Raw genomic sequence first — 57,369 nt, forward strand, 5'->3', positions numbered from 1 at the left:
CTACTCAGCTGTATAAAAGCATGTGTTGTTCATATTCAAGAATATAGAACAAAACAATGAATTCTCTTTCATGAATATTTTCTTTGTATAGTTTAACAGCAATTTGCAGGTACATTGGGTGTATTTGGATTTAAAGAAATGAAGTGTGCTTCAAGGGAGTTATGCCTCTAAGAACTTTACCTCTTGTTGTAAAAAAAGGTTTAACTAACGGAATGGAAGAGTAAGTGACTAATGCATACGACACTATGGGGAGGATGAGAGATGACGGACTAGCTGAAAGAATACAAGGAGTAGAGGCTCATACACCGTAGTGGTGGCATGGAAAGATGTCAATACTAACTTTGGAATTGTTATAAGAGTATGGAAGCCAAGCTGTTGACAATTACAAAAAAGAGGATACACATCATGCTATATAGTACATTAGGAGTAAATACAGATTAATTAGGCAAATTTCTCTAGGAAAAAGGCTAAATATTCATTGGAGTCGAGATCCCATTATGGAGGATATCATGGAAATGTTAAATCAACGTAATACAAATTGGCTGAAAGACAAGAGACACTGGGCACAAGATGAAGTGCTGAAGAAAGCGATGGAGGCTGGAAGGAACAATTGCACGTTCTCTTCGCCTTAAATTACAGTAGTTTAATTTATTGTTGTTGTTTTGTTTCTGGTTTTAATTTGTTTTACTAATTTGTGGTATTGGGTTGCTTGTTTTATTTGATTGAACTCTTGTTACATTACCCTCCAAAAAACACTTAAAACGTGAAAACATTTTTTAAGTAGTTTAACTTGTATTATACCTCATACTTAGCCCTAGGGGTGTGCAAAATTCGGGTAAAACCGAAAAAATTCGGTTAACCGACCGAATTCGGTTAATCAGTCGGTTAACCGATTTTTTTTATCAGGGGTCGATTAATAATTTTTTAAATTTTCGGTTAACGGTTAATTCGGTTCGAAACCGGTCGGTTAACCGAAAAAATAACAAATAAAATCATAATATATAAATAACTTACTATTTACCCAAACCCAATCCAACATAAAAACCCAATCTAATATATTTAAACCCAACTACCCAACCCAACCCAACCCAATTACCCAACCTAATTTCCCAACCCAATAATTTTTATTACAAATTATAATAAATAAAAATAAAAATTTAAAAGTAAAAGCTAATAAAACAAAAACATAGACAGACACTCACTAGTCACTACTATTGTCGACAGAAAGCAAAAACCCCCAACCTTTCAAAGTTTCAAATCCCTAATTGCAAAATTAAAATCTCTCAAAACTTTCAAAATCTCCCAAAACGGTAAAACCTTCAAAACCTTGAGCTAGGGCTGGCTGCTGGTGAGTGGTGACTGGTGTTGTCGTCGAAGCAGTCAAGCCGCTCTGTTACCTGTACTCAACTCCAGGTAAGAAAACTCTTTGTTTTCTTGATTTTTGAGATATTTTATGATCTTATTTAATATTTTTATAATGATATTTAATCATATTTGTATTTAAAATTTAAAATCAAGTATCAATATTCAATATACAGTTTATTAAGTATAAACCTAAAAAATAAATTTTTATTATTGTATGAAATGATGAGTATGCTGTATGCCAAACCGAAGAGCTCGGGGCTATTGACAAAAACCTCAAAGATTCCATTAATTTTTATTATTAAGTATCAAGTGTCATGGCTGAAACGAAAGTCTATTGACAAAAACCTCTTTCAGCCCTTGGGGCTACATTTTTCGGTTTGTCATTATTTATAGCACTCATATTTTCTGTTTATAAACTAAAAAATCCGAATGTATTTCATTTAATAAGAAATTCGATATCCCTTAATCAAAATTTCGAATTCAAGTATCATATATATATAAATCAATAAATTTTGTTCCCAATTTAAGAAACTTGAGTATTACCACAAATCTTATTATATATAACACATAATCAAAACAGTTTCATTATTTAATACTTATAGTCAAAGTTCATGGAAAAAACTATGGGTACTGTACTATTGTTTCCTTATTTACAATCTTCTAATTAAATTTATTTAGTTTAAGATTCATTGATTTATTGTTGTAATTTTTACTTATTTTTATTTGTTGTTCTAATTAAATTTATTTAGTTTAAGATTCATTGATTTGTTGTTGTAATTTTTGCTTATTTTTATTTGTTGTTCTAATTAAATTTATTTAGTTTAAGATTCATTGATTTATTGTTTTAATTTTTGCTTATTTTTATTTGTTGTCGAAGGGTAAATTATCCTATTAACTGTAATTTATTTATTTTAAGATTAATTGATTCATTGAGATTTATATGTATGTGTTGTAAAAAAAAATATTATGTGGCTGTTAATATATGTGCCTGCATTATCCTATTAACTATTTTTTTAACAAATTGGTTTCTTGTTTGAAAGAAGTTATTAGACATGGATAAAAGCAAAATTTATTTATCTAAAACTCAACATCAAATGTTTAATATTATAAATGTATTTTAATTTATTATATAATTTTTTTCTTGCAAAATGTCTACCAAACCAACATCTATTGAGGGTAGTATTACACCTCCTACTTCGATAGATTCTGAAAATTCGGGAATTGGAGCTTCAAGCCAAGCAAAGGGGACTATTGGGAAAAGAAAAGCCACTCCTCAAAGGTCAGAAGTTTGGTCTCACTTCACTAAGATTATTAATAGTGAGGGTGCAAGTAAGGCTAAATGTAATTATTGTCAAAAGGAATTTTGTTGCGATATGAAAAAAAATGGTACAGGGTCATTGAAATATCATATTGGTTCATGTAAGAAAAATTCTAGCGATGTTGTTGACACTAGTCAAGGACAATTAGTTTTACCTAGAAAGAGAGTTGAAGGGGGGGCATCTTTCAACTTGGAGATTTGATCAAGAAGCATGTAGGAAAGGATTAGCACAAATGATTGTGATTGATGAATTACCTTTCAAGTTTGTTGAAAGTGAAGGCTTTAAGAAATTTATGTTTGTGGCATGTCCTAGGTTTCATATTCCTTCACGAACTACTATGACTAGGGATGTTTATCAATTGTATTTAGATGAAAAGGTCAAGATAAAACAACTTTTGAAAAGTTCTTGTTCTAGAGTTTGCTTAAGCTGACACATGGACTTCTTTGCAAATAGTTAATTATTTGTGTATCACTGCTCATTTTATTGATAACGATTGGAAATTGAATAAAAAGATTTTAAACTTTTGTCCAATTTCTAGTCATAAGGGTGAGTCCATTGGGATGGTGTTTGAGAAATACTTGTTGAATTGGGGGATTGATAAGTTGTTTACTGTTACTGTTGATAATGCAAGTTCAAATGATGTTGCTATTGGTTATTTGAGAAAGAAATTTAACCCTCGAGGGGGTTTAGTTCAAAATGATAAATATCTTCATATGAGATGCATGACACACATTGTGAATTTGATTGTTGTTGAAGGCTTAAAGGAAATGAATAAATCTGTTGAACGTGTTAGGGGGGCTGTTAGATATGTGAGACAATCTCCAGCTAGATTACAAAAATTTAAGGAGAGTGTTGTGGTGGAAAAGATAAAGTGCAAGAATATGTTGTGTCTTGATGTTTGTACTAGGTGGAACTCGACCTACTTAATGTTAGACACTGCACAGAACTTTGAGAGAGCTTTTGAGAGATTTGAGGAGCAAGATACAAACTTTAGGGCTGAACTTGAAAAGGGAGAGGGCTGGCCTAGTGTGGATGATTGGGATAAGTTAGAAACTTGAGGGATTTCTTGGAACACTTTTATGAAGTCACTTTGCATATATCTGGCACTTCATATGTCAATGTTATGGTCATCAAGATGAAAGAAAAGTGTGATAAGTATTGGGGTGATATTGATAAGATGAATTTGCTTATGTTTGTTGCTTGTGTTTTAGATCCTAGACAAAAACTGAAGTATCTTGAATTTGCACTTAGTGAAATGTCTAGGTCTGAAAAAGCTTGTGAAATGATGTAAAAATTGAAGGAATCTTTGTATGAATTGTTTGATGAGTATAAGTCTCCACTTCATAGTATTGTAGCCAATCGAGTGTGCCAACACATGTTTCTCTCGGTGAACCACAACAAAAAATGAAAAGGCGAATGCAAGCTTTGTATAAAAAGCGTGAGTTGGAAATTTGTGGTGAGGATAAAACATCTGAGTTGGATAAATATCTAGCTGAGGCTAATGAGGAACTTGTTGAAGATTTTGATATTTTATTGTGGTGGAAAGTGAACAGCCCTAGATTTCCCACTCTTTCAAAAATGGCCAAATGTGTTAGCTATACCGGTTTCTACGGTTGCTTCGGAGTCTGCATTTAGCACCGGGGGACGTGTGCTTGATCAATATAGGAGTTCTTTAACTCCTAAAATTGTACAAGCTCTTGTGTGGACTCAAGATTGGATTCGAAAATCATTATCACAAGAAGACATAAAAAAGATTGAAGAACAAATCCAAGAGCTTGACAAGATTGAAAATGGTATATATATTGTTTTATTTTAATAGTTTCAATTTTTTTACCATATTACTCCTACTTATTTAATTGATTCAATGTTTAGACTTTTCTTGGAATGCACCAGAACCTACCCTAAATTCATGAGCTTTCGTGAGTTGAAGGGTATGCTTACTTTCTTATTCTTGTTAACTTATAATCTATTCGTTTGTTTATATTATTTGATTTTTTTAAATGCGTATGTTTCTATTATATGTTAATTTTTTTGTAGGTTTAATGCAAATGGAGATATTTTGGAGAGAAGAAACGAATACAAATGGAGAATATTAAAGACTTGCATTTCAATTATGTGTTAATTTCAAGACTTATGTAATGTTTTTAATTATGTAGTGATTCAAAGACTTATGTAATATTTTTTATTATGTAGTGATTCAAAGACTTATGTAATGTTTTTAATTATGCAATGATTTAATTCGGTTAATTTGGTTAATTAAGTTAATTCGGTTAATTCGGTTAATTTTTTACCAAAAATAAAAAACATATAATTTTCGGTTAATTCGGTTAACCGACTGAATTAACCGAAAAAATTTTGGTTCGATTAATTTTTTTTAAAAAATTTGGTTCGGTTAACGGTTAAAAATTTTAAGAGGTTATTTAATTCGGTTAATAATATTTCGGGTCGGTTAACCAATTGAACACCCTAATTAGCCCACGTTAAAGAGTAAAGACCTCATGCTTTAGTTTCTATAGTGCAGTAAAACGACTTAGTTTTAGCGAGAAAGAACAAGTCCCTTTGACCATTAAACGACAGCGTTAAGCTAAGCTCTCAGCCAGTCAACATCTCACTCTTGACTTCCTCCAGAACAGCCATCTCTTTCCACTCTTCACTCCCTCAAACTCCCAATCCCTGACAAACCCTAAAAATTCCACTGTAAATAAAAAAAAAACTCCTAAGGGAGAGCGAGAACCATCAAAGATGACGATCAAGCAGCTTCTCTCTCTAGCTCGGCGTTTAAGCAAGCCTTCCTCTTCTTTCAACATATCCCGATCGTCTTCCTCCGCCGCATCTCGTCTGGCCGCCGCTGCCACTTCGGATTCTACTGAAATCAGCCCTCCTCCACCAACAGCCATGATCTACGACAGATTATCCCTCTCCTTTAAATCAAAGCTCCAAAAACTCGAAAACCCTGATCCCCGTTTCCTCAAATACGGTTCCCCTCATCCAGCTGTTGTTTCCCACACGCACATACTATCTTCCCCCGAAACCAAAATTACAACTTTGCCCAATGGCCTTCGTGTCGCCACTGAATCTACTCTATCTTCCCGCACGGCCACGGTTGGGGTCTGGATCGATGCGGGGTCGAGATTTGAGACTGAAGAGACTAATGGAACGGCGCACTTCTTGGAGCATATGATATTTAAAGGGACAGAGAGGAGGTCTGCCAGGGACTTGGAGGAAGAGATTGAGAATATGGGAGGGCATTTGAATGCTTATACATCGAGGGAGCAAACCACTTATTACGCTAAAGTTATGGATAAAGATGTATTTAAAGCGTTGGATATATTGGCTGATATTTTGCAGAATTCGAAGTTTGAGGAACACAGGATTCGTAGGGAAAGAGATGTGATTCTAAGGGAAATGGAAGAGGTAATGAATAGCTTTGGTTTGGGGACATTTTAAATAGGTTTCGGATAATATATGTTTTTTTTTAAAAAAAAATTGGTTTTAGTATGTGTTCTCTCTGTTTATAGGGAATACGAATCTAATTGTTTGTGTTTTTGCTTGGCATGTAGGATATAAATAAGTAATTAAATTTATGGGGTTGGATTTGAAAATGTCAACTTTTTGGAATATATATGATCTTTGTCTATGCAGCATAAAGTTTTGAGAGAAATACTAAATAGGATTATTAGGGAGAAGGATGCCATTTTAATGAACATGGAGAACGTAACTATATAAAATAAGGGATTTTTAGTGGGTTTTGGTTGATATGTGTTCGACTGTAAGGGTTGTTTGGTTGATTGGTTACATTTGGCATTAGCTGGTGTTTTATTTGTCCTGCATATGAATTTGTGGGGTTAGAAATCAGTATGCATGGACAACATGGTTGTAATAATTTTTTTTTTTTTTGTACAGAGTAAAGATATGTGAAGTATGTTACTATTGGTTGGTTTCTTTTCTGTTGTATGGGCCCATTGTGCGTTAAATTATCTCTTTTGGAGCCACATGAGGATGTTTATGATCATTAATTTCTACATAGATAATGTTGCCTCAGTTTTGCCTAATGCATTTGTCTTCATTCTATGTTAATTATTAATAACATAAGTTATGATCTTGGGGAATTCTGTAGGTCGAGGGTCAAACAGAGGAAGTTATTTTTGACCATTTGCATTCAACTGCTTTCCAATACACTCCTCTTGGTAGAACTATTCTAGGATCTGCTGATAATGTCAAGACAATCACCAAAGGGCATCTGCTGAACTATATTCAGACACACTACACCGCCCCTAGAATGGTATGCAAAGAACTACTCAGCTTTTCTTATGTAGCTGCGTATACTATGATGTACTACGATGTACTTAGTCCTTAAAGGATGAATGTTTTGCCATTCCATTGCTTTCCGATAATATCATGTGAGGTACTACGTGCAAGAGTTGTCAATAGGTTTTTGTAAATGCATATTTTTTGTTAACTTTTACAGGTCATTGCAGCTTCTGGAGCTGTTAAGCATGAGGAAATTGTAGAGCAAGTAGAGAAGTTATTTACCAAGTTATCATCTGATCCAACCACAGCTTCTCAGTTAGTAGTGAAAGAACCAGCCACTTTTACTGGTTCTGAGGTAGGGGTTGTCATAATAAAATTATTTTTTTCTTAAAATCCACTTTCAGTATGTTATGCTCTCTAAGTTTATTTTTAATTTTGAAAAATCAGGTCAGAATGATCAATGATGATATTCCTCTAGCGCAATTTGCAGTTGCTTTTGAGGGAGCATCTTGGACAGATCCAGATTCCATTGCACTAATGGTTATGCAGGCTATGTTGGGTTCTTGGAGCAAAAATGCTGGGGGTGGAAAGCACATGGGGTGAGCTTTTTACCCTTACATGAAATCGCATTTTAAACTGAAGTCTGCCTTGTCAGTCTCACGACGAGAATCCTCTGTTGCAACAAAGTCTTGATTGGTTTTGAAAATCCTTTATAAACAGTTCTGAGCTTGCACAAAGAGTTGGCATTAATGAAATTGCAGAAAGCATGATGGCTTTCAACACCAACTATAAAGATACTGGTCTTTTTGGTGTCTATGCTGTTGCCAAGGTGAGACTGCTACCTGTTCCTATAATTTTTGTTATGGTCTGAATAAAACTTGATGCCAAAAAAAAAAGCCCCTACTAGTTATGATTGACAGTTTTTAAGTTATAAGTTTGTCATGTTCTTCATTGTCAATATAGTTATTTAATTCATTGTCTAGTGGCCTTAACATCTTATCTGGTTGTTGTTGCCCATTTGATGCCTAGGCATGCTTTTGTGTAAGGCAATAGCCTTAAAAAAGCCCTCCTGTTTGAAGTTTACTTATTTCTTTTATTTTTCACTTTTTTTGTTAGATATACCTTTATTAGTAAGAAAGGGATAGTATCAAACCTATACTTCTCAATATTTGAGTATTCAACTATCGACATGGACCATAAGGAAATCATGCGTATTGACTAAGAAAGGAATTGCATGTTTTGATTTTAGAGTTTATCATATGTTTTAAGCTGTATACAGGCATACACAAAGACTCACTCACACACACACATATATATTGTGCTTCACTTCACTCTAGCTAGCACTTTTTTTGTGCTTTTCTCTTGAGGTAATCTAAGAGTTCTAGTGCTTAGAGTGTGCCTTGTGCCTTTGACGACACTGGGTTGTTGACTCCACCCTCCAAAGCTTATGTTGGTTTGACTAAAATTCTTTTTTCATATGTGAACTTACAGTGGTTGGCTCTATGCTGTTTATTTGTTTTTTCCCCCAAATTTTTATTTTATTTTATGATGCAATAATAAGTTTATGTTCTGGTCTCAGCCTGATTGTTTGGATGATTTGGCCTATGCTATTATGTATGAGACAACCCAGCTAGCTTATCGTGTTTCAGAAGCTGATGTCATTCGTGCTCGTAATCAGGTAGCTACAGTTGCTGCAATTTTTTCTTCATATTTGGTAGATAAATTTTGATTTTGTACATTTTGTATTCTTTTAAGAACTACTAGCAGTGTGCCAATAGTACAAAACCAGTTGGTTAGGCCATTTTGGAATTCTACATTAATAACGTTAGCTCAATATAATGCAGCAGTGAGTGCAGATTTTGTTTAGAGAGCTTATTAAGTTCTATATAGATTTTGTTTGAAATAGTTCATTATTTTTAAAAAATTCTAATATCAATAATATTTTGGTGGAAATTCTAGATGCCTGTTACTCATGTTTTTCATCCTCTTTAACGTGTTCCCGCGCATTAACATTCCCTGGCATCTGTATATGGAAATGGAATGAATTCCTCTGCCCTACAAAAATAGTTAATGTCTTGTTTAGCTCGTCAATATCTAGTCCATCTATCTAGTCATTGGGCTACTATTTTGTCTTTTACATTTTTGCAGTTAAAGTCATCCTTGATGCTTCATATGGATGGAACTAGTCCTGTTGCTGAGGATATTGGCCGTCAGGTACAATCTTTACACATGTTAGAAGGGTTTTTTAATTCCAGTGGGTGCATGGAAGCAATCCTATCTCTTGAATCAGCACATAAGCTGTTTTTAAGCAAAAAAAGTTTTAAAAGATTCAATTGAAATTCAATGACTGAATTTGTGTTTCATGCTGACTGTGAGCTGTTGTGGCAAGAGATGAGATCTGCTATCCTTTATTACTCACTTTGGATTTCTTATTGTCATTGGTGTCCTATCCTTACAGCTACTTACGTACGGTCGGAGAATCCCATTTGCTGAATTATTTGCTAGGATTGATGCTGTTGATCCAAGCACTATTAAACGAGTTGCAGACCGATTTATCTATGATAAGGTAGTGATTGCAACCTAACCTTTAGCAGTCTCTCTTTTCCAGCAATGGTTGCAACATTCAAAGCTATAATGAAATTTGGTGGGATAAGTCATTGAAATCTGAGGATGTAATTTTTTTTATGCGGTTTATGTTTGATATTCACAGGATATTGCAATTGCTGCAATGGGTCCGGTCCAGGGTTTGCCCGACTACAACTGGTTCAGACGCAGGACCTACTGGAACCGTTATTAGATGATTTTGGTTTGACTTTCTCAATGGATTATCACCTGTCCTTGGCAATCACAAACTTTCCGGTATTTATACACCAATTTCTGGAAACGCACCTAAGGGTGGCCTTTCTATTCGTTGTGTAGGGTTCTTAGTTTCATCGATTCAGTAATAAACATTGCTGTCTTTAGTATTTGTTGTGAGAATCAGGAGACTTGGATGAGCCTGATGTTGAGCTGGGACCGTTTTAATGGCAAAAATCTGATCAATTTCTTTCTTTCTTTTGTCCCCCACATCATCTCCGTTGCAAAAAGATGGCATCTTCTGGTTTTGGCCCTTTGGTTTTGGTTAAGCCTGCATCTTTTATTATTGTTAAACAACATAGGAAGTTTAACCTAAAATTTTTCAATGGAATGGAATGATATTTTATTTTGATTATCTTTCCTTACATTTATTATAGACGTTATTGTTTATTTCAAGTTTTGATACTTGTAATGAATTAATTGCATGATTTTAGTAATGAATTATAAAGTAAGACAACAAGTTAATTAAGAAGAAAAAAATTAAAGCACCTTTGAAGTTTGAATCAGAATGAGTATACATTGGGTGGACTTCGGCTCAAACATATTCAGATTCATGCATGTTATATTTGGTTCTTTGCTTCCTATTTTCGGGTTAGGCAAGCTAGGAAATGGAAATGCAAGCATGTAACTGTTCAATTTTAAATCCGTGGGAATTTGATATTTAAGCTATGACAATTCCTTTGAAAATGTGAAAATAAATAATAATATCAGCTCCCATGTTTTTTTTTTATCTTTTAAATAAAAGTTTATTTCTGACAACCACCATCGTTGTAAAAAAAGTACTTACAAATAAAATTTCTTTTATTTACAAAATATGAAAATAATAATAATAATGGAAAATTATCTTATATACCTTGCATGAAGTTTTTCTTTTTCTTTTTTAATTTCATATCTTATAAGGTATATTAAAAAATAAATATATAAATCATTGAAACACGGATCACATCATCAATCCACTTATGAAAATTTAAACACCATAATAATTTTTTTAATATTCTATTCTAAAACAACTTTTGATGAAATTATTATTTTTACATCCACAACTTAGGCTCCGTTTATTTTACTGAAAATAATTTCTGGAAAATGATTTTTTTTTTGGAAAAGTTAATATTTTCTTGTGTTTGGATGAATCTATGTAAAATATTTTCTGTTGTTTGGTAGATTTCTTAAAAATATTTCATAAAAGTTGTTTTCAATTAAACAAGCATACATTTGAGATTTTCTTATTTTTTCATTGTTTAATTGAATTTATTTTTTTATCTATAATTTTATATTTTACATTGTTTTTGCACATGTTAAAAATATCATGTTAAATTCAGATTCATTACAAAGTCATTTTTTAATTACATGACTACTAAGTGAGTTTTTTTTATTTAAAAATGTGATATCAACAAAATTGATAAAAAAAATTAACGATGTCAACAATTGGACTTGATTTTCAAATTTGAAAAGTAAAGGGACTAAATTCTTAAAAATAAAAGTACAAAAACTAAATTACAAATCTGTGAATTGTATATAGATTTATGACATATTTTAACCTTTATACTACAAAACATTTATTATTAATATATTTATAATTGTAGTAAATATTTATTATTAATATATTAATATTAAAAAATTTCAATAAAATGTGAATAATATTATTTAAAATTATTGTTTTTAAAATTTATTATTAAAATAAAATTGAAATATTAAATAATTTATTAAAATGATATTTGTGTAAACTAACTTACCATTCCTTTTCATTCTTTTTTATTTTATATCAGGTATTAGAGATTTTAAATCCTAGTGATAATTGTGTGTTTGGCATTTTTTGTTTGTAAGGAGAGGAAGAAGATGAACAGTGCAGCATGGGATCACAGATTGTTGGAGATGTCTAATATCGTAGGATTCCAACGACTTTGATTGCAGTGTAAAGGAATCAACATAGATTATATAATGATAATAATAATAATAACTTAATACATTTCACATAATAATAAAATAACATATCATCATCAAAACAAATTTTTTACTTTCTCATTTATTAATATCTTTTAAATTATTAATTTCATCAATTTGATTTAAAAGTCTTTACTTGAAATCGCATGAAATCGCATGAAATATTTACTTGAAAATGACCCCGTGCTGTTCCCTTCTTCGCCTGCAAGTATCTCTAAGGACCTTATGCTGCTCCCGTCTTCCCTTTTCGTCCTTGTTAGAACTATACTGAAGAAATGATAATGAACGAAATACAGAGAATAGTATTTGCTGAATATTCTTAGTATCATTAGCTTTGGTAAGCCTGTACAGAAATGATACTTATATACACTAGTGAGTGATAACAAACACTAACCACTTGATAACAAATACTAACCACTTGACTAACCATATACCAAATTGTAACTGACTATGATTGCAGTGCAAAGGAATCAACGGAGATTACATAATAATAATAATAATAATAATAATAATAACAATAATAATAATTTCCACACCAAAAATAATTTCCACAGAGGACTATGATACAATTTGGAAATCGCATGAAATATTTACTTGAAAAGGCAAGTATCTCTAAGGACCCTATTGAGCAGACAATTGCTGCTCCCTTCTTCACCTTTCTTCACCTATGCTACGTACCTTCTTCCTTTTTATCCTTAATGCTCCTTTTCATTCTTTTTTATTTTATATTAGATATTAGAGTTTTTGAATCCTAGTGATAATTGTGTGTTTGGCGTTTTTTGTTTGTAAGGGGAGGAAGAAGATGAACTGTATGGCATGTGATTACAGATTGTTGGAGATGTCTAATATCGTAGTATTCCACTGACTTTGATTGCAGTGCAAAGGAATCAACAGAGATTACATAATAATAATAATAATAATAATAATAATAATAGTAACAACATCTTAATACATTTTAAATAATGATAAAAGTTCTATATCTTCTTTTACGATTCTGTTACATGGAGATTACATTACATAAACAAAAACAAACTTCATACATGGTGGAGCCAAACGAGAGAGTAACAAAGATAGTAAAGACATTATCTTAAAGTCATATGGTATAGTAAAGATCTGTTTTAGGTTTATCTTACTCGTTAGGTTTAGGTTTGTCTTCCTCGCCATTGTAGTAAATAATTTCACGGTGGAGCCCTTTCTTTATGAGGTTAGCGCCCAGAGCCATTGTTGTGTTCAGCATTCTCCCCTCCTGAAGAGATACCATAACCATATAGTAGGTCTCCTGATCATTTTCAAGTTCCATCCGTGTTAGATACCTCACGGCCAGAGGAAAATTTTTTGATGTACACAATGCTTTAATCACCTTATGTGAAGTAACAGGACTACGAAACAAACCTAAGTTATCATCTTTCCAACTACGGCTAACGCATTTTTATTACTTTCAGGAGTTAAACATTTAGGTGGTGGGTTAACATTCCGAGGAAATGGTGATAGGTAAGTATTCTGTAAAACAAAAGAGCATAGTTTAGAAAGATCAAAAGAACTTCTTGGAGGTTTTCATGGGAAGTTGAAATTCATGGTCGAAGACTGTTAAAAAAACTAAGGGTTTTTGTGGGATAGAATATGAACAAGAGCGTAAATTTTTATTAATACACAATACAATTACAATATGACACACACAAAAAAATGACGTAGACGGGGGAGAGTAAATCTAAGTGACGTAGACGGGCATCCCTGTAACCGAGACTTACAATTACAAGAGAAAAGGAAATTTTTATTAATACACAATACAATTACAATATGACACACACAAAAAAATAAAAACTCCTACCCTTATTTATAGAATTTAGTGACCGTTTGATTATTGACACTTAGTAACATTATTATCATTAATTTCACAAATATCTAATAACTACAATATTCATGCATAATATCTAATCTTCAAAATGATATCCTATTTTTTTATTTTATATTCTAGAATATTCCAAAGAAACTATATCTTAAAAGTTAAAGTTTGACTTTCATCCAGAGGTTACAATTGCTTTCAACAAAAACTAATCAAAACGACATGATCTTGTAAAAGTTAAGTTTCGGGAACTCTACCAGATTGAAGGGTAATGCTGATGTCTCGGTTGAAATCTGCAGAGTAGATGGAGTGACTAGGCATAGGTTTTATTGGAGGTGGGCTTGGGTTCTTAGGTTGGTGTCCTTGTTGGGCTTTTAGGTGAATTGTGAATTTAGCCTAAGTTTGTTTTGAATTTAACCTTTTTTTATGAGGTTGGTGTAGTTCACCATTCATGTGTTCACCATTCTCAGCTTCCAAAGAGATCTAATGACCACCCACATCATTTTCTAATTTCATCCGTGTTAGATACCTTACGGCCAAAGAAAATTTTCCTGCTTCATTAAATGAATTAATTAAAATCATAGATTCAATAGGACTAGGATGCATAACTAACTTGATATTCTTGCGGTTAACACATTATGAAGCTGTTTCATTTGACGGTATGCACAAATCTCAACAATAAGTTTATACGAAATGAGATCTTTTAGGTGATGGGCTACTTTCCGACTTAACACATTTATCTGTCTTAAAAAAGTCAGTCCACTGACCACCTGGCAACCAGGGGGAGAGTAAATCTGAGCGACATAGACGGCCGTCCCTATAACCAAGACTTACAATTACAAGAGAAAAGAATCTTGTTTTCTTTTTGGATTGAATTTTGATAGGAAGAATGTTGTAATTTATTTGAGTATAATAGCGATACGAGGATGGGTGAAATTTATTAAAGTTAGATTTATTAAAGTTGATGTTTTTCAAGTATGGAATATCAATTGAACTTGCAAGGGATTCGAATATTTATAAGTTGAAATGCATTAATTTAAGTTTGAGAATTTATGTTATGGTCATTTTAGTAAATAAAAAAAATCTTAATTAGATGAATACGAGTTTTAAGACAATATTATTGTAGATAAAAGCAATTTTCTTAATATCATCTTGGGTAATCTCACAAATAATCCCATTTGGTGAATTAATGAGATTGTTGACAAATCCTAGCTTTGGCATGGGATATAATCTCCTTTTACCTTTTACCTAATTAAAAAAAAAAACCAATCGAACAGCATGTAAAAATCTCGATAATACATTTATACGGAATGACAATTTGCTTATAACATGAAAGAGCTTTTATTTTTCATAAAATGTAATCTCTAGACATGTATATAGCAATATTATAATTGCTTAATAAATACGTAAAATTAATTAATTACCATTTACTAAATTCCGTGCAATTTTTATGTAATTTTTTTACTTTTTTTTTTGTAATTTTAATACGTTTGAAATAATAATAATGAAATTGCAATATTTATAAAGATTTTGATATAAATAATTTAATTTTGAGAAATTTCTATTTTTGTTTGATGTTTAAATGAGAAATGAAATTTTTATTTTCCTTTTGAAATTTTTTTTAAAAAATATCTTAATTAAATCCTGTAAATTTTTTAAAACTCTTAGTATACTTTTTTTTTATTGTACACAAGTAAATAGAATTATTAAAATAACTTACCATTTTGAGTTGAAAACTTAATTAACTAAATTTTAGTACATAAGTAAATAGAATTATTGCTTTTAGGCAGATTGACTTGTACAATAAATTCTAAAGATTAATTGAATTATTAACTTGATATTACAGATTTGATTTATATATAATTTTTCATACTTTTACTTTTGTTTTTTTATCTCTTAATCCAGCTCAATTATTAGATATAGACGACTTTCCGCTCTATCCTAAACAAAGTGAACTGCACCTATTCTTCTTAAGTTAACAATGCTAAATTTTTTCTTACTCATAATTATACCAAATTAAATCTAATATACTAGATTTGTAATTACACAAATTGAAGTAGACACCCTTTATTTTAATTCAGAAAAATTTACTGGAGATGAACTAGAATCTAGAATGAACGCAGCCAAACCTAGTAACTAACCCTTTTTTTATTTTTTTTATTTGGGTATAAATAGGAGCCCATGCAAATACCAAAACACGCACCTTAAAACACTAAAGCAATACGTACAGCTTGCACCATAGCTTGCAATGGCAGCTACAATTTCCAATCAGCTATTTGGAGCATTTCTTATGTTCCTTGTGTTGCAACCTTTTGTGGCTAAGTCTAGACCCGTAAAATTTGACCATGGGCATAATAATGTGAAGCAATCCCCTGGTTGTGGTATAACACATGGCAAAAGTGATGGCGTGTTTCACTTGGTTGAAAACTATTCCTTTTTCAATGGGGATCCTAAATGGGAAAACTTCCCGGTGACCTATGGTTTCCGATCTGGTTTTTCCCTGCCGGCGGGTTTGGATAGTCAAGAGGTGGAAGATGCCATCGATGCGGCGGTCCTAGAATGGCAAACTACCGTTCCTAAATTTGCATTTCAAAAGGTAGAACCAGGCGACGGAGCTGATATTAATATTGCGTTTGCTGAACTTAGCGGCACAAAATATGGTTTTGCCTATGCACCACCTAATGGATCGCTTTTCCTTGACATAGACACCAACTGGAGCACAAGTTCTAATCCTGGAACGCTCCAACTAGACCTGCAATCTGGAGCCATGCATGAAATAGGACATACCCTGGGCCTTGGGTCATAGTGAATTTGAAGATGCAGTCATGTTTGCCACACTATATACTGGAACTACCAGAAGGAAACTTAGCCAAGATGACATTGATGTCATTCAGACTTTATATGCCTAGCAACAACTTGCTTCAGTGAAAATCTATACAGCTTTCATGACTTATTGGGAAGCTTACTTATATATAAATATATATATATCATATTAAATAAGTGATTAAGACAGTAAGCCTTAAGCTTTAGTTCCATTGTAATGTAAGGTATGCAAAGTATTCTGAAATGAAGTTGCTATGCCCCTATCTATCTATTTTCCTATAATAATTACACCGTGAAAGCTTCGTAATAAATCCTAGCTTATGAAAGAGATGAATATTGGGAAATAACAGGAACACATGCTGCATTCATCAAATGTCCATATTAATAAAACCAAAGGCCAGAATTCAAACCTCTAACATGTTGAATCAAATCAATCAAGCAATGAAAATGAAGAATTTTACTTTTTATAACTTAACAGGCGCTTTAGAGATTCGTACAATCTCTTTCACTGTAACATTGGATCATAGATAGAAAAATGCAAGAGATCAACAGTCTGTTTTCCTCCATCTGTTTCATGTTGAAGATTCATACAATCTCTTTTATTGGGCTTTTGCTTGAGTGATAGAATATACCTAAATGACCAAAAAGCTTGTACTGCTTCCCAAGTCACCATCTAATAATATAATCACATGCATAACGAGACGAAATTAAAACTTTATAATATATATGTGAGTTATTAATCTAATCAAAATTTATATAAATATAATCAATAAGTTTTTGTATTGTTGCTAATTGAGTTTTAATTCTATTGGGGTTTGAGTGCTCTTAAATACGTTTTGTCCTCTAATTTAAGGGATTGAGAGAAGTTAGAAGTAATTCTAGACCTTGTATTAAAAAAAAGGAATACTAAGATTTTGAATTTTTGAGTACTTAAATTTGAGTCCCATTATATACAATTGTCATGTATAAGTTTTGACCAATTATTTTAAACGAATTATAAAATTGAAAAATGGGTTGGGCTCAACTCGTACCTTAAATATTAGAATTCAATCCTAATCCATATTTCAAAGAAGATAAATTTTAAGTAAACTACACTAGTAACCATTTAACTATTGATAAGTTTATTTTTTAGCTATCCAATTATGCAAAGTTATACAATAGTCATTCAACTATTTAATTATCTTTTTTTTTTCTTTTGTCATTGACCATTAAATAGCTGATGGAAAGATGCAGTTTTTAAAATAGGCATAATAACAACTTTAACCATCTAACATTTATAATTATGTCAATTTAATCTTAATTCTAAAAAATTAACCCTTAAAATTTATCCAATATACAACATAACCAAAATTCCAGTGGTTTTATCTTATAAACTTAGATTGAATGAAATAATGATTATTTTGAATGATAAGTTCACATTTCTGCTGTGGAAATGAGTTGGGAGAAAGTAGGACCAGTAATTACCTCTCATGATACAGAAGATTAATTAGTTTTTTTGTTTCTTCTGGGCAAATAACAATATTATTCAAAGCAAGAGCGATACAGGGTGGTCACCAAACTTTCGATAATGTATAGCTCAGAACTTATCCTTAGTTATGCTTAAGAAAATTTTGAAAATGATAAATTCATGTAATTGGCTAATCGGTTACCCCATAAACTAATGTAGCATGCTAGGATGGTACTTGGCCTGTTATATGATACTAGATGACTTTCCTTTAAGTATTCTAAATTTACTAAACCCTAAACCACAACTAATTTTTAAGGTATAAATAGGGGCCAAAGGCAAACAGCCTAAGTGTTTAGAGCAATAGTTGATCTTACAACTTCCAGTTCCACCATAGCTTGTGTTGCAAATGGCAGCTAAATTTTGGCACCAGCTTCTTATGGTGCTTGTGTTCCAGCCTTTTGTAGCCATGTCTAGGCCAGTGAAAGGAGACATTGGTAATGGTGGTAATAAAGTGAAGCCATTGCTTCCAAGTTGTAATGGCAGTGAGGGAAGACATGACGTGTTTCACTTGGTTGAAAACTACTCCTCCTCAAATGGGATAACCTCCGGTTGTCCTTCATTTTGCGATCAACAAGTGAGAGATGCCATAGATGCGGCATTTGGAACATGACAGCCTGCTCTTTCTGGATTGTTTTTTCCAAAAGGTAGTCCGAGAAGACCAAGCTAATATTACATTTTCTTTATTTTCCCACATTGGGATGGAACCAACTAGACCTTCAATCAGGAGCCATGCATGAAATAGGACATGCTCTGGGCCTCGGTCATAGTCGAAATCCAGATGCAGTCATGTATTACAGGCTTGATTGTGGAAGGAAGAAAAGGAACCTTAGCCAAGATCACATTACTGGCTTACAGACTTGATATGCCTGGCTACCATGACCTTGCGTCAGTTCAGTGAAACCTACACATTCAGCTCTGTAAAGTATATATATATATATATATGCGTAAAGTAATCTGAAATGAAGTTGCTATGCCCTATCTATTCTCCTGTAATAACAATACATTTGAATTAACTCCTGCTAAAGAAGATAGAACCAGATAAATGATAAAAGTCTAGGCTTCAAATAAGTTGTTGGTCAAATTTTAAGGTTGAGCTCTCGATAATTTTGAGGTGACAAAATTAAGTTTCATTTTATGTTAACGTTAAGGCTGAGGTTTTGAGAAATTTTAATGTCAAATTTAAATCTCTTTTATTGTTGAATTACTTATTCAATTTAACACTTATAAAATGGTTTATTATAAAATATAACCAAACTTGACCCCTATAGTAATTAATAAAAATAATTAAGCTGATATATCTCAGGGGTTACGATTACTTTTGCTTTCCATCATTTAATTTCATTTAGATGAAACTTTTTAGGGATAATAAAATACTTAATTAATTTTATACTTTATCAAATATTTCAAATTAAAGAAGGCCATTTTGGTATCTTAACTTTAATTTTACCTATCACAATGTTAAAATATAAAATAATAAGACGTGTATTAATTGTAGGCCAAAACATGTCAGAATTTGTTATATTATTTTATTAAGGTAACTTAAAAAGGGTGTAAAGTGGTAAAGTATATTGCACTACCAAAAGAGAGAGAATGTTGATTTGAATCTTAGTGACAATATTGTTAGAAAAAATAACTTCGAATCTCGAACCTCAAATATAAATTGTAAATCAAACATGAAAAGAAAAATTACCTTGAAAATATTCAAAGTCGTCTTTTTTGCAGGAGTTGATGTTTTCCCTTGGATATCTATTTGCACGAAAAAGGGGTGAATGAAGCTAGCTTTGAGGTTGGGTGCTTCTTGACAAAACCCCAAAGTTATCTATTTTCTGGGACAAGGCGGCATCGAAAACTTTGTTTTTGCTAAATCAAATTCACCCATACACCATTTTTTGAATTAAAATAACTCTGTTACTGAAGTAGCATATAAATAATTCATGTATGATTTTAGTATACATATCTAATATAAAATAAAGAAGATATATACAAGAACTGTGAATGTTTGTTGATTAAGAATAAAACAAAGCGTTTATGTACAAACTTATGAACATGCAAGAAAATAATGTCACCTGAGCCAGGAATGCAAGGGGGTTTGAATTATTTCCAATAAAAAATATAACTTCCAATCATCTTTCAAATACAATTCATATGCAATACTCACACTGTCCAAGAAATATAGCTTAAAACCCATAGGCAATACTCAACCTATCCACAATTAAGGCACAGTGAAGGCTGAACATATTATTACCATTACATCTCTAGTTCTTCCCTGTGCCTGGTCCTGGCTACTAAGCTTTCCACCATTCATTTCCAATCAAGCATGTCTAACAGCCACAATACCTCTTCTTGGGAATTGGCGGCATCACAAAAGTCCATCTCAATGCCAAAAACATCAATGACACCATCGCTTCTGTCTTCCATGAAAAGCAAGGAGATCCATGCCCGGATTCCTGATATAAAGGGATAATAGGGAGAGAAGACAAGGTAGTCGAAAGCTAGAGCCCTGGAAGCTGTACGATCTATGTAATCAAACATCGATTTATTTATTATGCAAGCAACCTTGTTTGAGTCCTTCCGCCCCACAAGCACTGAAACACTCACAGTCTGGCTCCAAGGAATGGTGAACCTCGGGTCAACAGGTAAGATCATCTTGTACTCGGGGCCTTGAAGATGAAACTTAAGCATGTCGCAGATTCCAGCAGGTGGGATCTTGATTCCTCTTTGGAGGACAGGACCGGGGACAACTTCGGAGAAAATCAATTTATCTTCAGTCCAAATGTCAATGAAGAATTCCAAATCATCAAAGGAAAGTCTTGGAGGGAGGAGCGTTCGCTGATGCTTCCGTTTGTAAAACGTTTGATATAGTTTATAGTAGGTTACAGTAGGAGGATTGGGTCGTTTGCAAATGGAGGGCCATCTCTTTGCACATACACATTTCCAAAAGTAATCATCTTTAGCTATGTGTCTCCATTGCTTACAGACCACCATACAAGCTGCAAGGTCTACACCATCTAAAAAAGGAAAAACAACCTTCAAAACTTCTTCTAATGACATTTTCGTAGAGCAAAATGACCATCAGAAACGAGACAATAATTTGCTGCAGCAAACCGGAATCATTTATAGCAGCACCAGGTGTAAAAGAACTAAAAAGCTGATGACTTCCTGTAAAAGCAACAAAATTAAGTTTTCAATATCAAAGTATCCATGGATCAATATTAAGCACAAAACAAGAATGTCAGACATACATTTGTGCGGCAAGCTGTCCGTAGAAACATCAAAAGGTACATACAACAGAATACTATACAAAGGGCATTCTAATTGTCTATGAAGCAAAAACATTCTTTCAGGCAACAGAGTTTGTCCTAAAGAAGTCGATGTAAAAAGATAGGAAACAGCAAATTTTCTCTTCCCCAAGTTAGCTACTACCATACTGTGATCGGGTCAATAACCTCTAAATACAAATACAATTTGTACAATGTCAACTTACATCGACAACAAAACATAAATCTATGATTACCAAGCTTAAATCTGACTCACATACCTTCCCTTCCCAATCTGTCAGATATAGATCATGATACACAAAGGCACACACACATAATGTGAGTTTAAAGCGTTCAACTTACAGTATTAACATTTCAACAGCCAATTCGACACCGAGCGCGATTACTGAACTCCATATAATACCTTTCTAGCTTTACAATTCACATAAGTAAAACGCAAAAGCACATATAATTACGAGCGCAAAATTTCCGCGTACAACCCAGTTTTACCTCAAACAACTAGAACAAAGCCCAAATTCATAATATACAACCCTAAAAATAGCACCCAGAAAAAAATATCATAACTTCGACTAAATATAAAAATTGATACAAACCCAGAAAAAGGAACCCCTACAGTTATATCATATGTAAAAAAAAAACGAACTTTCTAACACACATGAAAAATTCACAAAAAGAAATGGAGAAAGAACAAACCACAGATCGAGAGAAAAAAGCAAAAAAGCTAGTAGGAGATTCACAACAAATAGAAGTAGTGAGAGTTATTATTCACCTGATTTCACGGTGGAACTTTGAGGGAAAAATTTCAGCGGATTTGATTTTTGGTCTGTTTTACTAATATTATCATTCAGGCCTCGAAAGCAAAGAAACGACAAGCGGAAGGTTAGAGAAAAAGAAAGGGCGAAGAAATAATTAAATGGGAAGAGAGAAGCTGAGGCTGCCGATTAGACTATAATTATTGCCAATACCTAGGGTTGACAACTCTTATTTTAACCAAACTGCAATAAATTACAACATTGAATTTTGAAAATATTTAAATAGACATAAATTAATAAAAATGTAAAGATTTTACATGTTAATGTGGGGAAATAGAATACTATGTAAATTTATATAAAAATAGATAAAAAGAAAATTAAAATTCAATCCTATGGTTAACGATTTTTATTTTTCCAAAATATAATGTTAATACGAACTATATTAGTCGCCTTTGTTATTTAGACTTTATCTTATTATTATAATTTATAAAAAAAAACAAAAATTAAAATTAAGAACATCATAATTGATGGATTGGACTTTGGACCCTTGATAGATTTGGTTGTTCTTTGATAAATCTAAAATATTAAGTATATTATTTTATTAATTTTAAATTCACATTTTAAAATTTGTTTATGTACAGAAAAAAATTATATTGTTTAAAAATAATACATCTTTATTTTCATAATTACTTTATTCAATAATTTTAATCTTATTAATATAATATCTTATATTCTTTTACATATTTTAATAAAAATTAAACATAATACTTAGAATATTTTCATTTAAAAAAATAAATATAATTTATTTTTAATATATTTATAACAATAAATTTAATTTATTTCTTTTCAATATTGTGATAAATAACTATTCATCACTTTTATTAAAAATTTTAATTAAAAGAAAAGTTATTATGATTATCAAACACATTTAAAAATTTTAATTTTCAATAAAATAAAAAAATTTGATGGTTTTTTAAACACTCCTTTAAGCAACGATGGATATAATCTGATAAAGAAACCCAAACAAATAAAATAGACATTGTAGAGGCCCAATTTTGCTCGGGGCCCAATAAACCTTAAAACCCAAAACAAAAACCTAAAGCCCAAACTATAACTCAATTACAAGCCTGATCACCTAAACCCTAATGGCCCAATTAACCCAAAACATATCAGCTAAACAAAAACCCTAAGTGCCTTCCAGCGCCGCACCCTCTAGCCACCCCATGTGCCTCCGCAGCATGCACCCTGCTCGATGTCTGCGCCCTCTCGCACCAAAATGGCAAAAAGCCGAAACATTCGCCTTTGACTCCGCCGATCCTGCAAAAAAGGACAAAGAAGGAAAGCCAAAACGAGACGCAACAGCAGAGAACCAAAACAAAACGCAAATAGTAGCAGAGACAATATTTTTTCTAATATTTGTAATCGGCTATAAAGCCGAAAAGAAACCAATGTAATGGGGTTTTTTTAATACAAAAAAATTGTATTACACGAATATTGAGTAATAATAGGCAAAAAAAAAAAAGGAAGCAAAGGTTTTAATCTTGGATTTCTTTTTCCTTTTTTACATTTCGATTTCCCTTTTTTATTTGCTATTTCAAATTTGTTTTAAATAAAAAATATAAAGAGAATGAGAGAAGGAGAAGAGACTTACCCTGGTTAATCGTTGAAAAATCGGTGACTTTTGGTGTTCCGACCGCCGTGACGGTGGCAGAACCTGCGGCCGTCGACAACCAGTTTGGGTGCCAGATCTTGGAAAGGGAAAAGGGGTTGAGAGGATTCTTCAAATTTTTTTTGTGAGGAGAGTGTTAAAAGTGAATAAAAAAATCTGAAATTTTGTGTTATATAGCAACCATAAAACGCGCCGTTTTGAAAGTTGAGTTCAGAGGCCAAAACGACGTCCTTTTGGCCTCTGACCCGTGATCCGACCCGAATATCTCCCAGGATCCACGTGTTTTCGCATGGAGGGGAAATTTTCTATTTCGGTCCCTCCGCTTTCTAAAGGCTATTCAATCTGATCCTATTTTCATTTTTCTCTTTTAAATTTAGCCATGTGATTTTAGTTCCATTTTATTTTCATCCCCTTTGGAACGGTGCGTTTAGGGATATGGGGAATAATTTCTCATTTGATCCTCGTTATTTGTTCGCGTGTTCAGTTTAGGCCCTCTCCTATTTTTATTTTTTACGATTTATCCCGTTTAACTTCAGTTGGTTTTGATTCAGTCCTTATTTGTTATTTATATTACACTCCAGGCCCTAAATTTCATTTTTGATTCCGATTTAATCTTTTATTCGTTTAATTCCCATCTTTATAGGTTATTATGTTTTTGTTTTATTTATTTACGCATATGCCTATTTATTTATTTGTTTCCTTATACTCTCGTTTCATATTTTAAATTTACATTGTTATGTGTTCTGTCATTCATGTGTTTCATTATTATAATTATTATTATAATTATTACTATTATTATTATTTTCATCACTATTATTATTTCTATTTTTTATTATTATTATTATTACTATTGTATTACTACTACTATTATTATTATATTGTCTTCTTTTTTTTGTATTTACACATCAGTTATTATTATATTAAACGAGTTAATATTATTTTTTAAATACATTTATTTTTTATTGTCATTATTATTATCATTATTTTTATCTTGTCTTTGCTATTTTACTATTTTTCATATTTTAAAAGACTTTCTACTTAATACTACTTAATACTTATTTATTTATTTCTTTTATATACTTTATGCATATATGTTAAAGTTCGCAAAGTTAATGTTTTCTATAAATGATTGTTGATTCGTATATATTCTTACTATTAAATTTTACTCATGCTTTTGTTCATCATTTGCTCCCTTTTATGTACATGGTTTCATCATTGTCCCATTTATTTTAAAATATTTTATGTTGTGTTTGTTTGTTTTTACATCATGTATCTCTGTCTTATTGCTTTATTCATTGATCCAGATTCGTTTACTAATATTGTATCCACCTTTGTAATTTTATCATTGTCATTATAACATTGTATCACATATCGTATATCACTTTAAATGTTGCTTTAATTTTCACCAAAATTTATAAAATAAATTACTTAATAAAGGCGATATTTTGTGTTTTAGAAATTCGAGAAATCGTGCCCTAACATGTTGGTTTCGATTTTTCGTTTGACCAAACAACCGGATACCCTTTTTAAAATGTCGTCCGTGTTTTCTTTAAATAGAATAAGGGCAATATTTCGTGTTTGGAGAATCTAGAGATCGCGCCCTAATGTGCTGGGTTTCGATTTTCTTCATTTAACCCAAATGACCGAATAACCTTTTAAAATTAAAATGCATGAGTTTTGAAAATCAAAAGACAAGCTTATTCTTGATAATTTAAAATGTCGTGTCCTAACGTGTTGGATGTGACATTTAATTACCTCGGGACAAGAAGGTCTTTAACATCTGCTTCGATTTATTCAAGCGTTTTAAAATTAACACTAATAAAAAAGGGGATCGTATTCTAAATTCTTTTCGAGATTTTAAATTTCGACATTAAGACATTAATTAATCAATTATGTACCAATTTTGGGTGTTACGAGGGTGCTAATCCTTCCTCGTACGTAACCGACTCCCGAACCCGTTTTCTCAAATTTCGTAGAATAAAATCGTTGTTTTATTAAATTGAAATATTTTATTAAAATAACCAAATTTCTAGGTAATCCGATCACATCTAAACAAAAAAGATTGGTGGCGACTCCATGTTCGTTTTCTTTTTAAAATATAAAATCGATCCCCGTTTTTTCAAAAAAATAGTTTCGGCAGACATAAATAGCGAATATGTTAATTAAAATTAGATCTATCCAAAAATAAACCTGGATTGCGGAAATTACTGAATTTTTTGTTTAAGCGTTTCCGCTCGATAATTTGAATATACAATTTATGGTATTAATTTTTTTTAAAATATTTTTATATTATTATTTATATATCTTATAATTAAATTTAAATAAAAATTTAATTATTAAATAACAATTCAAACCATGTTCAGAAATGGTAGGGGGTCGAGTATATATTTTTTTTAATCATTCAAATTTGATTCTAACTTAAATATTATTATCCATAGAATATTCTAAGAGATGATGACAAAATTTTCAATATGGTACCCTACTTTTAATTTGTCCGATTTAGTATTTAACTTTTTCTTCATCTAACCTTTCAATACATCGAGATAATGACATTAATTCTATCTCTTTTTTTTTTTACATGTGGGCCAATGAATAAATGCATGACAGGGCAGGCCAAGTCTAAATTGGTAATTGAGTGAAAAAGAAGACTTGCAAATAACTTTTCGTTTTCTTTTCGAGAGTTTTTATTTTTTGGGGTGCTGCCTTATTCACTCGTTTTCATTGGTACAACTTATGGGGATTACATACTTGCAAAGTAACCAAATGATTACAAGAGAAAAAAAAGATATGAATCCTAAGGGTGAGTATTAGATCGAGTAAAGTCAAAACAAGTAAAAAATTTTCGAGTTAGTTGAGTTGACAAATTCTATTTTAGTAATCGAACTCAATTTGAATTTTTTTCAAATTAAATTGAATCGAGTCAAAAAATTTTGAGTCAAATCGATTCGAGTTAACAAATCCTATTATTTATACTTAATGTTGCGTTTAGATAGACCGATTATTTAACTAGTAGAAGAAGTACAATATTATTTAATTACATGAACAATATAATGATTTTACCTTTTAACTTAATGGGTAAACATTTATCAAAATGGTATAGTTTTATATTTTTTTATTTTGATTTTCGAATAACTCGAATTATATAATTCATACTCGAGTTAAACCGAAAAACTTAATTTTTTATTTGAGTTCATCCGAATAACTTGATTAACTCAAATAATTTGAACTATTTAATTCAAAATTTTAATTTTTATTGAGTTTTTTTAATCGAATTGGATTTTATTCATCCCTAATCCCAAAGCAGAAAATAAATCCACTTTTAAAATATTATAATAGCTTAAATGGTTCAGGCAAAGATTCGAATCCATTATCAAAGTTGGATAATTGATTTGACTATCATCAAGAGAACAAAACCCCCTCCCAAAAAAAAAGCTCGGAGAGTATGAATATATATTGATGAAATTAAGAGAGAGAAAAAGAAAAAAGAGTTTGTTTTTTTTTTTAATTTTTAGTTTTGATGAGAGAAAAGAGTATTTAGGGGATGCCTATAGGTAAAATTTTGAGCAAGTCCTTCTATTTTGATTGGTTAGTTTTTTTTTTAGCTATAGTGCCACATGGCAACCATTTGTTGGCCCACATGTCAAAAAAAGATAGAAATTAATGTTGTCAGCTTGAGGTACTAAAAGGTTAGACAAAGAAAAAATTAAGGTGCCAAATCAGACAAATTAAAAATATAATACCACATTAAATTTTTTTGTTAAAATATAGGGAGATTTTTGCATTAACCAATATCTGAATTAGCAAAAATCTAATTTTAAAAATTTTAACCATATCTCAAATATTTGAACCCACAAAAATCTAAATTTGCTAAAATTCTTTTTTTTTTAATATATATAAAATCAAACAAATTAGTTTTAAATAACATTTACTTGTAATTAGAAACAGTAATTTTAAACACAGTAAACTATACTCAAGGTCACAAAATTATTAGTAAGTTTATGTTTTGGTCACTTAATATTAAAAAGTTATAAAATGATCACTGAACTATTTAAAAGTTTTCATTTAAGTCGTTGAATTATTCTAAAATTTTTATTTAAGTCATTGGGTTGCTAATTTTTTTTAAAGTCTGGCTAGTGAGCTCCAAGTAACAATTCAACGATCTGTACGGTGGATCAATACTTATTGACAAGTAGAAAACATACTTTAGATCCAAGTCGATCTGACGGTCAGTGTTAGAGATCAGAGAATAAAACTGTTTAGATTTTGGTTTGCAAATTTATGACATTTAAAATTGTTTCATAAAAAAAAATCAATTGTAGAATAGAAGGAAAAGGGAAACTTTTGATTGGTGCAAACAGTATAAACAAAAAAAAGACCATACAATAATGATTTTAATAATCTAATGACTTAAATGGAAACCTTCAAATAAATAAATGATTATTTTATAACTTTTTAAAATTAAACGATCGATACATAAACTTACTAATAATTTAATAACATTAATTTATCCCTTTAAATAAAACTTACCCATAACTAATTTTAAATAATCGCGAAAATAAATTAACAAAACCAACTAAATAATAATATCCAACAACTTAAACATAACCATTACAAACAACTTAAACAATACAAAGACAATTTTGTAGCATAAAAGCAATTGTGAAAAATCAATTTTATTTTCTTTGAAAATTAGGATTGGGTCCTATGTAAAAAAAAAAACATCACTTCAAATTAAGATATAAAGTAATGACTTTTACTTTGCTATTTACAAATAAAACATATTAATATCAGACATCATTTCATTTGAGAATTAGTTGAGAATAATCTATTGAATTGAAATATGTGTCTACTCAAAGTTAGCTAATTGGTGTTGTAACGACCCGAATTTTACCGTTACCGAAAAAGTGTATTTTCGGGTCTCCGTTTCTTAAAAATGGATTCGTAAATATTTATTAAAAATATTTACGAAGTCAATTGAGTGGTTAATTAGAGTTTAATTAAGTAAATTTAGTTTAATTAAGAGTAATTAGGAAAAATGACTAAATTGAATAAAGGATGAAAGTTGAATTGTAGATTAAAAGAAAATGAAGAGGACCAAAATGGCAATTATGCCATTTGTCCTAAGTGAGGCGGCATAAACATAAAAATCTGAGATTTTTTATGTGTTAAAATATATATATTAAATTATTATTATATTATAGTATATTATATTATATATTATATTATATAAATAAGTAAAGAAACATAAGAAACAGAATGAAAGCAAACGAAACAGAGAAGAAACAGGGGAGAAAGAAAGAAAGAAAAAGAAAAAGGAAAATTTGGGTTTCAAGGCTCAAAGTTTAATTTGGTAAGTCAATTAAGTCATTTATTCTTAAATTTTGATGTTTTAGAAGCTTTGGAACAAGACTTTGATGAAATTAAGTTGATATTTTGAGAGTTTATAGATTTTCAAGTATAGTTCATGTTGAATAAAATAGTGAATTAAGGGTTTAATTGAGTAAATTTCAAGCTAGAATTGATAATAGGATCAAATTGTAAAGTAAGTTATAAGTTTTATGTTGTAGGGACTAAATTGATGAAATTTTGAAATTAGGAAAGTATGCTGGAAATTTAATATTTAAATGAGAGTATGGATGAAATTTGAATAGAAATAAAGTATGAATTAAGATAGAAAAGTAAGTGAATTTAGTTAGAATTAAATTGAAATTAAAGTAAATCAACATTTTGTACTAAGACTATTTTGGACAGCAGCAGTAGTCTAAGTTTGAAAAAAATCACCAAAAATTGTAGAAATTGAATTAGAGGATGAATAAAATATGAAATTAAATATTATTAAGTCTAGTTTCTTATAGAAGAAACGATATAAGCAATTGAATTGTAAATTATGAGATATAATAAATTTTGTGAGACAAGGTCAGAATGAATTCGGGTTCCCCTGTTCTGACTTTGGAAAATCACCAAAAATTGAATAAAAATAATTAGAGGCTTAAAGTTATATGTTTAGAATCCCTAATGAGTCTATTTTCATTAGAAATCAACGAGAATGTTATCCGAGTTCTGTACTGTGAGATAATTAATTTTTAGTGAAGAAGGGACGAAACTGTCAGACAGCAGAATAGGGGTGAATTTAAAGAATAAACTGTACTTAATGGCTAAACCAAAAATTCTGAAAATTTTATTGTAATAAGATTTGTGAGTCTAGTTTCAGGAAAAATTAGCGGATCTTAATTTAGAATTCTATAACTCAAGATATGAATTAGTAATGTATTAATGATTATGAATTGTATTAATTTCGTAGTCAATGTGGTACCAGAAATCTCGGCTAAGAAAGGACAAGACAAAGTCAACGGGAGTTAGCTCAAAAATTACGGTTTGTATTTCTATAATCCGAACCTAATACTTAATTGTTGAATTTATTTCTTAATATGTATATTAAGTGTTTTGAAGTAAGAATTATTGTGTTTTGCAAATGAAATGGATTGATATAGTATGTGATGAATTTATTGAATTTATATTGATTGAATTGGCGTATATATATAAATATATATATTGAATATTGAATATATATTGATTATTTGAATTGAATTGAAATATAAATTGTTTGAAATTTTTAAATGTGAGATTTGTGATATTTGGATATTTGTTATTGAAAAGTGAATTGAATTGTATTGAATTATGAATTTATGTGATTAATTAAAATGTGTATTGATTGAAAAAAATTGAAAGTGAATTGAATACCCTATTAACAGTATCGGGCTGAGTCGGATATAGTTGGCATGCCATAGGATTGGAACTGTTCAGGGATTCTTCGACCTCGAGTCGATGAGACACTGGGTGTCACTATATTTCTTCGGATAGATTCGATGAGGTACTGGGTACCAACTTTACTTCGGCTAGGCCGATGAGACACTGGGTGTCAAATATTGCTTCGAACTATCCGATGAGGCACTGGGTGCCATATTGGTGTGTTTGGTTGGATCCGTGTATCCCGCCAAGGTCCGAGTCTTGTTAATAGGGGTAAATAAGTGAAAAGATAAGTCGAGTGAATTTGATTGATTGAGCTATTGGAATGAAATGAGAAATTGAAATTGAGATATGAGATTGAAAACATGAACCAAAAGGTTCATGAAATGAGTGAAGTTCAAATGGATGATGATTGATGTTAGAATGAATTAAAATGGTATATTGTTAAGAAATAAAGTGTGAAAACAAGTGAATTGTGAATATATTGTATAGAATTTATACGGTAGGTAAATGAAAAGAATTGAACAAATATGTTATTGTGTTTGTTATATGACTTGTATAGAATTTATATGGTAAGTAATTGAAAATTTATCTATAAAACAAATAAATGAATACTTATAATTGTTATTGTGATTTTAAGTTTAATTGTTATATTATTAAGTGTTCGGATTATGGAAATACCACTGAGTATACCATACTCAGCGTACGGTTTGTTTCCGTGCGCAGGTTTAGTAAAGATAGAACGTTGAATCAGCATCCCAGTTCGATCCCGAATTCATTAAGGTAAAGTGTGTTAATTATTGGTAATGGCATGTACCTAGGATGTTTTATGAGAGTCATTTAGGTTGTAGATGTACTCATGAAATGAGTAAATTATGGTTGGCAACGGTATGTAGTATGAATTTTGAAATTTACTAAAAATTCGTAGTGATTCTAAATTAGTCCCGAATTGAATTTACTGTTCATATTGGACCGCGAGGGCCCATTAAAGGGACGACATCTTAAAACTAGGATGTGTGTAAATATTTATTTTAATTAATGACCGAAATTGGACTGTACTGACTGGTAATGTCTAATAACCCTGTTCCGATGACAGTATAGGGTTAGGGGGCGTTACAGGTGTGTTCCTCAAAACCTTAGACTGAAACAGATTTGAAAGCTTGAAAAGCTTAATTGGAGTATGCGGAGCTTAAAGTGTTAACTATGTTTTGGATGACATCTACATGACGTAACTTGATCTAACTAAATTATATAATGTATAAATGTTGAGCATTAATTTTTTAGAATAAAATTTAAATTGAAACAATGCAAAAATATTGAGGTTAAAATTATTATTATATCAAATTTAAAAATTGTTATGTTATTTTCCCTGTTAACTATTTAATAGTTAGTGGTCAAAAAAAATATAATCAAATGACGAATTTATAAATTTTTATAATTAGGTAACTCAAAATAAAACTTACTAATAATTGAGTAATTATTAATTTAGTTTTTCAATGCATGACATGTGGGAGGGTCCATGGTTTTATAGTCCAAGAGTGCGTCCAAAATGTTCATTAATTCGCTCTGCAAGACGTTGTTCCTTGGTTCCCAAACTAGCCCTTATTATTATTATTATTATTACTACTTGAAATATATTAACTGGATTTTATTATTAACCTCTAAAAGAAAAAGCCCAACAAAACATAAAATCCAGGCAATTTTACTAAATTGATAAAAAAAAAATTGATTGATAAAAAAAATTGATATTTATAAAAATTACTCAAGTTTAAAAACAATAATCAAAATGACTTGAAATGAACAGTAAAATAGAGTTTTGGCGTGTCAATGGCTGGCACCAATTCGTATTTTAGACTCATAATTGTCTGATAATTGTGTCAGGCTTTAAAATTTTGATTTTTTTGATTCTAGTCTATCAATGGCCGGCACCAATGTATTTTTTTTAAAATCGTATCATACCGGTATACAAAAATACTAGTATTTTAAAAAAAATTTGGTGTTAACCTGTCAATGACCGGCACCAGAGTATGAGTTTTAAAAAAAAATTGGTGCTGACCTGTCAATGGCCGGCACCAAGTACAAAAAAATAAAATCAAAATTTTTTCAACTTTTTTTTCATTTTAATTTAATTTAATTTCAATTATTTCATTTCATTTTTTTCGATTCATTTCATATTATTTTTTTCATTTTTTATATTATTTTTCATATTATTTTTTTCAATTCATTTTATATTATTTTTTCATATTATTTTTTTAACTCATTTCATATTTTATCAAATTAATTAGAAGTGGTCTTAGGGTCATTTAAATTTTTTCATATTTTATCAATTTTTTTCATCTACTCCTTGCTTAAGAAGCAATTGAAATGAAATTAAATTAAAATGAAATAATTCTCAAGCCTATGCATAGGTGATGCAGGCTAAGCCTACAGATTAATCTTGTCAAGATTTCTTTTTTTTTTCTTCATTTCTTTTCATTTTCATTTCATCTTAATTTTATTTCATTCCAATTTCATTTCATTCTAAATTCATTTCCATTTCCATTTCCATTTCCATTTCATTTCATTTCATTTATATTATTTTTAATTTAAATTTATATTTTTATCAATTTAAATTTAATTTTTTTCTCATTTCGTTTAAATTTTCTATTTTTCAATGCAAATTTATTTATTTTGTCATTTCTTTTAAATTATCTATCTTTCCATTTAATTTTTTTTCTCATTTTATTTAAATTAAAAGTTTCTCTCATTTCATTTAAATTTATCTTTCTTTCAAATTTAATTTAATTTTTTTCTCATTTCATTTCAAAGAAATTTTTTTCCTCATTTCATTTAAATTTATCTTTCTTTCAAATTTAATTTAATTTTTTCTCATTTCATTTCAATGAATTTTTTTTCCTCATTTCATTTAAATTATCTTTCTTTTAATTTTCATTTAAATTTTGTACCATTTCATTTCAAACAAATTTTTTTTCTCATTTCATTTAAATTATCAACCTTTCCATGTAATTTTCAATTTTTCTCATACAATTTATCTAATTTTATTTCATTTACAATGTTTTTACAAGAACATGTAGATCTTGGAGTCCAGCATTACGAGACGATTGACCGGAAACCTAGACACGATGTAGGCATGTTGATCAGTTGTGTTCGGATGTTCGACACACATTGCACAGTTTGGGTTCACCCGTCTCCCTGATATTGAGACCACTTCTAATTAATTTGATAAAATATGAAATGAATTGAAAAAAAATAATATGAGAAAAATAAAATGAAATGAGTTGAAAAAAAATAATATGAAATGAAATAATTGAACTGAAATTAAATTAAAATGAAAAAAAAGGGTTGAAAAAAATTTGATTTTTTTTTTGTACTTGGTGTCGGCCATTGACATGCCAGCACTAAAAAATCAATTTTTTAAAGTTTGACACAATTATCAGGCAATCATGGGTCCAAAATATGAGTTGGTGCCGGCTATTGATAGGCCAAAACCCCATTTTACTGTTTATTTCAGGTCATTCAGGTGATTTTTTTTAAACTGGGTCATTTTTATAAATATCAAATTTTTTTCTATCAATTTAGTAAAATAGCCTAAAATCCAATACATATAAAATAAAATAGGCCTATTGAAGATATTAAATTACCAATAAATGTTAAAATAGGCCTATTCAAAAGATTTAATTATCAATAAATATCGAAAATGCTTTTAGGTGGAAGCGTTTTCTGTCACTCCAACACTAAAAGTGGCAACACCAATAAATTTTTTATTGTCTGGTGAAAATAAAATTTATAGAACAGGTATTTATATAGATCCCAAGTCTTATTTCCCTTATTTTCTTAAGCGATGTGGATGTGAGATATGATATATATAAACTCATAATCCATTTGCAGCTTGTTCTTAGACAATGTAATGATTATTAAGAAAAAAAAGGCTTAATCTAGTAATTTTTAAAATTTTTGGCATTTATTAATAATTTAGTCTATTCAAGATTATCGGCCCAAACCCAACAGTAAGATTCTTCCATTAATTATCACACCTTTCAATCCTTCAAAAAAAACTTTTCATCTTCCCGATCCTCCTTCATTTTTTCCATTATTCAACTTTCCAAAATGCAAATCGACATCACACATATCAAACTTGCACACGGCTTTGTCGATCTCTTTCCACTAGCTCCTTGACCCCTCTATTCATATATATTTGTTCCCCATTTCCTAGGCTTTTTGTAGCCAATTTCAATCTTCATTCTTTGGCCATATTTGAAATTGCAGATCTGGAATCTCTTACTCAACCATTAACAGTCTTTAATGAGAGCACAAATCTCCGATATGTCATCCCTTTTGCTTTTGTAGCTTTTTGATAATTGATAAAACATCTCCTTCTACTTCTACAGCCATGACATCTAGATCCAACCTCAGTTAAAGCCCCTAGACACATGCGAGGGTCTCTGCAGCAAAAATCGAAGGTACCCTTTCGTTTAGAACAATCCTCGACCCAAAACCTTTCCCTCTAAGTCCCTAATGACAATCCCGAAGAATGATCTATTTGGGTAAATTTTGGGTGAAAGTATTATAATCTAATTTATTAGAAATCAAATAATATTTTGTTTCTATATTTAAAAAAATAAGTAAATTAGTCTCTGAAATTAAAATTTTTAATAAAATTTTTTATTCATTTATTAATTAAATTTTAACTTAATTAACATTAACATTCTTACAACTGTAAGAGAATATGCATTCACATATTGTTTTTTTATTTAAATATTATTTAAATAGTAGGAGGGGATATGGATAATTTTTTTTTTGTTTGAAGTGAATATCACAAGTTGAATAGTTTTCTTGGTCGGTTATTTAATTTTTTGAGCACATTTATTGTGTGATGTGATAGAAACCAAATTTGCGTACTATACTTCTATAAATTTAATTGTTGGCAGAGTCAGACGATTCCATGGCACTCTTGAAATTTTGAGAAATTATTATTTATTTTTAAAATTTTATTTCTCTTTTAAAGTTAAAAAAAAAAGTAAATTCCTCATATTTTTAAAAATTCTCATTATACTTTTTATTTTTTTTAAATTGTAATTAAACTCACTTAAAATATTTAAAAATTCTTATTAATTTCACAAAAAATTAAAAATTTCTAATTAGACCCTTAATTTTTTTTAAAAATCTCATTAAAATTTTTGAAATTTTTAATAGCCTCAAAACTTAGTCCAAAGATCTGCTAATGACTATTGGTAAGTTTTTTTTGGCACTTAACTATGAAAGAAAAGTTATAAAATTATCACTTAATTATTCAAATATTTTTTTTTGGTCACCAATCGTAAACGATTGATTGAAAAATAACGGGATAGCTTTTAAAATTGACATAATAATAGTTTTAACCTTTAATATTTATAACTTGTATCAATTTAATCTTAATTCTAAAAAAAACTAACCCTTAAAATTTACATATTGTGTAATTTGTAATTCTAAAAAAGACTAACCCTTAAAATTTACACATTGTGTAATTTGAACTCTCCTCTCTCTCTCTTTTTTTTTTGCCCTTTTTTTTCCTTTTCACCTAAAGAGCTAAAAGAAAAAAAAAATCTATCAAGTAAATTTGATAGGAAATATATAAAAAAGGAAACATTTGAAAATTCAAGTTAATCATTTTTAGCTTTTCTTATTTTTTTAAAGTTGACCCTCAACATTACAAATAAAGAGAAAAATTAGGAAAAAAAAACTAATTTACACTATGTGCAAATGTTGAGGGTTAATTTTTTTTTTGGAATCAAGGCTAAATTAGCTCAATGTGTAAATTTTGAAGTTTAATGTTACTATTATGCCAATTTTAAAAACTGCTAAGTTATCTTTCAGTTAGTAATTTAATGGTCGGTGATCATAAAAGAAAATTTTAAATAATTGGGTGTCCAAAAAAGAAAAAAAAATTGAATAATTGAGTAACCATTTTGTAACTTTCTATAATTGAGTGACAAAAAAAATATTAATAATTAGATGACTATAATTAAATTATAATTATAATAAAGTCAAAGTATTAATAATTCATATTATGTTATCATGCTTATAGTATTTATATGCATATAATTAATTATAAGTAATAAATATAATGTAATTTTTATTCTTCGTAATATGATATATCATTATATTATAATATAAGAAAGCAAATCATGTGTCAGGTAGTTTCATATTAACAATTCATATTATATTAATCATGCTTATAATATATGTTACATATGTAAATAATACGAAGATTTATTAATTTTTATAATACAATATAATATATGTTAAATATATGTATGCCACGTTATATGAGTAAGGTTTAATGATAAATTTGGTCATTAACGTTAAATGGTCATAATTGTATTTTTGAGTTTTTTTTCATTAACTTTTGATTTTTTTTTCAAACTACATTTTTAAGAGATTTAATGAATAAATTTAAGGTTTTAATCTTTCATACGTTTATTTATTGAGAAAGTTTTCTACTGAGTTACTTTTTTTTAGATAATTACATTTATTTTATTTAAATTAAGAGTTATTTTTAAATTTAATGTATTATTTATTTTATAATTTTTCACTTGCAATTATCTTATTGGATTATCTAAGTACTAAATTTCATTTTATTAAAAATATTTCATATATGAAATTTCACATCATTCTCGTAAATTTTTTTAACTGTACTTTCATTAAAATTGTTTAAAAAAATAGATTGAAAAAAGAACAAAAATGAAGGGCCAAAAAACCTTTTTTACATCTTATTAAGTAAAAAAAAGGTGTGATCGAAAGCTTGATTTTGTTGACGTGGGAGCATGAAAAATCCAGATAACAAGACGGAAGATACACCATAATTAAATACGTATATTAGGGGTAAGAAAAATCTAATTCGAATAGAAAAATTCGATAAAAAAATTAATTTTGAATTAAATATTTTGAATTATTTGAGTTAATCAAGTAATTCAGATTAATTCGAATAAAAAATTAAGTTTTTTGGTTTAACTTGAATATAAATTACATAATTCGAGTTATCCGAAAATCTAAATAAGAAAAGACAAAATTATGTCGTTTTGTTAAATGTTTACTTTTTTAAAAGTTAAAAGGCAAAAGGCAAAAGACAAAACAAATTGTATTGTTTATGTAGTTAAAAAAATCTTGTGCTTCATCTACTAGTTAAATAATCGATCCATATAAACGCAATATTGAGTATAAATAATAAGATTCGTAAACTCGACTCGACTTGACTTAAAATTTTTTGACTAGATTCGATTTGATTAGAAAAAATTTAAATTGAGTTCGGTTGTTAAAATAGGATCCGTTAACTCGATTAACTCAAAATTTGTTAGACTCAAAATCTTATTATTATATTTTTATTTTCTTTAAAAAAATAAGATGGAAATGAAAATGAATATTGGCCACAAATGGTTGCTATAAATCAGAGTGTGAGCCCTTAATTATCCGGAAACACAAACGGAAATGGGCAAACCATACGTTTTGGTAATCCCTTATCCAACACAAGGCCATGTTATTCCTCTCGTGGAACTCTCCCAAAACTTAGCCAAACAAGGCATCAAAATCAGCTTTGTTAACACAGTGTTTAATCACAAGAGGGTCCTAGATGCATTCGGCGAGAAGGTGGATGAAAATGGCTTACTTCATCTACTTTCAGTCCCCGATGGACTGGAAGATGGGGAAGATAGGAATCAGTTAGGGAAGTTAACTGAAAGATTATGCCAGGTTATGCCTACTCAACTCAAGGAGCTCATTCATAAGGTTAATGGATCAGATGATGATAAGATTTCATGTGTTTTAGCTGATATTAACATTGGGTTGGCTCTTGATGTTGCGGCGGAGTTGGGGATTCCTACGGTGGGCTTGTGGCCGGGTGCAGTGTTTCAACTGGCGATGTTGCTTAGTATCCCCAAATTTATTGATGATGGACTGATAGATGAAATTGGTAAGAACCTGTCTTGCTTTAACGACTTAGCAGTGCAGTACCTATGAATAAGAGAAAATATAAGTTTTTTTCTCGTCTGAGATCTAATTTGATTCGACTTAGGCTAATTTCTCGTAACTTTTGAATTAAAAAGTGTTTATTATTATTATTAAAAAGTATTTTTAAGAAATAATATATTTATTTTAAACGGAAATAAAAATATGCCTTTGAAAATGCAATATAGATTTTAAATATTTGTAAGCCATTAATATTAATTATTTGTAAAATTTAATTTAAATATATAATTCATATTTTAAATATCATTAAAATATAACTATAAAAAAATTAACTAATAATGGTATATATTTAAAATAAAATTTAATAGGAAAATAATTGTATATCCAAAATAATTAGTACATAAAAGCACATTAAATTATAAATAATGGTTAAAAATGTGACTTGACTTTAAAAATATTTTTTGCAAGGATTCAAGCATTTTCTTACTTCTGAAACAGTCAGTTTAACATTACTTATGTTGACACCATTTTTTGGATGAAAACGGGGTCGACTTGGATTTTGAAAATGAAACGAAATTGGGAGTCGCCACCAATCTTTTTTGATGAGGTGTGATCGGGTCACCTCGTAAAAACGGTTGTTTTTAATAGACGATTTAGATTTTATTAAAACAACGATTTTTGTCTACGAAATTCAGAAAAATAGGTTCGGGAGTCGGTTACGCACGAGGAAGGATTAGCACCCTCGATGCGCCCAAAATTGATACCTAGTTGATTAATTAGTGTCTTAGTGTCAAAAATTGAAAATTTGAAGAGTTTTAAAAATACGATCCTTAAAAGAAACTCTGATAACGTGAATTGAAATGTAAGATTCTCTTGTTCCGAAGAAATATCACATCCAGCACGTTAGGACACGATACTCTAAACCATCGAAACCAAGATCATCTTATATTTTAATGAAACCATACTTTGAAGCTTTAAGAGGATATTTGGCTATTTAGTCGAACGAGAAATCGAAACCCAGCACGTTAGGGCACGTTTTCTCGATTTTTCAAACGCGAAATATTGCCTCATTTAGAAAAATTTTCCTTTTGATGTTTAGTGTCAATGCTTGACAGAACAACAACGAATACGACAAGGTGAGCAAAGTAAAATGAGTAACAACAATACAATAGGCAAAATGAAATGACGAGGCGATTACATAAGCAAAGCATACAAATAAATAAATAGAACTAACATTTTAGAAAAAGCACAAGTGTACATGAATAAATAAACAAACGCCAAATAACAATGATGACAATAAATACAATTATGTAAAAATGTATATACATGTATAATTTTAAGCCATAAAATAAGAAATGCGTATAAATTATAGAATATGAAAACATAGATAAATATATACATACATAAAAAATCGGTAAATATTATAAAAATAAAAATGTAAATATGTGTTTATATATATTTATAAATTATGATAATATCAAATATATGTATGTGAATTATAAAATATGTGAAATATACAAAAAGCATTTTTAAGAATATAAAGAATATATATAAGTATGTATATGATGTAAAATATGCATAAATATAGGTAAGTATATAAGAATTATGAAATGTGAAAAATATATTTAAGTATGTATAAGTACGTATATATATACATATATATGAATTAAGATGTATGTATTTATGCCTATATCTATGTATACATAAAAATATGAAATATAAAAATATAAAAAGTATATTTATAATAAATGAAAAGTATGTACGTAAATATATATTATAAAAATGTATCAACAATTTAAAATTATGAATATTAAAATATTTTAATATAATAATATATAAGATGATGACATATATATTTAGCGATATTAAAAATCCATATAACATACATAGAACATATATAGTATATGCCTACCTTAGAAATGATAAGAATAATAATAAAACTATTTTCTATGCTACATAAATACATACACATATATATATATATAAACAATAGTATATACAATATAATATTAGAAAAATGTATATAATAGTGTAAAATACAACTAATAATATTAAAATATATACAATGATAATATATATAAAAGATATATGTATATATAATTATATAATATAATATTAAAATATAATAATACAACATAAAAAAATATGACACAAATAAAGTATAGTATTAAGAACACACATATAATACATGAAGAATATCATAATACTAAAATATTTAGGTAATATATGCGTATATTAAAAACTAGTAATAATATTACTGAGGTATATACAAATATGTCAAGTATATATACGTATTATAAATATATAAACATATAACAAAGCATAAACTAATAATAATAATAATAATAATAATAATAATAATAATAATGATAATAATAATAGTAAAATCGAAGAGCATCAAAAAAACATAAATAAATGAACTTTTTAATATAAAAAGTTAAAGGAATAAAGAAATAAGTAGATGAACAAGATAATAAATAAAACAATTTAGTTTGAAATTATAAACAGAAAATAAAATAAATAGAACAAATAAGACAAAAATAACAAATAATATTGATGGAGCAAAAAGGACAACGTGATAAGGATATTAATAGTAATAATACAATGAGCAGTTGTAATAAGCCATGAATGTAAAAATAAAGACAATGGTGAAATAAAAAATAAATAAAAAAAACAAAATGGAAACTAAAAGAATTTGAATTAACATAAAAAATGAAGTCTAAGGCGTAAAATATAGGTAAATTAATAAATATAAAAATAAAATAAAATATAAATGGTTGAATTTAAAAAGAGCAAGTAAATAAAATACTAAAGAAAATAAAAATAAAAGCAGAATATTGAAAATAATAAAAAAATGAAAAATAAACAAGATTAAATAGTCAAGGAACCGAAACAAAAGAAATGAACTTTAAGGGATAAATTAAAAAGTTAGAATTTGAGCTAAAGTGAGATACATGTAAGGGAAGAGGGACTCATATTGTAAATAATGAAAAGAAGGCCATCAAGGATCGAAATGAATCACGTTGAAACAACGAGAGACTAGCTGGAAAATATTTCTAGCCTTTTATGTGCAATGTTTCGAAGGACCCAGATGTAACCCAAACGAAATTTAAGAGCTAAATTAAAAAACAAAAGAAAATAGAAAATGGGGCCTGGTCGAATAGAGTTGCAAAGGAGAAGGATTAATCTAGCAAATCTCCTGTTTAGGGATAGTGCACACCCCACTCCACCAAACACGCCGCTTCATCATCATCATTTAAACCAAAAAAATTTCCTTTTTTTATTCCATTACCAACTTTCCCTTTTTTATTCCATTACCAACTTTCCCCTTTTTTATTTTTTATTTTATTATTCCATTACCAGCCTTCCCCCAACCTTAAACAAAAAATAGAGAGCTTCCCTGCTTTCTCCCCCTTTCCCTTCTCTTTTATTTTTGCTAGGGTTTCAAAGAAACCCATCATTGCCGCCCTTCAACCACCGCACCACCACCGCACTCGATGGCTGGCGATACACCAAAATGGGCTCCTTTAGCTCTCCCCTTTTTTACTTGTTGGAGGCTAGTTCCAAAAACGAAAAGACAAGGGTTCAACCCCCTTTTTAGACTCAACCACGCCGAACGGAGGGGAAGGCTCCGATAACGCGGCAATGGGCCGGATCTGGTGAGAATCCTTCCTCTTTCCTTTTATATTTTTCTTTTTTGTATCTTTGTTTAATAGATTTGTATAAAAAATAAAAAAATATTAAAGAAGCAAGAAAACGAAAAACGAAAATAAAGAGAACAAAATCGGAGATCAACCTTCTGTGTGTTTTTTGTTTGATTCCTTGAAAAATATGCGAGTGATACAATTTTTTTGGATCCCCCCCTTTTACTTACAACATTTTCATTCGGGTTTTATAACTCCTCCCCTCTTTTTTTTTTACATCCATCCTCTATTATTTCTGTCTTATCTTGCAGATGTTGGAGAGGTGGAGGTGGTAGACAGCATGGGAGAGTGGGAGTGGCACTGGTGGCAGACAACATGGGAGAATGGGAGTGGTACTGGTGGCAGACAGCATGGAAGAATGGGAAGAGGCAAGTGGCAGACAGCATGGGAGAATGGGAAGAGGCAAGTGGGAGTCTAGGGTTTTGGGATTGGGCTTGGATGTTGGGCTAGGTTGATTTTAGGTTTTGGGTTTGAGGATGGGTTAAATGGTTTAGGGTATTGGGCTAGGATTTTGGGTTTGCTGTATTTTATTTTATTTGGACAATGGGCCCAGCAAATTTGGGCTTCTACAGCTGCCCCTCTTTGCTCGTTTTCGTGTAACGAGAACAGAGCAAAGACTAAGAAAGGCCAAATTTGCCTGGTCTCGCCGAGGCTTGACTTCTTTGGGTGCTTCTCTTCTTCAAGTAACCTTATTCCAGCCTGTTACGTCTTGTTGCTTCGATCTGATTTGTAGCTTTAATCTTCTTCGCAAGGGAACGAAATTTATGTTTTCAGTCTGTTCCACTGCAACATCAGGGAGATAAGATCTCTGGCTTCAATCTGATGTGATCTACTCTACTGTAACTTCAGAGAGATAAGATCCTTTATTTTAATCCGTTCAACTGTAACTTCAGAGAGATAGGATTACTAGCTTCAATCTACTCTGCTGTAATTTCAGAGAGATAAGATCTCTGGCTTCAATCTGCTCCACTGTAACCTCAGGGAGATAAGATCTGAAATTTTCGGTCTGTTCCACTGTAATCTCAGGGAGATAAGATCTCTGGCTTCAATCTGATGTGATCTACTCTACTGTAACTTCAGAGAGATAAGATCCTTTATTTTAATCCGCTCCACTGTAACTTCAGAGAGATAGGATTACTAGCTTCAATCTACTCCGCTGTAATTTCAGAGAGATAAGATCTCTGGCTTCAATCTGCTCCACTGTAACCTCAGGGAGATAAGATCTCTGGCTTCAATCTGATGTGATCTACTCTACTGTAACTTCAGAGAGATAAGATCCTTTATTTTAATCCGCTCCACTGTAACTTCAGAGAGATAGGATTACTAGCTTCAATCTACTCCGCTGTAATCTCAGAGAGATAAGATCTCTGGCTTCAATCTGCTCCACTGTAACCTCAGAGAGATAAGATCTGAAATTCTTCGGTCTACTCCACTGTAATCTCAGGGAGATAAGACCTGTATAATAAACCTAATTATGCCTAATGATTAGGATGACATGATCAAAATGAAACAAATGCTCCTAACTAGACATATGTGAATGGTGTTTGCATGAATGCAGAATTTTATTTTTCCGAGAATGATCTCGCTTAGGTTGTCATTACTCGAAGTTTACTAAGGCTTTGTGACTGACGTGCTTCAACGCCTTCTCGCTTGACTGACTTTTCTGAAGAAACATTTAGCCAGACTATCCCCATTGTAAACCTCAAAGTTATATCCACTGGGACGCCAAAATTTGTACCATCATTCTCTCACAGTAATCTAAAGGTAGAAATATGTGGCTTTTCCTCTGTCCTCTTTTATCACAATTCGGGGATATAGGATCTGAACCGTTCTGGTTTCCTACACCATTCTCAAGGTGTCGTACCAAAGTCTTATGCGCAAGTGAAGGCTCTCTTCTCCGAGGTAACCTCTTCCTATTGCCTGATGATCATTGCTTGCTTGTTCATTTAAGCTTTATAACACGACAGCTTGTCATTTTGTTCAATCAATGTTTAGACAAGAAAATCTGAAATGATAGTCTTTAACTTAGACTCTTCCTTCTTAGATATTTCACCCTTTAAACTTGGTATTTTCTAAACAATAGTCAAGTTTCAGGTCCCTATATTATTTAGAAATTTTCCAGAGTAATGTGCAAAACTTCTTTCCTGAAAGTTTTATTAGTTTGTTAATCATTATTCCTATGCAACATATTTGCAAAAAGATCATAACAATGGATAAGAATAAAGCTAGTTCTGATCATAACTCGAATAAAACATCAAAGATGGCGAAAGAAGGTTAACAAAGAAGTGGATTGAGAATGTGCGTTTTCACAAAAAGAAAGGAATAAAGAAAGAAAATAAAAGAATGTATTTTCAAGAATACACATAAGAACTAGGTGCCCCAGTTATCGCAGCTTGAGTTTCTCTGTACAAACTTTCCGAAGACCCTTCTGAGTTTGACATGTGTTCAGGAGATCTGCAATACTCTGTCCATGTTCCAAGACGTTGCATATCCTTTCTTATTGGTTCAAGTAAAGCAAGATAATCATATGCCCCCGATCAAAATTTGATCCGCTCAAATCCTGATGTTCCAATCCTGCCCAGTACTTGAGTCGCCTTTTCTGGGTTTTCGACTCAAGCCCTCTTTGGTCTCAAAGTGCCCTTTACGGGTTTTCACCTTAGCCTCTCCAAAGTTTTTTTTTTTTTAGGAAGCAAAGCGCCCTTTACGGGTTTTCACTTTGGTTCCCCTTTCTTTCAAGTGAAGTATTTCTTGACGGAGTCTGCGTTTACAAGATTTGGTAAACTTTTGCCATCCATCTCGCATAGGATCAAAGCTCCACCAGAAAAGGCCTTCCTTACAACTTAAGGGCCTTCCCAATTTGGCATCCATTTTCCTCTAAAATCTTTTTGCATAGGAAGAATCTTTTTTAGTACCAAGTCCCCTTCACGAAATTCTCGGAGGCGAACCTTTTTATTATAGGCTCGCATCATTCGTTTCTGGTACATTTGCCCATGGTGAATAGCTCTTAGCCTCTTTTCCTCTACTAGGTTCAACTGATCGTACCGAGATTGGATCCAATCGGCTTTATCCAACTGTAACTTAGATAACACCCGTAGAGAAGGAATTTCAACTTCAATGGGTAATACTGCCTCCATTCCATAAACCAGAGAAAAAGGCGTTGCCCCAGTAGAAGTTCTAACAGATGTTCGATAGGCAAGGAGAGCAAATGATAATTTCTCATGCCAATCCTTGTAGGTTTCAGTCATTTTCCCCACAATACTTTTAATGTTTTTATTGGCCGCCTCCACTGCACCATTCATTTTGGGACGATAAGGCGATGAGTTATGATGCTTACTTTTAAATTTGCTACAAACTTCAGCTATTGTGCTATTATTCAGGTTCATCGCATTGTCGGATATGATCCTCTCAGGCATTCCATATCGACAAATGATTTCCTTCTTCAAGAATTTGCTGACTACTACTTTCGTGACATTTGCATATGAAGCAGCCTCCACCCACTTGGTAAAGTAATCAATTACTACGAAGATGAAACGATGCCCATTAGAAGCCTTTGGTGATATTGGCCCAATAACATCCATACCCCACATGGAAAACGGCCAAGGAGAGGTCATGACGTGAAGAGGTGAAGGAGGCGCGTGTATTTTGTCTCCGTAAATTTGGCATTTGTGGCACTTCCTGGCATGATCAATACAATCTCCTTCCATGGTGGGCCAATAGTACCCAAATCTCATGATCTGTCTGGCCATCGTGAAACCACTGGCGTGCGTCCCACAAATACCCTCATGGACTTCTTTCAAAATTTTCTTGGCTTCCACAGCATCCACACATCTTAACAGTACTTGATCCTTCCTTTTTTATATAACATTTCTCCATCTAAGACATATTCAATGGCTATCTTTCTCAGAGTTCTTTTGTCATTCTCTGTCGCTTGATCAGGGTATTCCCGATTCTTCACATATTGTAGGATACTCTGATACCAAGGACAATCATCTTTTCCCTCCTCCTCAATATTGCAGCAATTAGCCGGGGTCTCAGAGATACTCATCTGAACAGGCCTCATTGCCTCAAGTCTATTCACCTGAATCATCGAAGCTAGAGTAGCTAATGCATCAGCCATTTGGTTTTTCTCCCGTGGGAGGTAATAGAAGGTGATATCGTCAAACTCCTCAGCCAATTCAAGAACTAGTTTTCTATAACCGATTAGCTTAGGATCTCTAGTCTCCCACTCCCCTTTGAGTTGGTATATCACCAACGCTGAATCCCCGTATACTCTCAGTACTTTAATGTTCCGTTCAATGGCTGCACGAATGCCCATAATACATGCTTCATATTCTGCCATGTTATTTGTACAATCGAAGTCCAACTTGCTAGCAACAGGATAATGATCTCCACTTGGGGATACCAAAACTGCCCCAACTCCATTACCCGTAGCATTTGAAGCTCCATCGAAATTTAACTTCCATATGTGATCCATTTGAGGATTTTCTTCAGTATTCGCCACATGCATCAAGTCCTCGTTTGGAAAATCGAAATTCAAAGATTCATAGTCCTCCAAGGCTCTACTAGCTAGGAAATCGGCTATTGCACTTCCCTTTATGGCCTTCTGACTGACATATACTATATCAAATTCTGAGAGCAAGATCTGCCATCTAGCCATTCTCCCGTTCAAAGCAGTCGATTCCATCATATACTTTAAAGGATCTAACTTTGAAATCAGCCAAGTCGTGTGATACAACATATACTGCCTCAGTCGTCGGGTTGCCCAGATTAGACACAACACAACTTCTCAATTGATGAGTACCTCATTTCGCAATCGGTAAATTTCTTACTGAGATAGTATATTGCCCTTTCTTTCTTTCCCGTCTCATCATGTTGGCCCAATACACATCCCATGGAATTCTCCAACACTGTTAGATACAATATCAATGGCCTATCTGGACTTGGAGGTGATAAGACTGGAGTATTAGCCAAGTACTGCTTTATCTTATCGAAAGCCCTCTGACACTCTTCATCCCATTCACCCGGATTATGTTTCTTTAAGAGCCGGAATACTGGATCACATTTCTCTGTCAGTTGTGAGATGAACCGAGCAATGTAATTCAGCCTCCCTAGGAAGCCTCGAACCTCCTTCTGAGTGCGCGGGGGAGGTAAATCTCGTATTGCCTTTACTTTGTCTGGGTCAACCTCGATCCCCTTTTTGCTAACTATGAAGCCTAATAACTTCCCTGATCTGGCTCCAAACGTGCATTTGGCCGGGTTAAGCTTGAGCTGAAATTTCTTTAATCTCAAAAATAACCTTTTCAAGACCTGAACATGCTCTTCTTCCGTTCTAGACTTCGCGATCATATCGTCAACATAGACTTCGATCTCCTTGTGCATCATGTCGTGAAACAAAGTCACCATAGCTCTTTGATATGTTGCTCCCGCATTCTTCAATCCGAAGGGCATTACCTTGTAACAGAATGTTCCCCATAAGGTAATGAATGTGGTTTTCCTCATGTCCCCAGGATGCATTTTATTTGATTGTATCCAGAGAAACCATCCATGAAAGAAAACAATGAATAGCCCGCCGTGTTATCTACCAAAGTATCAATGTGAGGCAGTGGAAAGTTGTCCTTTGGACTAGCCTTGTTCAAATCCCTATAATCCACACACATTCGTATCTTTCCATCTTTTTTGGGAACAGGGACGATGTTGGTTACCCAATCCGAATACTTGACTTCTTGTAAGAATCCAGCGTCGAATTGTCTTTTGACTTATTCTCTTATTTTCAACACAATGTCAGGTCTCATTCTCCTCAGCTTCTGTTGAACGGGTTTACAATCCTCCTTTATGGGCAGACGATGCACCACAATGTTAGTACTTAGCCCAGGCATATCTTGGTACGACCATGCGAAAACATCTTTGAACTCTCGGAGCAAATTAATGAGGTCTTGCCTTGTCTTTGCGGTGATTTCAGTTCCAATTTTCACCTCTTTCCATCCTCTAGGCTCACTATTTCTAATGATTCCCTATGAGGTAGGATATGCTTATCATCTTGTTCCACCATTCTTAACAAGTCCGGAGATGCATCATAATCTTCGTCATTTTCAAAGTCGTGGGATCCCTCTAAACACACTTCTTGCTCAAAAATAGGCTTCGCGTTTGAGGCAGCGTCACTCATGTCATTGATATCTGAAGACCTATGAGGGCATATCAAAGAATATACCAAGAATATATAAATTTATGAATATGTTTGTGCAAAAGAATTACAAATGAAAGAATTATTTGTAAGACAATCAATCAAATGGAAAATATAAAAGGAAAAAAAAAGTGACTGATAGAGATGAACGTAGACACGTATTTCATTAAAATAATGATACTTAGGCCCAACGCCTATTTCACAAAAGATTTCATATCGTTTCTAGGCCAACAAACAACAGGAATGTTTTGAGCATTACTCTGAATAAGCCCTAAAGACTACAGGGATTTTTCAGCAGTCCAATTGTTTAGCTCGCTTCCAGGCTCATAAGGGCAGATCTCCAACAAGGCCCTCCTTTCCGTTGCTTCAATGGCGTTGGTATAAACATTTTCCAACATTCTTCCCATGCCGCTACCGGACACTCCACATTCAGTATGAATAAATCCTCCCGACACAAAAGATGCAGATATGTGGGGAAAGGTTAAAGGCTCACACTTAGCTTCATGTCCATTCAAACGCGCCCTTCTTTTCTCTTGTCTCTTCTCTACTTCTTTCTTTTTCTGCTTCATGTCTGGCTTGTACCCTAAACCAAATCTATCAAACTTTTCCTTCAGCATTGGTGCCTCAATCCTCCCCTGAAGATATTTTCCCAATCCTTTCCCGGGTAAGGCTCCTCTTCCTACCATCAATCGCAATCCCATCTCAGTGGTCCTGGATATTTTCGGTACTGGAATTCTATTTCCCTCCGCAATAAACATCGCGTTCACAAATTCTAACGATCGAAAAGAACATTCTAGTGCCTCATCGTTGATGTCCACATAAGGTGCATCGCTAGTCATCATTGCGATAATATCCTCCTCTGCATCTATCGTTACCAACCGATCCTTCGATACCAACTTCACCTTCTGATGTAATGATGAAGGTACTGCCCCTGCTGAGTGTATCCACGGTCTCCCCAATAGACAGTTGTAGGAAGGTTTAATATCCATTACCAAGAAATCCACCTCATAAGCGACTGGGCCAATCCTTAATGGTACCTCAATTCTCCCCATAACCTCCTTTTTTGTTCCATCAAATGCCCTTACTATGCTCTGGCATGCTTCATGTGCGAACTGTCTATTGGTAATCGACTAAGAGTGGACAAAGGCAATACATTTAGTGCAGATCCATTATCAACCAAGGCCCCGGGAGTGTGTACCCTTTGCATCGGACAGTAACATGCAGGGCTTTAGTAGAACCTCTTCCTCCGGATGGTATTTCATCATCATTGAAGAAGATAAAATTGTCAGCACCAATATTGTTGATCAACCGATCCAGCTTGTTTACCGAAATATCGTCAGCCACATATGTTTCGTTTAGCACCTTTAAAAGTGCATTCCGATGTACTTCTGAGTTTAGGAGTAAAGCTAATACAGAAATGCGGGCTGGCTGTTTGTGCAGTTGCTCTACAACACTGTATTCACTGTGTTTCAAAAACTTCAAAAACTCCTTTGCCTCCTCTTCTTTTATTGGTTCATTTACAATGGCTCAACTTCTACTGCTTTCCCTTTCCTCTGTTCTTTCTTCCAATTCTCTTCCCTGGACGACTCTGCTTGAGCGTCATGTCTTTTTCCATTGCGCGTGTAAGAACCTATTTCTGGTTTCTTTCTGCTTCTTTCCCAAAATGGTACATTACACCCGTAATTCCACGGCACCATTTTGTTATCCCTATAAAAGAAATTTGATGGTTTCTGGATTACAATTTTCGGTGTTACCTGAGCCCTAACCTCATTACCCTTAGGGCGTGAGATAATGACCACAGGATGATTTATTTTTGGAGCCTTTGTTCCCAACTCTGTCGCGCATATGCTCCTCATTTCTTTCGCATCTTCATAAAACCTCATCTCCTTGTTATCCATCATGCTTTGAACCAAAGCCTTGAATCCTTCACATTCTTGGATTTCATGCCCTGTTTTATGGTGAAATTACAATAATTTCCCATCTCATGCCCTTCCTCAGAATCTGAAATAACCAACCCTCTTTTCGCCATTTCTTTCCAGACCCGTTTCAATGGAGTTTTTACTTCAGCAATGTCAGTCTTGACTTCTTCTCCCGTACCTTCGCTAACCATATTCACCCCCTTATCTGCGTGATTAGGTAACGGATTCTTTGCGTTAGGTGAGTCGTCAAGTTTGACAACACCTAAATTGATAAGTCCTTCTACTACCTTCTTGAAGGCAGTACAATTTTCTATCGAGTGCCCAGAAATTCCCCATGATAATCACATTGCGCGTTCGTATCATACCATTTTGGATACGGGGGTTGTAGAGGACTCAAGTAACGAGGAGCAACAACATGTGCATCGAATAAAGTCTGATACAACTCCTTGTATGACATCGGGATTGGCGTGAATTGGGGCTTTTCAGTAATTTGCCTAGCTCCCACTCTTGTCTTGATGATCCCTGTTGATTAGCAACCACTTTCTTTGGTTGATTCACGGTAATTGACCTACCATAAGCATTCACATTATTCACTTCATTTTCTCTTTTCCTCGGGGGTGCCCTCCTATTATTTTCTCCTCCATCTATTTTTCCACTTTTAATGGCATGCTCAATCATTTCACCATTCATGATTATATCCGAGAAGTTTTTTGAAGCGCTTCCCAACATGTGAGTGATGAACGGGGCTTTCAAAGTATTAATAAAAAGCGTCGTCATCTCTTTTTCCAAAAGTGGTGGTTGCACCTGAACCGCCACCTCTCGCCACCTCTGCGCATATTGTCTGAAGCTTTCGTTTGATTTCTTCTCTAAATTTTGCAGAGTTATCCTGTCAGGCATCATTTCTGAGACATGATTGTATTGTCTCAGGAAAGCCTGTGCTAAATCCCTCCAAGTAGCAATTTAGCTCGGCTCAGCTGATTGTACCACTTTGACGCCGCTCCGTAAGACTTTCCTAAAGCAGTGTATTAATAATTGATCATTATTAATATGCCCCGTCATTCTTTACAAAACATAGTAATATGGGATCCTGGGCAACTAGTCCCGTTGTATTTCTCGAATTCCGGCATCTTAAATTTGTAAGGGAGCACCAAGTCCGGACCAAGCTCAGATCCTTTGCATCTATTCCATAGCTTTCGATGCTTTCTATTGCCCTAAACTTTTCTTCTATCCATTTCCATTTCTCCTCAAATTGTTTTGGAAATTCCTCCTTCGCCTTGTCCTTTTCAACCATATCATCACAGCAATATTATTCGGGCTATCACCGGGATTAAAGCCCGCTCCGGGTTGAAAATTCCTTGGGATTGAAGCATCGCCTTGGAACTGCTGGGGCCTAACCGACACAGAGGGTCTCCGCGGATGCAGCTCAGTCTGTACTTGCGCATGCGGAGGCGTGAAACCTGGAGGATAAAGTGGTTCACCATTGTTTTCTTCTTCACTAACAATCACAGGACCTTTACCCTTATCTACTCCTTCAATAATTGCGTCATCTTAGCCACCAGATCATTTTGGGACTCCTCCATCTTTGCACCATGTCACGCTGAATCTTTTCCATTTGCTCTTTCATTTGCGCCTGCAACTGGTCTTGCATTTCTTTTTGAAGTCGCTCTAGCTTCTCCAACCTTTGGTCCATAATTTTTGCCTTAGCTCGGGTGCCGTAACTTTGTTGGTTTTCCAGGTTAACTGAAATGATTTTATTCGATTAGGTTTTTTTTTTAAATGGTCATTAATGCATATGATGTGATGCAATGCATGAAAAGAATGCAAAGAAAAAGAGGCACTGATTCTAATTCAACTTCATTAGAAAACTTTACTAGATAAATAGTTTCTTTACATAAAATAGACTACATATATGGCTTTGCCCTTACACTCAAAGCCTTAACCTTTCTAAGAAGCCAAGCTAATTCTCGGCCCCTGTCCGACTCTAACTCATATTTCAAACTTAATAGATCAGCCTGAACCGCCAGGGTTTGCAGATGATCAGCTACTTCGCGCACTTGAGCCACCGCCTCTCCCATAATATAATCTCTTTCTCTAATCTGCTCTTGAGACCGACGGAATTGTCTTTGCCACTGCTCATTATTTTCTTCCAGAAGCTCTATCCGGATTTCACTATTTTGCAATGCATTCTCTAGCCCTCCTATTTGTCCTTTTAATTCTTCAATTTTGTCTAAGCTCGCCCTTAATTCAACCGTAGCATTATGATTACAGTACTGGTGAAGCGATCTTTCTAGTTCAGTTATCCGGACCTTCAACTCCGTCTTCTCGTCTTGGCAAACTAGTAGACTCTTTCCCAAGGCGACTTCTCGAGTCCGAGTATCCTGAAATTTCTTTTCCATTGATTAGCTTTCGTCTTTTCCTCCTGAATTTCTTGTCGCCATTGTTCTGCGTTTTACCCAAGCCAGCAGCTCTTACCGACCTACGCAACTTCTTGTAATCTGTCTTCAGGCTGTCCAAATCTTCTTCTGCTTTGTTCTTTCCTTTTCTCAATTTATCGGCCTCTAATCTTTGAATGTCCACATCCAGTCCTAACTGCATTTTTTCTTCCTTAGTTGTTCTATCTTCTTCCCAATTCTAAACTCCTTTTTTCAAATTCTTGTTTGATGATTTCTATCTCAGAAGGCAAAACTTGTAAGTGTTCCTCTAAAGATCGAGCAGTTTTTGCATTTGACGCCGGGATGTTGTCGTTGATCCTTTGATCACGCCACTGACTATACTCGGGGGTAATTGTCGACCCACGGCTAAGATCTTCATTCGACGAGTCTGGTTCCAGGCACTAGATATTTCTCGAACCTTCTTCTTGTAATTGTCCTCCCTATAGGAAAAATCACAATAGGCCAACCCCTGCGTTGCTGGTATGAATTGTCGTGATCTATACTGTCTTGATACGAGTAGAGGAGCATATCCGATAGCTCCCCATATCCCGAGCAGCGGAACCCAGTCAAAATCTCCACATCGGTACAATATCTCATCAGGAATTAACCAAGGAGCCCTCCATTCGATATCTTCATCCTGGAGATTCTGGAGTATCTCTATCCATTTTTCTTCTGAAATATCATCCCGTCTTGGCGGCCACCAATTCTCCTAGAGGGGAGTAGCTATCAGAGAATACCCGATAAGAGACCTTTTCGACTTTCCAGAAGTGGCTATGGAACCATGCCAATAAGAGCTGCGCGCATCCAATAAACCTTCCCTCCCCTGCTTTTCGACACGCATTCAAGGATCTAAAAGTTTCAGCGAGTATTGCCGGAACCGGTGTAACCCCTTTACTAAGCCGATCAAACAAATCAGACACAGCCTCGTCTATGTGTCCTAAAGCTTTGGGGAAAACCACTAGTCCATAGATACCTAAAGCGAAGACATCGACCCTTTTCTTTAAGTCAGGATGTACAAGCACCAAATCTCGCAAACTTTTCCAAGGAACACATTTACTGTCGCCCTTCTGTTGGATCCGGGCAGCGACCCACTGCTCGCTCATCCCAGTGATGTTCATTAATTTCTTTAACAACGGAGGGACACAAGCAGCTCTGGAATAAGCCTTTCGACTTGAATCTTTGGGCACCGAAGCAAGGTCGTATACTCCTCCACAGTAGGCGTCAAATCTACTTTCCCAAAAGTGAAACAACTGTAGGCAGGATTCCAAAACTGAGCAAGGGCTCGGAATAAATACTTGTCCACTTTGACACTAAGCAGATAAGGTAGGTCACCGTAGTTACAATAGAACAGCTGCTTGGCCTCGACATCCCATTGATCCCAGACTTCTTTCATTTCTCGAAGGTCATTCTGGATTACACTGATACGGGTAAAATCCCACAATTCTGACACGTACCCTTCGGTAAGACTATCGCCTTTCTCTCGTTGTGTCGTTTCAGCCCATATTCGCACAGCCACATTATCCTCTACTTTATCAAAAAACCCCTTTTCCATGATAAGCTTTCTACCCAGAAACTGAACGTAAATCGACACCTCTTTTAGAATGAAGATGCCATGCAATCACAAACAAAGTAAATTAGCATTAAACACAGAATAAGATTTAAAATAAGCGACAATCATTCATTTAGGTAAGCACTAAAATTTGGAGTAGCTCTACCTAGTCAGTTCCTATGGCTCATTACATGTGATTTGGTTCTAAAGTAGGGTACCTGAACCAGCAGATTCCTCGTCCTCACCCATTATAGGCTCATAGGACCGAGTTCGATTCAGGGGGATACATTTCCCTATGCCATGCGGAGATGAAAATCTCACGAAGACATAGGTACGGATATATCCCGAAAGCGATTCACTATCCCATGCGGAGGTGAAAACCTCACGAAGGCGTAGCTTCTCACTCCCACTTAAAAGGGTATGACCAGCGGTCATGCAATGCAATGTGCAGAGGTATAAAATAAAATACAGAACACGATAAAAAAATATAACTCAAAACAAAAGAGATGCAATGAGAGGATCGTAAATTTAAATCGAATTTTCCACTTTCAACAGAAAGACAAGAAATAATCAACACGTGGCTTGACTCTCTTATTGTCCCCAGTGGAGTCGCCAAGCTGTTGACACCATTTTTTGGATGAAAACGGGGTCGACTTGGATTTTGAAAATGAAACGAAATTGGGAGTCGCCACCAATCTTTTTTGATGAGGTGTGATCGGGTCACCTCGTAAAAACGGTTGTTTTTAATAAATGATTTAGATTTTATTAAAACAACGATTTTTGTCTACGAAATTCAGCAAAATAGGTTCGGGAGTCGGTTACGCACGAGGAAGGATTAGCACCCTCGATGCGCCCAAAATTGGTACCTAGTTGATTAATTAGTGTCTTAGTGTCAAAAATTGAAAATTTGAAGAGTTTTAAAAATACGATCCTTAAAAGAAACTCTGATAACGTGAATTGAAATGTAAGATTCTCTTGTTCCGAAGAATATCACATCCAGCACGTTAGGACACGATACTCTAAACCATCGAAACCAAGATCATCTTATATTTTAATGAAACCATACTTTGAAGCTTTAAGAGGATATTTGGCTATTTAGTCGAACGAGAAATCGAAACCCAGCACGTTAGGGCACGTTTTCTCGATTTTCCAAACGCGAAATATTGCCTCATTTAGAAAAATTTTCCTTTTGATGTTTAGTGTCAATGCTTGACAGAACAACAACGAATACGACAAGGTGAGCAAAGTAAAATGAGTAACAACAATACAATAGGCAAAATGAAATGACGAGGTGATTACATAAGCAAAGCATACAAATAAATAAATAGAACTAACATTTAGAAAAATCACAAGTGTACATGAATAAATAAACAAACGCCAAATAACAATGATGACAATAAATACAATTATGTAAAAATGTATATACATGTATAATTTTAAGCCATAAAATAAGAAATGCGTATAAATTATAGAATATGAAAACATAGATAAATATATACATACATAAAAAATCGGTAAATATTATAAAAATAAAAATGTAAATATGTGTTTATATATATTTATAAATTATGATAATATCAAATATATGTATGTGAATTATAAAATATGTGAAATATACAAAAAGCATTTTTAAGATAGTCGTCCATCTTATTTTGCTTGGCATCACATTTTGTATTGAAACAGTCGTCATTTTACTACTTTGAACCTCTTATTGAACGACTAACTATTCCACTTTCAACCGCTTTGTTCCATTCCCATCTGACGCATCTGCGTCGTTTTTGCCATCAGCCAATTCTAGAAATTTCCTCTTCCCTCCCAATCAGTCACACCTCTGAATTTCAGACTGATTTGCTGGAATTAATCTTTTCCAACTAGACTTCTTGGGTATTGTTGGGGATTTGCCCATCTTCATATTGCTATCATTCACCACATCAATCTCCAGGTTATTGCAACCCAGTTCTTATTCCTGAAAACCTTTCAACCAGCTTGCCAATTTCCTTCCGCCTATTGCCTTTCCTTGCGTAACTAGAAAATCTGCATCCATATCAGTATCAGTCGTTCTTTCTCCCAGTAAACCTATGTAAGAAGCTTGAGTATTCACCTTCTCTGCAAAACCATTTAATTTTATACTCTTCTTCCCTGCCAAATTTGATTCAGCTTTCAATGCTACAGAATATGGTGGATCGTTACTGACTTTACTTTTCTCTGCAAGACTTAACATCAAGCATTTATTGAGACTATGCCCCATTCTACCACACCCAAAGCAATAAATTGGTAATTTCTCACACTTAAAGGAAACCCGCGATTTTACCCCATTATCACTTAAAACAAAAACCCTTCTCTTGAGAGGTTTCTGCACATCCAGGTTAACTCTAAGTCTACAAATATCTCCATTAATTTTAGACCTCAGAATACCCTAAAAAGTATTGCCTATAGCATGTATTAAATCCTTCCTATCACAATCTGGTAGACACGCACCAATTTTAATCCGAAACGGTGAATGAATAAGACAAACCTGATCTCTAGCAATCGATTTGGTCAGTCGATCAAATAAAATAATATTCTTACGAAATAACCAAGGTTTTCCTTCCAAGACGGACTCCAAATCTTTTTCATGATAAAAAACAATTGAGAACAGATTTTGCCCTATTAATTGAATCTCAAACTTTTTCTTTGTTTTCCATATGCTTTGCTTCTGTGTCCCAAAACTTTCTGGATTAAAAGATTTTTTTGTTCAGTCGAAGCAGATCAGAGTCGGTTTATCGTTTGGCGTTACCCTTGAACTCTTTACTGATAATTGGATGAGTTCTTCTGCAAGTAAGGATATCTCCTCATTGCTTTCCCTCTTGTCTACACCACCCTCCTCTGTCCTAAGCTGCGGCAGTTACCACTCTCTCTAGGACACTATGGGGAGAACTCTTGGCAAAAATATGTATACTTAAATAACACTAAGATAGATATAACTTAACAAGCAAATGTTTCTAAAATAAAAACAAAATTAATAATGAAATAAGTTTTATACAATATCCAAACAATAACAATAAAATAGTAGCAACATAATAATAAAATGGTAGCAAAATAAAGAGAAATAAGAAAAAATAATTTAAAAAAATTAAAAATTTATGTTCTTCAGTGAATTCGGGTCGGGCCCAGGGCCAAAAAATGTCTTACCCGAGCTTTATTTTTTTGTCCAAGCTCATTTTTTGGACCTATATTTTTGTCCAAACCATCCCATATTTCGGACAAGCCTTCTAGTTGGCCACAATGCTCACCTCTACATATAACAAGTATA

The 57,369-nt window shown here is 32.5% G+C and overlaps 4 protein-coding genes and 2 long non-coding RNA genes across 15 annotated transcripts in view; 4 read left to right on the plus strand and 2 right to left on the minus strand.

The window, feature by feature from the left end:
* The first annotated feature begins 1,175 nt into the window (after positions 1–1,175).
* On the plus strand, positions 1,176–4,940 carry LOC107924833 (uncharacterized). Of its 7 annotated transcripts, none has more exons than XR_005904791.1 (4): positions 1,186–4,477; positions 4,557–4,615; positions 4,722–4,839; positions 4,888–4,940. It is a non-coding gene; the product is annotated as an uncharacterized lncRNA (long non-coding RNA). The 7 variants fall into 7 exon arrangements; XR_001691869.2 differs by having other exon boundaries at positions 1,186–1,413; positions 2,546–4,477; positions 4,722–4,890; XR_005904789.1 differs by having other exon boundaries at positions 1,186–1,413; positions 2,569–4,477; positions 4,722–4,890.
* Positions 4,941–5,173: 233 nt separating this feature from the next.
* LOC107924270 (probable mitochondrial-processing peptidase subunit beta, mitochondrial) lies at positions 5,174–10,146 on the plus strand. The gene is made up of 9 exons (XM_016854630.2): positions 5,174–6,098; positions 6,802–6,966; positions 7,153–7,290; positions 7,383–7,534; positions 7,656–7,764; positions 8,515–8,613; positions 9,084–9,149; positions 9,394–9,501; positions 9,646–10,146. Exons 1-9 carry the CDS (start codon positions 5,427–5,429, stop codon positions 9,730–9,732), a joined length of 1,596 nt encoding a protein of 531 aa, XP_016710119.2. The 5' UTR covers positions 5,174–5,426; the 3' UTR covers positions 9,733–10,146.
* A 5,677-nt stretch (positions 10,147–15,823) lies between these two features.
* Positions 15,824–16,381, plus strand: LOC107923549 (metalloendoproteinase 1-MMP-like). The gene has a single exon (XM_016853740.1). It carries the CDS (start codon positions 15,824–15,826, stop codon positions 16,379–16,381), a length of 558 nt encoding a protein of 185 aa, XP_016709229.1.
* A 3,586-nt stretch (positions 16,382–19,967) lies between these two features.
* On the minus strand, positions 19,968–22,346 carry LOC107924584 (F-box protein At5g39250). Its single transcript, XM_016855098.2, has 2 exons — positions 21,953–22,346; positions 19,968–21,064 (listed from the first exon to the last, which is right to left on the minus strand). Exon 2 carries the CDS (start codon positions 20,954–20,956, stop codon positions 20,207–20,209), a length of 750 nt encoding a protein of 249 aa, XP_016710587.1. The 5' UTR covers positions 20,957–21,064; positions 21,953–22,346; the 3' UTR covers positions 19,968–20,206.
* A 573-nt stretch (positions 22,347–22,919) lies between these two features.
* Positions 22,920–24,187, minus strand: LOC107922931 (uncharacterized). The gene is made up of 2 exons (XR_001691465.2): positions 23,587–24,187; positions 22,920–23,252 (listed from the first exon to the last, which is right to left on the minus strand). It is a non-coding gene; the product is annotated as an uncharacterized lncRNA (long non-coding RNA).
* A 13,592-nt stretch (positions 24,188–37,779) lies between these two features.
* The window catches only part of LOC121203023 (UDP-glycosyltransferase 83A1), a 22,596-nt gene continuing 3,006 nt past the window's right edge, over positions 37,780–57,369 (plus strand). For 2 of the 4 annotated variants that reach the window (XM_041080857.1, XM_016852868.2), the window contains exon 1: positions 37,781–38,296. In XM_041080857.1, coding sequence (XP_040936791.1) covers positions 37,816–38,296 — 481 coding nt within the window. In that variant the 5' untranslated portion in view covers positions 37,781–37,815. Of the gene's footprint in view, positions 38,297–42,247; positions 42,770–56,815; positions 56,875–57,369 lie in introns of those variants that run through there. The other 2 variants (XM_041080856.1, XM_041080858.1) reach the window with 2 other exon arrangements.

The sequence above is a fragment of the Gossypium hirsutum genome, chromosome A11 (genome assembly GCF_007990345.1).
Source record: "Gossypium hirsutum isolate 1008001.06 chromosome A11, Gossypium_hirsutum_v2.1, whole genome shotgun sequence".
Classification (NCBI taxonomy): Eukaryota; Viridiplantae; Streptophyta; class Magnoliopsida; order Malvales; family Malvaceae; genus Gossypium; species Gossypium hirsutum.

What these genes read in the sequence shown, in the direction of transcription:
- LOC107923549 (XM_016853740.1), top strand. Translation starts at nt 15,824, where the DNA reads ATGGCAGCTACAATTTCCAATCAGCTATTTGGAGCATTTCTTATGTTC.
- LOC107924270 (XM_016854630.2), top strand. Translation starts at nt 5,427, where the DNA reads ATGACGATCAAGCAGCTTCTCTCTCTAGCTCGGCGTTTAAGCAAGCCT. An exon ending in CTGAGGATATTGGCCGTCAG is followed by an intron (nt 9,150 to 9,393) that starts GTACAATCTTTA and finishes CTATCCTTACAG; the next exon opens with CTACTTACGTACGGTCGGAG. An exon ending in ACCGATTTATCTATGATAAG is followed by an intron (nt 9,502 to 9,645) that starts GTAGTGATTGCA and finishes TGATATTCACAG; the next exon opens with GATATTGCAATTGCTGCAAT.
- LOC107924584 (XM_016855098.2), bottom strand. Translation starts at nt 20,956, where the DNA reads ATGTCATTAGAAGAAGTTTTGAAGGTTGTTTTTCCTTTTTTAGATGGT.